Below are 72089 nucleotides of genomic sequence, written 5' to 3'. Positions count from 1 at the left end.
TTCTGAAGCTCTTATTTCCTGTCATTTGGCTGCAAATTTTGCTGAGTCATTTGACCTCATGGCTTTTCTGAAAGAGTAGTCATGTGATCAGAAGAAACTGTTGTGGGCCCACAGCTTGTCTGTGCGCAGATATTTTTTTCAAACTCGATTCAACCAGTATTCCCAGGTCACAAACTGCATGACCTACGTTAAATTAGAGACCTGGAATTAGGGACCTGGAGCTTACTGAGAGGGGTAGGGTCTGGCTTTGTCCACAAAGAGCTTGCTTTCTAGTGGGGAGGACAGGTCCATATCCAAGGACTACAAGTCGGACCTTAAGAAGTTTTAACACACAGAAATATAAACTGTGTGACTGGGAAGAGCAGAGTAATTCATTCTGACCTGGGAGAGTTGCAAAGGAAGCCACGTCAGGGTAGGCTTTGGAAGGAAGTAGAGTAAGTAGGACTTGACAAGCTGAGAAAGGGAAGGAAAATTGGGACAGAGAGTGTGTGGAAGCCCAAAAACGTGCGCAGCATCACATCTGGCAACCAGCATGCTCGATTGCACCATAGGAAGCACGAAGGCGGTCACGTGGGAGATCAAATGAGCTGGCTAATGGAGGATGTGAAATGAATACAAGACTGTAGAGTTTGGACTTTATTCTATATGCAAGAGGGAAGGCTTTTGAGCAGCAGAGTGGTTTGATCATTGCTAGGCCTTAGAGAAGTGAATTGGTCAAAGAGGGAGCCTGTTGGCTGTTACATGTAGGATGCAGGAAGACAGGAGAGAGCATTAGTTACAAATGCCAATAAGAGTTAATGAGGGCCTGAACTTGAGAAGTGGCAGAGAGAATGGAAGGGAGGAAAGAGAAGAGACTAAAGAAGCCTTTGAGAGGCAGAAAGAGAGGATTTATCTACATCCAACTCCAAGTGGGAATTGAGCAGGGTTGGGGCAGCAGGGAATGGAAGGGCAAATGGATAACGAACATCTGGGGAGAACCACGGAGATGACAGATTGTGAAGATGAGGGAAATGGGGTTGGTTAGCCTAGAAAAAGGTGAACAGCACCTTAATGATAGCTTCTATGCATATGAAAGAGACAGATAATAGCTTTTCCTGATCTCCTCAGAAAAAGGCTCAAGTTAAAGTCTGAAGAGTTTAGACAAGATACAAGAAAGAATTTTCAAACGGGACCCATAGCAGGAGATGTTTTACTTTCAGGACGGGTTTTGTTTCCAAAGTTAAATCTTTGCATCACTGCCTGGAGATGGGAGGGGATGCCTCCTTCCATCCCCCTTACTGGAAACCAGCTCAGTCCCTCCTTGGTCAGCGGTTTCCTCTTTGACCATAAAAGTCAGCATCACTCTGACTTTAAGGAGCAAAAATCAATGGATGTGGATTCGCCACTAGAAATAGCTGTACTAAATTCCTTTCTTAATTTGAAATAAACACACCAAAAATAAAAGGTATAAGTGGGTTTGTGGGTGTGTAACTATCAGAATCAAATCTCTAGAGCTAGTGGATCCTAACAGAATGCCACTTCAAAACAGCTTTGGCAGAAAAAAGGCTGCATTGGAAGGTTATAGGGGTGTTTTGGGTCACCCAAGACAGAAAATGACTGGGACTCAGAGTCCTGGGAGCCCCATTTGTTCTCCGCATCACCCTCTCCCCAAATCAGCTGCCTTCTCTCTCTGCAGGGTGACCTTAACCACTTCAGCCACCCTACGGCACCGGAATGGCCTGTGTGCAGGTCAAGGGGGCCAGGGAGAACCAGATCACATCTCTCTGTCCCAATTCCAGCTTCCTGGGGACTCCGGCCCAGCTGGGTGGACAAGTTCATATAGCTCAAGCATAGCTGCTGAAAGGTGTGCACTGCTGTGGACAGAGAGGGGACAGTTCTCAGGGAAGGTGTCATGGGCTGGCGGTCACCTCTAAAGTCCCTTTAAAACTCATGACAGGATAAAAACTCTAATCTTTTCTGAGTATATGGCAGGATATTTGAATTTTAGACACCAAGAATATGTTAATAAACATAAAGAACCTCTACAGAGAATCATTTAGAAAAGTCACCACCCAGAACTGTAGAATCATACGATGCAATGAAATCATCTATTAAGACGGTCAGCAAAGAAAGCATTGCCTGGCCTTTGGCATTCTTGAAACTCACAAAGAGTCAGTGGCCCAGTCATCACTGTTCTGTGCATACACAGGAAACACCACTTCTGAACCTTCTTCAGGAATCCGGTTTTGGCAGCTTTCTTTTGACTACATCACTTCCCTTCTCAGAAATCATATGTATTTGTGTTGCAAGTCACCTTAAAACTTTTTAGCAAGAACTTCAAGGCCCACGCCATCCCATCTCACTATACTCCATCCCATCTCATTTGCTTTGATTCTTTTTGCTTATCTCCTGTTATATCCAATTTCAGTGGTTTCAAATCCAAGTTGTATATTAGATTCCTGCATCTCATCCCTGAAGATTCTGACTCTGGACCTCGGGAGTCTGTGTATTTTTTAAAAAGGCTTTTTTGAGATATAATTGACATACAATAAACTGTATGTATTTAAAGTATACATTTTGCTAAGTTTTAACATATGCATATGCCTGTGAAATTATCACCAAAATCAAGATAATGAACATATCCATCACTTCCCACACCTTCCTCATGCCTCTTTGTCATCCCTCCTACCTGACCTTCCCTCCTTGCCCTCTGTCCCCAGGCACCCACCTGTCTGCTCTCCGTTACTACAGATTAGTTACATTTCAAAAACTCATGCAAATTCTAGCTCTTTTTTTGTCCAGCTTCTTTTACTCGGGATAATGATTTTGAGATTCATCCATGTTGTTGCTTTTATCAATAGTTCATTCCTTTTTATTACTGAGTAGTGCTTCGTTGTAGAGATGTATCACAATATGTTTGTCTATTCATCTGCTGATGGACATTTGGATTATTTCCAGGTTCTGGCTATTACAAATAAAGCAGCTATGTATGTTTGTGTACAAGTCTTTGATGGACATATGCTTTCATTTGTCTTGGGTAAATACCTAGGGGAGGAATAGATGGACAATAGGGTAGATGTATGTTTAATTTTATAAGAAACTTCCAAACTTTTTCCCAAAATGATTGTACCATTTTACACTCCACCAGAAGTTTAGGAGAGTTCCAGTTCCTCTTCATCGTTGCCAACACTTGGTATGATCAGTCCTTTTAATTTTAAGCATGCTGGTAGGTATATAGTGATATCACATTGTGGTTTTAATTTCCATTTCCCTAGCAACCAATGATGTTGAACATCTTTTCACATGCTTGCCATCTGTATACTGCCTTTGGTGAATTTCCCGTTAAAGTCTTTTGCTGATTTTTACAAAGCACGTTGTTTTCCTAGAATTGAGTTTTGAGAATTCTTTGTATAGTCTAGACACAAGCCGTATATCAGTTATATAATTGGCAAATATTTTCTCGCAGTCTGTGGCTTATCTTTTCATTTTCTTAACAGTTTCATTTGAAGAGCTCTTAATTTTGTCTTTTAAAGAGTTCTGTTTTGATGAACCTAAATTTACCTATTTTTTCTTTTATAGATCACACTTTTGGTGTCACAGATAAGAAATCTCTGCCTAACCCAATGTCAGAAAGATTTTCTCCTATATGTTCTTCTAGAAGTTTTGTAGTTTTACATTTAAGCTTATTATCTATTTTAAGTTAATTTTTATAAGCGGTACAGTTATGTAATGAAGTTTGGTTTTTTGCATACAGATAACCAATTGGTTCCAGCACGCTTTGTAGAAAAGGCTCTATTTTCTCCACTGAATTGTCTTTATGTTACTCCTTTGTTGAAAGTCCACTGACCATATGCATGTGAGTTTATTTCTGAACTTTCTATTCTGCTCCATTCATCGATTCGTCTGTCTTTACATCAACACTGTGCAGTCTTGGATACTGCAGCTTTGCAATAAGTCTTAAAGTCGGGTAGTGTAAGTTCTCCAACTTTGTTTTCCTTTTTCAGAGTTGAGTTATTTTAGTTTATCTAGGTCTGTTATGGGCTGAGTGTTTAGGGGGTTTTGTCTGCCACAAAATTCATATGTTGAGGTCCTACTCTCAGTATCTCCGAATGTGACTGTATTTGGAGACAGGACATTTACAGAGGTAACTGAGGTAAAATGAGGTCATGTGGGTGATCCCTCATCCAGTATGACTGGTGTCCTTGTGAGAAGAGGAGATTAGGACACACACACACAGGGGAGAGACATATGAAGACATAGGGAGAAGACGGCCATCTGCAAGTCAAGGGGAGAGGCCTCAGAGGAAACCACCTGCTGACATCTTGGTCTGGGACTTCCAGTCTCCAGAACTGTGAGAAAAATGAATTTCCTTCATTTAAGCCGCCTTGTCTGTGGTATTTATTACGGCAGCCCTAGCACAAGGTTCTTCACATTTCCACATGGATTTTATAATCAGTCTGTCATTTTCTTTTTTCCTTTGTCTTGAGGAAGATTAGCCCTCAGCTAACATCTGCCACCAATCCTCCTCTTCTTGCTGAGGAAGACTGGCCTCGAGCTAATGTCCATGCCCATCTTCCTCTGCTTTATACGTGGGATGCCTATCACAGCATGGCTTGCCAAGCCGTGCCATTTCCACACCCGGGATCCAAACCAGTGAACCCCGGGCTGCCAAAGTGGAATGTGCGAACTTAACCGCTGCACCACCGGGCCGGCCCTCTTTCATTTTCTAAAAAGCATCTGCTCAGATTTAAATTAGGAGTGCATTGAACCTCTATGTAAATCTGAGGAAGATTAATATCTTAACAACATCGAGTTCTCTTATCTATGAACACAGTTTATCTCTCTATTTAGGTCTTTAATTTTTCTAAGCAATGTTTTGTAGTTTTCATTATACAAGTCTTTCCTAGCCTTTGTCAGATCTATTTCAAAGCGTTTAACATTTTTTGATGTTATTCCATTGATTTTTAAAAATTATTAACTAAAGTCTATACTTTCTTCAAATTTATTTAGTTTTTACCCAATGTCTTTTTTCTGTTTCAGGATCCCATGCGGGATGCCACATCATATTATTTGTCCTGACTCCTTAGGCTTCTTTCTCTTAGCTGTGACAGTTTCTCAAACTTCTCTTGTTTTTGATGACTGTGACAGTTTTGGGGAGTACTGGTCAGGTGTCTTGTAGAATGTCTGTCAATTTAAACTTGTCTGATGCTTTTCCCATGATTAAACTGGGGTAAAGGGGTTTGGGGAGGAAGACCGCAAGCATAAAGTGCCATTTTCATCACACCATATCAAGTGTACATACTATCAGCATGACCTATCACTGTTGATATGAATGCTAATTGCCTGGCTGAAGGTGTATTTGTCATGTTTCTCCACTGTAAATGTCCTCTTCCTCCCACTTCCAATACTGTACTCTTTGGAAGGAAGTCACTGTGTGCAGTCCACGCCTAAGGAATTGGGAGTACGCGCCATCTCCTTGAGGGCACAGGATCTGCATAAATTATTTGGAATTCTTCTGCATGTGAGATTTTTCTCTTCTTGCCCATTCGTTTACTTATTTGATTTTTTGTTTACATCAGCATTGCCTCATTGTTATTTAATTTATACTTTGGTTTATAATTCAATGCTACAATATTTATTTTGTTCCTCAAATTGTTCCTGCTTTGGCCATTGGGACCATTTTCAGTTGGTTCCTGTATCCCTTTAACATATTCCCGTCATTGTGGGCTTTTTTTTTTTTTTGAGTACTCCCTTCCTTTCTGTCACTAGAAAATATGCTAGGCTCCTATTATTTATTTCCTTCTAAGTGCTAAAATCAGCAATTTCCCCTGAGGAGCCCAGGTTTGTTTTATTGGAGAATGGTATTAGAAACCAAGATCTAGGTGCTAGGGGTGCTTGTTGTTATTGAGGTGTCATTGCTTCTTGGCCCTCTCAGCTGACAAAGCGAGGAAATATGTGTGTGTATACTAACCCATGTGTAAATGGATATCTACAAATAGTTCTGTATGTAACTATCTATATCTATAGAAAGCAAAAACGAGTTCATACTGATGTCTCCAGTTCTAATCTTACTACATGGACCATTCTAGCTTCTTCCCTTTGCTTATCTGTGAGAGAAACTTGGCTCCCACAGTCCACCATCCCTTTATTTAATAGTTCAATTCCAGCATAGATGTATAGTAACATCAGAATTGTTAGGCTGTACTCCCATGGGAAACAACTTTATTAACTAGAGTACAATGCTTATATATCACTCCTTTTGTCTTAAGTCTTATAGACTCCACTCATTTTCAAATTTAGTTATATCAGTACCTTTTCCCCTCACCCTCTTTATCATGAATTTTGATATGATCTTTATTATTTCCTTTCTTCTGCTTAGACTGCTTTTTAATTTCCTCTTTTTTTTTTCTAGTTTCGTAATATCAAAGTTGAAGTCAGTGATTTGATACCTTTCTTCTTTTCTAATAACAGCATCTAGTGCTCTGTGTATTGCTTGAGCTGCATCCTACAAATTTTGATATGTTATATTTTTATTTTCATTCAATTCAAAATACTTTTTAATTTCTATTTTGATTTCTTTTTGACCTATAGGTTATTTATAAATGTGTAATTTAGTTTCCTCATATTTGTGGATTTTCCAGATACCTTTTTTTTATTGATGTCTAACAATCTCATTTTAGTCAGAGAATATACAGTAGCCCCTCTTGTCCACCAGTGGACTCTTGAAAGAACAGATAGTACTGAACCCTACATATACTGCTTTTTCTTATACGTATATACTTATGATAAAGTTTAACTTATAAATTAGGCACAGTGAGAGACTGACAATCACTAATAATAAAATAGAACAATTATAACAACATACTGTAGTAAAAGTTGCTGTAGATCTTAGCAACTTTAGCATGCAATTTTTTTCTTATTAAATCAAGAGCTTTCACCTTTTCACTTAAAGGGAGCACTTCATGGCTTCCCTTTGGCATATTCAAATTACTAGCATCACTATTCTTGTGCTTTGGGGCCATTATTAAGTAAAGTAAATGTTACTTGAATACAAGAACTGCGATACTGTGACAGCGAATCTGATAATTAAGATGGCTATTAAGTGACTAACGAGTGGGTAGCATATACAGTGTGGATACACTGGACAAACGGCTGATTCATGTCCCAGGCGGGACAGAGTGGGATGGCTCAAGATTTCATTATGCTACTCAGAATGTTGCACAATTTAAAACTTATGAATTTTTTATTTCTGGAATTTTCCATTTAATATTTTCAGACCACGGTTGGCCCTAGGTAACTGAAACTGTGGAAAGCAAAACCATGGATAAGGGGGGACTACTGTATTTGTATGACGACCTGAATCCTTTTAAATCTATTGAGACTTCTTTTATAGCTCAGATGGTCTATCTTTGAAAATGTTTCGTGTGCACTTGAAAGAGTGTATATTCTGTTGTCTTGGGGCAGAATGTTCTCTAAATGTCAATTAGGTCAAGTTGGTTGCTAGTGTCATCCAAGTCTTCCATATCTTTACTGATTTTCTTTCTACTTCATTGATTATTGAGAGAAGAGTGTTGAAATATCTGAGTATAATTATGAATCTGTCAGTTTCTTCTCACAATTTTATCCATGTTTGGTTCATGTATTTTGAAGCTTGGTTATTAGAGACATAAATATTTATAATTCCTATGTCTTCTTCATAATTTGATACTTTTATCATTATTAAATGACTCTCCTTACCCTTGATAATATTTGTTGCTCTGAAATTTATTTTTTCTAATTTTTCTAATTAGCCACTCCACCTTTTTCGCTTTTATTTGTGTTTCTATTCCTTTAATTTTCACTTATTTGTCTTTTTATTTAAAGTGGGTTTCTTATAGACAGTATAGAGTTGGGTCTTGCTTTGTTATATCCAATCTGGCTATCTATGCCTTTTAATTGGGGAACATATAGAGCATTTACATTTAATGTGATTATTGATAAAATTGAGTTTAAATATATCATCTTGTTGTTTGTTTCTATTTGTTTCTTCTGTTCTTTGTTCTATTTTTCCTCTTTTTCTGCCTTTTTTGGGATTCAGTATCTTTTCATCAATCTATTTTATCTCCTCTCTTGGCTGCTAACCTACAATTCTTTATTTTGTTATTTTATTGCTTGTTTCAGGGCTTATAGTATGCATCTTATTATTATTATTAGTTACTACTACTATTTTATCTATAGGGTTTGTGATAAGGGGCCAAAAAAGCTTTAGGCTAATTTTAAATGAAATAGTTGAAACCTTGAATTTTAAAAAGTAAGCTTGGGTAAAGTCAAAATGCTCCAGGAATTATTCAAAATTAAGACACGGAAAGGCATGTGTGTGACTGCAGAGGATCATCTCATGCCAGACAAAGATAAAATGGACTTTCTTGAAGGACAAGAATGTCCAGTCACAGGGGCTACTCAAGCTCTGGCTTACTGGCTTACTGACCACTTGATGGGAATGTTGTGGAGAGAATTCAGACACCGACTGGTGGGTGTATAACTGGACAACCTTACAATTCCATTGTAATGGAGAGCGTGTGATATCGTGAACTCTATTGCCCTTGATTCCCAGTGCTCTGGCATTTCCTGTCTGCAGCTGGGAGGCAGGCTGGGCTCTCCCCACCACCTGTGACCCAGTGTTCCCTCTTAGGAGTTACAGCAGAGGAGCTTGGTAGCCAGTTGCTATAAGGCAGGCAGGCAGCATGTCTTGGGGCCTGCTGTAAAATTTTAGACCCTTGAGATAAGCTGCTCCTCCAAGTATCATGTGCCCTATCCATTATTCCTCCCCAAACCCCAACCCCAGTGGGCCTCTTCTTTCAATCACCCTGGAGTCACTGTGGCTTGAGTCTTGAAAGGCTGGAACAGGACAGCAGGACAGGCTGTTTCGTAAGTGTTTCTTAGTCTGTCCAAGTTTATACTTCCTTTAAAAGACCTTTCAGGATTTTTTCTGCCCTTTTTTCATTAACTTGAAAACAACAAGTTATATTTTGCCAAAAGAGAAAAAGTCCCTCACCCAGAGGATTTCTTCTCAACTCACACAAAATTAAACACTGTTTCTGAGTGGGTTTCTAGGCTGGCCCAGCACTGGGTCTAGCAATGAGTTGAGCTTCAGCACTTGGGAAAGATTTGGAACTTGCAGCCGTGACTTGAAAACTATCCTGTCTCTGATCCTGTTGTATTTCAGACCAGGAGGAGAGAGTTGCTTGTGAAGGGTGTGTGTGCATGTGTGTGTGTGCGTGTGTGTACAGTCAAGGACACATCTACTGTTTTGCCAGGTGGTAAAATAGAGTGTCAACTGTCATGATAAGGAGAGGCTTGTGGATCAGCAGACTCCTGCCTTACCACATTGAATGAACTCAAATCCAAGCACCTTAATGTGATGTGAAATATGCCCATGGTGATCAAGCTCCCAACATCCTCTCTTGCTCACACTCCTATCCTTTCCTCAATAATCTGCCAAGTTGCTTAAAATTTTTGCTTTTAGCAATACTACTTACATGTCTCTAGGAATTCGGGTTAAAAGGAGTGGGTACCATGGGATAGATTTCTTATTAGCCTATTAGTACTCATCTTAGCAGGAATTGCTTTATCACATGGTCTAGTAGAAAACCAAGATTCTAGGGTGGAGATAGAATGGGGCCTAAGACAGGCAAATTTTGATGGAGAGGGGAGGTGAAACAAAGGGGCTGATGTGGCAGAGTCGAGAAAAGGAGGCAGGGCAATGAAGGGCTCCATAGGGCAGCTGTAAGGATCAAACGAGAGGGTGAACATGGTGGCAAATGTGTGCATTTTCTGGTTTATCCCATGCATGGGTATTTCCAGGACAGGTGCCTGGATTCCCACACAGCCTCCCAAGAACCGCATGGCTTCTCCCCACTGGAGCTGCTGCTCAGGGGCTGCTTCCTACAGATAAAGCAGGAGAACCAGAGGCAAAACACCCTGGCCCCCAGGTACAGCCTGGACTCATTCCAGAAGCCCCTGCAGAGGCTTTGAAATGGCAGCTTGGGCACTGGGCTTGGGTTCAGGCCCGGCTGTGCATGTACCAGCTGTGAGATATGAGGTCAGCCTCAGTTTCCTCATCTGTCAAATGACATCAGGCTTCTGCATCCTTCCCCTGGGTAACCTTACATACTCCTGTTACAGCAACTGCTGCTAATACGCCAATATCTCCCAAATCCAAATTGCCAAGCCAGACCCCTCCCCTAAATTCCTGAGCCCTGATCTAAGCTTCCTTGAACATCTCTATTTGGGATTTGCAGGTCCCTAGAGCTTAGCTTGCCCAATTGAGCTGTTCACCTTTCTTTTCAAACCTGCTCCTCTTCCTAGTTCTACTTAGGTAAATGACACTGTCATCCACTCCTGGCTCCAAAAAGAAAGTCAGATGTTTGCCCTAGCCTCTCCTATACCTCCCACATTCATTCGGTCACAAGTCCTACATAGTCCTCTTAAATAGCTCTTGAATCCATTTCTACTCCCTATCCCCATCGCCACTGCTCTGACCTGAATTCTCATCATCTCTCTCCTGGACCGTTTCCACATCCTCCTGTCTCACCCTTCAGTCTGGCATCCCCACTGCCCGATGAATTTTTCTAAATTGCAAATCTCATTGTAAGCCTCTCTCACTTAACGCCCTTAGTGATTACCTATTTATTTCCCTTGGGGTCAAAATCTAAACTCCTTCACTTGTCCTGGAATATATTACCTGTGGTATGGCCCCTGAGTTCTTCTCTTGACTCATTTCTTGCCCATCTTTCCTCTCCCACTTTATGCTCTACCTCAAACTACACTCAACTACTTAGAGTGCCACAACTGGGCCAGACTTTCTCTCTTATACCTTGTTTGTCCCACTCCCTTGCCTGGAATTCCCTTGGCCCCCTTCTTTGCCTGCCCAGCCCCTACTCTCCCATCAGGACCCAGATCCATATTCTTCCTCAGGAAACCTCCCTGGTCCAGCTGAGCCAGAATGGGCTGCCTTGAGGCACCTTCCTCTCAGGGCACCTATCATACTGAAAGGGGAGGCTGTACCTTGTCTATTTCCCTCAGGGGTCTGTGAGCTCTGAAGTGTGGGCAGTATGCCTAAGTCACCTCCGTCTCCACCATGCCTGGCTTGGTGCCAAGCCCTCCATTAGTGCCTGTGAAATGAATGAATGACGGAGCCTCTGTCACCTCACAGAATACTCACGAGCATTAAATGATGAGATGTGAAAATACTATGCAAACTGTAAATGTGTTAGGGATGTTTGTGAGAATCAAAGGATTTAGGGAGGAAATGAACATGCTAGGTAGGCCTCCTGGAGAGTGAAACAAGAAAGATGTTGAGCTGTGATGTCCTAGGGAGTCAGGAAGATAGCAGGACAGCTCTCAATACAAGACACACGTGACCTGGGACTACTGGTGAAAGGAAATGAACATCTTGAGAAATCACGCTGGGTGACGTGTGCACAGGGAGGATCACACTCCTACGGTTCTGGTCCGTCCATGTAGCACAATCAGTCATTCAATTAGGCACTTGGGCAGTGAGCAAACACATTTATAGCTTGAAACCTGACCTTCTTTACGTTTATATGACTCTTTATTAGATGGAACATGTAGACTTTTGGAACAATAAACTCATAGTCTTCATTAAAGATGTAGACTAGATTTCGATGGGGTTTTGGCAGAGGCCCTGGAAATGTCCATGCTCTCCTTGCCAATGATGCTTCTTCCCTGTGTGTGGCGGGGGGAGGGGAGAATGAGAGCAAATAGGAAACAAAGTACTGTTGTTTTTTGTGGACCATGAACAATACCCACTCCACTCTTCTGGAGCAGAGTTCTGGGGAAGGTGAATTAGAGCACACAGTTAAGGCTAGAAACTGAGTGGGGCCTCCTAGTTCCCCTAATAGTAAATACAGAGCTAAGATCTCACCACTCCTTGGGCTAGAGAGAGATGGTGACAGAGACAGAGATAGAGAGAAGGAGCCAGGCCCCAATGTGGGGATAGGGTAGGGATGGGCGTGGTCATAGACCATGGGCTGGTCATGGACATGCAGATATTTGTTGAGTGATGGATGAACAAGTCCTTTCCACCTCACAGGGACGTTGTAAAAGCTGCATCCTTGATAACGTTGGTAGCGCAATCATGATGGCAATGACCTTCTGAAAGAATAAGAAGGATGTGGACAAGAAGGACGGTTTCCTTCTCCTTACAGCCTCCATGGGGTAAATCATGGCCTCCACATCTCCAGGAAAGCAGTCAGATAGAGCATTAATTAATTAATTAACCATAGGTGTTTATTCAATACTGCTATGGACTAAGTTGTGTTCCCCCTCAAATTCATACATTGAAGCCCTAACCCCCAATGTGACTATATTTGGAGACAGGGCCTATAACGAAGTAATTAAGGTTAAATGAGGTCATAAAGGTGGGGCTCTAATCAGATAGGACTGGTGTCCTTATAAGAAGAGGAAGAGACACCAGAGATTTCTCTCTCTCCACATACACACAGAGGAAAGGCCAAGCAAGGACATACCAAAAAGTTCTGCAAACAAGGAAGAGAGCTGTCACCAAAAACCATCTCTGCAGCCACCTTAATTTGGGATTTTGAGCCTCCAGAACTGAGGAAATACGTGTGTGTTGTTTAAGCCACCAAGCCGGTGTATTCTTTTATGGTGGCACCAGCAGACTGATACAAATACTCAGTGTGTACAAAGTCCTTTGCCCTTGGGGGTTGCAAAAGAGGATCCCTGAACGGTTTCATTGGGATTTTTCTGTGACAATATGGCTTAAGATAAAATTATGGCCTTCCAAGAAGTTTTGAGAGAAGGCCACTTCCTCCAGCTCTTCTCTCTCCCTCCTAACTTCAGAAGTTTGTGCAACCATGAGGTAAGTGGGAGAAGAGTCATTCTCAGCTCTTGCCACAAAGGCTTTCTGCCACAGTAGACTCACATCCCCATGGCCCCAGCCAGGCTGAGAGGGAGTATGTGGGCTCCAAATTCCCCAGATCTTCCCAGTTTGCTGCATGAGTGCATTAAAATTCTTATCTTCCTTAAAATAAAACTCCTAAGAGGCACACATATGACTTCAAGTTTTCTCAGCATTATCATGACTTTTTTCCCAAGGGTTAATTTTCGGAAAGGGTTTGATACGTTTCCCCCAATAAAGAGCTTTGTTAAAAGAGCGCTCAAGTTATTGAAATAAGCTACCACAAGCATGATTCTGAGCTGTGGAGATAGGGTTCAATTTATATAAACCAAGTTGGCAGGCCCCAGGTTGTTGACAAAGTAGGATGTTGGTCCCTGTCATTGTGACCACCAGCTGAGGTAATGGTGCCACTCACAGAGCCTTTATCTCACATTTATGTCCTGTTGGGGAGTGGAATATGAGGCACGAGTGCCGGCCTGGCATGTGCCAGAGGACTTTTATGGGCAAGCAGAGGGGGCTTCAACCACAAGTCCTACATGGGAGAACTCTGAGAGCAGAGAAACCTGTGGGAGTCAGGATTCAGGTAGGCAGTGAGATGGAAACCTGACTTAAGGAGAGAATATCATGGTGTGGTGCGTCCTTTCCTTTTTGCCCTTACTTTCTCAACAAAGTAAGGAAGGAGGAAAAGTTGGAGAAAGGAGAATATCAAGCTCTTTTAACTGACAATTCCATTTTTGTGGATAATAATTCAAAAAGAATGATGATTACTACTCACAAGGATTAAAAGTACATGAGTGGCCTGTCTTTGCAACCTAAAATGGTCTGTGCAAGGAGCTGAAGCAAAACATCTGCCGGACTTGAATGATGTCTGGACCCATTCATCGTATAAACAGACTGTCTGCAGAGGAGGAGTCTAAATGAGCAGCCAAAGAGGAGAGAAACTCAACCTCACTAAAAGCTACAGAAAGGCAAGTTAAAGATGAGACATAATATTTTGCCTCCCAGACAAAGCTTAAAATGTTTAACAGTACCACTTTGGGTTTCTAGTTCAGAGAACGCAGTGGGCCCACATAATTCTTTCCCTCCCACTCAGACCGTATTCCAGTGGCCATAAAGATGTGCAAAAGGGAATAAATCCACAGTGCAGAGTGCAGCAGGTGGGGCCATCAGCAGGGTTTTTGATAACTTTCTGGGAGACAGAAAGCAAATAGGGTTGAATTGCCAAATAAAACACAGAGGGGGAAGCAGGATCTGAAGGATGGAAGAATACTGCAACGGAGAGGGGGCCAGATTCCCGGAAAGGAGAGCTGTCTTCCTGGTGGCTCCGGAAGGGGCCCTAAGCTCTGAGTTGACAGAAAGAGGGAGAAGGAATGGAAAGTGGGTTGGCTATCAGCATGACTATTTGCAGGGCAACCTGTGGAGCAGTTGAGCTGCTGCCCACCCTCACTTTCGCCACTTCCCTGCCACAGGTGCAGAGCAGCTGGCCATGGACTGGTCACTTTTAGAGATGAATCTGCTCTTTAGGAGAAATCAACAGCCTGCCTGGAGAGGTCTGGGGCTCCTTGAGTGAGGCTTGGCCCTCCAGAGTGAGGTTCTCCTTGTTTGGGCCCTGAGGAGGAGGCATGCGGGTGTGTGGGGAGCATCCTTCAGCCCGATTTCTCCCCCTGTAACCTAGAGTGAGCAGTGCAAGTCCACATGCTCTGCCTGTTGACATATTCTCCTAAATGTGAGTGGATAAACAAGGACAGCCAGAGTTCTTGAAAATTAAACATTTCAATAGAAGGACTGGAAGACAAAGTTGAGGAAATATTCCAGAATGTAGAGCAGAAAGAGAGAAATGGAAAATATGAGGGAAAACTTGAAAGACATGTTGGATCAATTCAGTAAGTCTAACATCTACCTAGCAGGAATTCCAGAAAGAACAGAGAACATGAAGGGGAAAATTATCAAAGGAAAGAGAAGAGTTTTCAAATTGGAAGGAGCCACTGAAGATTGAGCAAAAAGGATTTTAAAAAAGACCCATATATGGGCTGACCTGGTGGCATAGTGGTTAACTTCAGCGTGCTTCACTTCGGCGGCCTGGGTTCACAGGTTTGGACACCAGACGTGGACCCACACACCTACAGCCTTGCTGTAGTGATGGCCCACATACAAAATAGAGGAAGACTGGCACAGATGTTAGCTCAGGGACAATCCTCCTCACACACACACAAAGACCCATATATGTTGTGATAAAATTTAGAATACAAAATATAAAGAGAAGATTCTTGATGCTTCCAGGGAATAAAGACAGAATACCGTAAAAGAATAAGAATTAATATGGCCTTGGCCTTCTTGTCAGTAATTTTGGGTGCCAGAAGGGTAACCTAGTGGAACAATGCCTTTGTAGTACCAAGGGAATGTGATTTTCCATCTGGAATGACCAATCCAACCAAACTATTCACCAAGCACCAAGGCAAATAAAGAGATTTTCAGAACCACGCTACTCAATCCTTCAGTTAATAATATTTATACAATTGATTTTCAATTTTCAAAATTAATTTTCTCTATAGACAAAACAAAGACCTAAACTTTTATCCACTATCTGGGTCCATTTGGGCTGCTATAACAAAATGCCACAGAGTAGGTAGCTTATCAACAACAGAAATTTATTTCTCACAGCTCTGGAGGCTGGAAGTCCAAGGTCAGGGTGCCAGCATGGACGGGTGCTTCTGAAGGCCCTCTTGCAGGTTGCAGATGGCCGACTCCCTCACATGGCAGAAAGGGCAAGCAAGCTCTCTGGGGCCTCTTTCATAAGGGCACTAATCTTGTCCATGAGGGATCCACCCTCATGACCTCAGCACCTCCTAAAGGCACCCCACTTCCCAATACCATCGCATTGGCATTAGGATTTCAACACATGAATCTGGGGGGACACAAACATTCAGACCATAGCAATGAAAGATGACTTGTGTGTGCACTTCAATAAGATGAAAGACGAATCCAAGAAAGAGAAAGTCAAGGGATCCAAGAAATATTAGAAATAGTATAAGGGTATAATTAATATAAAAAACATGGCAGAAACTGTGGTACGTACCTAGAAGAGAAGGATGCAAAATTCAGGCATTCAAAAGTGGTATGTTTAAGAAATTGGATGATCTTAATGATATGGCAATGAGGCTACATGTTTCTACTGTCAATTAGTTTAAAAACGAAAAGAAAGTAGACACTCCATAAAACCCAAAAATCGGAGGTAAAAATCCTAATCCAAATAAGGAGCAAGCTAAATTAAAGCATAGCTGTGAGAAACTGATTAAAGTAAGAAAAGAGGATTTATTTGATTTCGGCTTTTGAACATTCGCTTTTGAATGGCTCAGGATTATTTTCATCCTTACTTAATTCTTCAGTAAATAATTTTTATATATTTACAGAATTATAAAACCTGTCTATTGGTTTTCAATTTTTGGAATAAATTTTTAGACAAAGTACGAAAGTATGGTTTCGGAATAGAATATAACTTTTGTAAACCCAATAAATGAAATGGGGCAATTATAGCTGGAGACAGGAAGTGAAGAAAGTAGGGAGAAAGGGTGAGGAGAAAGAGCAGAAAGACGTTTTCTTCATTTCCATAGCAAAGAATCAAGTGGAACACTATCTAAAATTATAAAGGCGAGAAGAGACAGAGATAGTGAAAGGATAAGTTAGTAAAATCCTCATGTGCAGGAGTCAATAAATACTGTACAAAGTCGATTAATCAATAAATTGAGAGCCAGCCCTGCTGGCCTCGTGGTTAAAGTCCACTGCTCTCCTCTTTGGCTGCCCAGGTTCGGTTCCTGGGTGCAGAGCCACACCACTTTTCTGTCAGTAGCTGGGCTGTGGTGGTGGCTCACATAGAAAACTACAAGGACTTACAACTGGGAGATGCGACCATGCACTGGGACCTTGGGGAGAAAAAAAAGGGAAACTGAGGAATAAGCCTATTATTTTGTGGCAACCAGCAGAAGAACTAAAATCAGAATTGGTTAAAGTTGGTTACTGCAGGGTGTGGAACAGAGTAAGGGGGAGGAGAAGGAGATTTTTCATAGTGTTATGTACATTTGAATATAATTTTCGTCACATGTAGGTATTTCTTTAAAAATAAAAGTGGAAATAATAGTACTATTGCCAAGTGTTGGCATTGGTGAAGAACACAGACCCTCTTATACTCTGTTTGCAAGAGTGAAAATTGGTCCAAATTGCTCCAAACTTTTTTTTTTTTTTAAGCTATGCTTTTTTTGGTGAGGAAGATTGGCCCTGAGCTAACATCTGTTGCCAATCTTCCTCTTTTCTTCCCCTTCCCCAAAGCCCCGGCACACAGCCGTATATCCTAATTGTATGTTCTTCTAGTTCCTCTATGTGGCATGCTGCCCCAGTGTGGCTTAACGAGCAGTGCCAGGTCTGTGGCCAGGATCCCAACCGCCAAAACCTGGGCTGCTGAAGCAGAGCACGGGAACCCAACCACTATGCCAGTGGGCCGGCCCCCAACCTGGTCCAAAGTTTTGAAAGGGCAATTTTATAATTTTAAAAAGAACCAGGCTCTCCCTCTAATAGTAATATTATTGTATAAGTTTCCAATCCACTAGGACGATGTTAAGCAGCAGCTGGCAAACCAACCTAGGGGAGGCGGAAGAATGCACAAAGATTTCCCTCCATTTCACATGAGTGTGAACATGCACACACACATGCTCATGTGTCTCACATGTTGACTCACTAAGATGGAAACATCAGCCGCCCAGGTTCTTAGAGTTCTCCGTATCCAGCTTTCAGTCTTTACAGGGATCCTTACTTGGAAGGCTGTCTCTCTGGTGGTTTGTCCATCCTCGCATGACTCATTTTGGTTTACTTTTGTGGAAGCTACTAACTTGGGAGCTGGTACTTTTCCCTCCTGACAGAGTCTGGGCTAACCGCAATGTTCCAAAGCCCGTGGGTGCTGGCCAGCCAGTTGGGGGCGTGCCCTTGAGTCTGTTTGTCCCCTCCTTGTGGTTACTCAGAAGAGGCCCTGTCTGTGTTCCAAATGTGGTCCGTCTATTAGAGAGGCGGCCCCCATGGCCTGAATGCTCACTCTCCCTGTGTCATCGCTGATGTTATGGGAATGATAACCCTTTGGACAGCATTCTCAATGGCTGTCCAACTTGACTTGAGTAGGAAAGCCAGGTTCTTCCCGTGATTTAATGATGAGACTCCTGGGAAATGCCTATAGTCAAACTACATTTTTGTAGGGCGTAACTATCAAGACATAATTACTCACAACAGCCCTAAACCCCTTTTGAGGTGAGCAAACTGATGTTCAGTGATGGTAAATCAATTGTCCATGGTCATTCTGCTAGAAAGTAGCAAAGTGTGGATTAAGATCCAGATCTTCTGGTTCCTGATCCTGTATCTTTTCACACTACTCTGTGAGGTGTTTTTTAGTACTTCTTAGTGTGATAGATGTTAGAATTAGACAAGATGCTCTTTAGTCTGCTTCAGAATTTCATAGAAATTCCTGTTGCAGATGTTGATATCCAGCAGCTCACTTTGTTAGGCTTTGGATTGGATCCTAAGTTTGCTACCGAACAATTTGTGCCCTTGGTCAAGTTCACACAGTATCTCTGAGTTTCAGTTTGCTAACCCATAAGATGGAGATAGTAACACTTATCTCCAAGAAAACCTCACCAGGATTGTTGTGAGGTTTAATGACACAATGTGCATCAGGCACTAAGTAAGAGCCCAAAGTGGTGATGGTGACGGTGATTGTCAATGTGAAGAGAATTATTTTGAAATGTGTTGAAGGCATTAAACAGCCTTTCCAAATTTCCTCTTCAGATGAATTCCCAGTTAGCTACTCTCCTGTCTTTGAAGATGTCAGTGCATCTTCACAACATTAACTTAAAAAGTAGCTGGTTATGACACTTTGTAAAGACAACAATTTTGAGTTAGCAAACTCTCTTTCTAAAAGCACCTGTGAAAGTGTTATGTGCCAGATACTGAGTCTCCAGTGTGGGCATAATGCTATCAGAAGACAGCGAGCCCATTCTTTCTTGACCAAAAGAATGTGGTTTCTCAAGCAGGAATGGAAGCTGTGTGCATGGTATGCAGTGTCGTTTTCAATTGACGGGACAGCATCCTTTCTATCAGAGAGAGAGGCGTTGTGTTTGTTAAGCAAGTGCAAGTATCACAGGTGTTCAGAGGAGTGGGTTGCATTTGCACTTGGAAAATTCATGCTTACCAGTTCACACGCAAACAAATGGAGACTGTTATCACAGATTTTGCACATTGGAGAAAATGCATGTCAGACAAAACCATGGACTTCTGTCCTCTTCAAAGGAGGGTAGACAGGAGACAGGGAGGAAAGTAGGCATCTTTTCTGCAGTAAGAGGACTGTGACACTGGCTCCAGCCATCAAAGAGATGGAAAAGTGAAGTCATTGCCTGTGAATTGGGGTAAATCCATGAAGACTTTAAGGCAGAGGAAGGTAGGGAGGTGAGGAGAAAAGGTACATGTGTAAAAAGAAAGATAGTTCACTGAGGAGAGACTTGTTTTTTGTAATAATATAAAGCTACCACATCCAAATGTACCTATGCTATAAACCTGGGGTCCCTCTAGTGCAGTGTGGCTAGAAGAGTGGCCTTGATGAGGCGTCTACTTGGGGAACCTGAGGAGTCAGCCATCATAGGCCCTGGGGGGAAGAAGCCCAGCTGCTTCTTAGAAGAAATGGTGATGGAATTGTAAGATTGATCCTCAAAGTCTTGGTGTAAAGGGTAGATACTAAGGCTGTACCAATCCTGAATATAGAAGAAGAATGACAGAGAAAGAAGGAATTTCTCTGGCAAGCTAGGAAATTCTCTCTGACTAATCAGATATGTTGAAGGACATGCGTATCTTCAAACCCAAGTCAGTGACAAATGCTTTCAGTAGGACTCGGAGTGATCTTATTTTGTAGTGCTTAAGAGACTTGAGCTCATACCTTTAAAATATTGAGAAAGTTGTTAATAGAAGAGGCAAGAGATAAAAGTATAAGTCAAAACTTCCGAGCAGCGGTGCTCAACAGGGAAGAGAGGGGGGCAATTTTGTCTGCCTCCTCCTTCCAGGGGACGTTTGACAATGTTCAGAGACATTTTTGGTTGTTACAACTGCGGGGAGGGCAACACCGGCATCCATTGGGTAGAGGGAAGCAGAGATGCTGCTAAATATCTTACAAAACACAGGACAACCCCCACCCTCAACAGAGAACCATTTTGCCCAGAATGTCAAAAGTGTGGAGTTTGAGAAACCATGGTTTAGAGCTACCACCCTTTACACCAAATATATCAACCATTGTAACTAGTTGAATGAAAAACCACTACAAGTGAGCACCTAAGGAAAGGCTTATGCTAGAAACAGAGTAAGTCATGTGATTAACAAACTTACTGCGAGTGAGAACTCAGCTTTTCCCCACAATTCACTTACCCTAAACTTTTCAAATATGAAGAATAATTTAATAGAACCAAATTTTTTACAAAGCTATACAAATTTTTATAATGATGTTGTTACAACTTTCAGGCATATGTGTTATTATTCTTTATAGTTTATAAATTTCCTTATTTAATGTTTAAAATTTGGTATAATTATCTCAATTTCATGGACTTTGAAAAGGTAAATTGTAATATTTTGGGGACATCTGCTGTGCATCAGGCACTATGCTAGACACTGTGGTTATTGCCCAGCCAGATAAAGGCTTAGTCTTAAGAAGTTTAAAATCTCCTGGGGGACACAGAGATGTGACACATGTAATAATAGAAGTATAAACACAGCCATGGGAGAATGGGGGAGGAAACAGAAATCATTTGTCTGAGCTTACAAAGTTGGTAATTGGCAGATCTGGAATTTGTCTCAAGGTCTTCTGAGTCTCAAGTAAGTCTTGTCTTGGCATAACAATATAACTCCCTTAGCTTTTCCGGAGATGTAAAAACAAGACTCGACAAAATCATTCAAAAACACACCCATAAATTACGGAGTGGGTGAAGTATCGAGACGTTGTTGAAAGGGTGGTCAAGCGTAGGATACTAAAAGGGAAGATAAGACCTAGCAGAACAGAAAACCAAAGAGGCTGCTGGCTTCCAGCTCACCACTGGGCTGCTCTTGAGGTTTGTAGTTATATTAAGACCCACACCCCCGGAGCAATCTGACTTTGAGTTGGAGGAGCAGGAAACAGAAATCTCCTGTGACTGAGCGAAGTCCCTTCAAATATCACCCAGCTTCCCCTTCCTCTCGTGGAAGGTGGGCGTGAGGAAGTCTCCATTTAGGAGATCGTCCTGGACAAGTGGGAGGAGTGGCCTAACAACGGCAGATAAATATGAGAGAGGAAACAACAAGGGGCTGGATCCTCTAGAATTCAAGTTCCTCTTCCTCCCCCAAACCTGGTTGGAAATATGAAGCCACAATTCACTCCCAGTTACTCATTCTGATGACAAACAAGAAGTTGATGCCAATGAAATATCATTTCGTAGCTGTTTTCCGCTTCCACTTCCCAGGAGACGTGCTTTTTGCCATTCAGAGTTGCATAATGGCTCTGAGACAAGGGCAAACTCAAGCAGCTGGCTCCCTGTGGAGGAGGGTAGTCTAGCAGGCCTGGTGACTGATGCCAAGGGACCAAGTCACTCTCTTTGTCCTTTCAGGCAGAGATGGGACCTGTGCCAGTGACACAAAGTACTGATTTTCTACTCAAGCCAGGGCTTTCTCCTTAGGGGAAGGAACAAGAGGTAAACACAAAACCCGATTTGCCTGTGCCGTGTGGAACCACAAAATCTTGATGTTGTCACAGGCCATTCTTCCTTCCCCTCCACTTCCTTGTCCTGAAGGCTGAGCTACTACCACGTTTATTCTGTGCTTTGCTCCACCATGCAGAAGTTGATTGGACCAGAGTGAACACCTGACCTGGCTGGGCCAATCACATCCTCTCCTGGGAATTTGGAAATGGTGCCTTGGAGATGCTTAACGCCAACTAGAGGTTCCTCACTTTTTCTCTTTGTTGAAATTGCCCAGGGAATTTTGAAAAACACACAGAGACACACACACACACAACTGATCTATGTTAGAAGCTGCTCTGTATAGCCTCCTAGTGTAGCTGGGAGTGGCACAAATGCACAGAGAAGCAGACACACAGAGCATGAGATGTGGACCTTCAGAGAGATGTTGGGATGAGAGACTGAGGCTCTAGAAAGAGTAGACAGTGGTCTTGCCTCCTGATAGTTTTCTAGTTCTGGGTTCTAAGGATCCCCAGGCCCAGCTGTAGGTCCTGCCCTTGAATCCTCCATTCAGAATGTTTTTTCTGAAGCTACGTTGAGTAGCTTCCATTACATACAACAAATGAGCCTTCATCAAGCCATTCTCATGGCCCATTTGTCACTGTTCACTGAATCCTGCTGATTTTACCTCAGAAATCTCTCTTAGAGCTCATCCTCATGGCCTTTTCAATGGCATTCTCATCCTTACCCTTCCTAAGCTGACTTCCTGGCCTATTCGCTCTCATCCAGCCTCCATATAAAAACAGATATGATCCACTCACCCACAAGTTTAGAGCCCTTTACTGGTTACTCATTGCCTGTTAAAAATAACAACATAGTTCTGTATAAATTGATCTGTAAAAATATCTCTAGTATGTTACCAACTGGAAAAAAAATTGCAGATCAATAGGTATAGGGTACTTTAGTTTTTAAAGCATGATTTAAATATGTATGCATAAAAATGCCTGCGTAAATTTAGTACAAATAAAGGACATTTACTAAACTATTAGCAGTGCTTTCCTTGGTGTGGTTTTGGATGAGCAGAAAGGAAATTTCCATCATATCTGTCTGTATAATATTTAATAAATAAGGAGGAGTATAGGTAATTTTAAACTTTTTCTGTTTTCTTCCAATATATTTTTTAAAATATCTAAGGGCCTTCATATTCTTGCCTCCACCTTCTTCCCAGTATCCTCTGTGCCACATGCCCTCCAACTAGTCTGAGCTTTTCGTTCTTCCCCTTTCAAGCAGCTATGGCACTGCCTGGTCTGTGCCTTCTTCCTGAAATGGCTATACTCCATTCTTCATTTGAAACACTTCTACTTTTCTTTTTTGACTCAGATCAAATACCACCTGGAAGCCTTCCTAGACTGATCCATCCCTATGCCATGTCAGAGTGAGTTGTTCTGTCCCAGTGACCCGACAGTCCCCTATTTCTGTGTCTACTATAATACTACCAAATTGTGTTATGGCTGATGGGATCACGTACCTGTCTCCCCAACTTGAGATGTGTTCCTTGAATGTGAGGGCTGAGTCTTATTCATCTTTCTCTCCTCATATCCAGTAGGCTGGACTAATAATGGCTGCACAGGAAATCTTGGTTGGTTGGTTGAACGAGAGAGTGAATGAATGGCTGCTCAGGCTCTTGCACACAAGATAGAGCTTTGGTGTAGTCACAGCCTTCCCTTCTCTACCAGATAAAGTTGACCAACTAGAATTCCTCACAGCCCTGTTCCTGAGCCAGTCTCAAGCAAAGAGTTGTTGCTTTTCATCAGCCGGCAGGCTCAGTTACCAAACTGGGATGGTAATTGTTGATGTGGCACTTTAAACATCACAAAGATCAATTGGAAATATATTTCTAGTGGTTAGTGACTAATAATGAAATAATGAGGCTAAGCCTGTTCTGAAAAATGTTTAAGTGATGGGTCAAGGCTTATTTCTGTGTGAATATTCACTACTCCCTCTCTCCCAGCACTCTAAAGAGAATTCTTTAATTGCAGAATCCCTGACTTCTCCCCACTTCCAAAGAGGAAAGATTCCTTATTGCTGGGGGAGAAGGTAAGTCAAGCTATGAAACAAAGCCCTGAGGGAGGCGGAGAATAGGGTGGAGAAGGGATGGCTATGGAGGCAGCGAGTAGAGGAGTTTTCTTCAGGGACCCAGGACGGCCTCATCAGAGCAACTATGAACAACAGAGACAGAAAAGAAAATCTAGGAAATGTTTAAGAGTCCCTATCTGTCTATCTTCTGTAATAACTGTACCCTGGGATGAGCAAAGAATGGAATTCCTTTTAAATTATATTTTGGCTGTTGTCCTGTGCACCTTAAATGTGACACTGTTCACAAGAGTCCAGGCTTTGTAAAAGTCACACCTATAAATGGAGGAGAAGAGCCTGCAAAAAGAGAAAAGCATGCCTTTCACTCTGGGCTTTGCTGGTTCCACAGCTGCCTCTGTCAGAGAGCATGGAGCCAAGACAAGTAGAGGCAGCAGAGGTCCCAGAGCTGGTCCATTCTGGTTGCCAGTGGGGAGACAGCCTGGACAGTGAAGCACTGGATCTTGGGGGTGGGGGTGAAGGGAAACCCAAACGAGGCAGTGTCCTCACCATTCACTCGGGCTCTTAGGCCAGGGCTGCCCACGAGCTCAAGGGGTGGATTGGAGGGGTGAAGGGGAAACTCAGTTTGGAACCAGGTTGCAGTTTGATGTGGGTATCCTAGGGTGGCCTGAAACTAGACAGCCTTCCACCCAGACCAGGGATGCCCCAGAGCTGCCAAACACTGGGTCATGGAAACCACTGCTGGCACATGGTGGCTCTGGAGCAGCCAGGGTTTCTAATGTCCCAACAATAGTTGACTCAAAGAGAAGCCTTTGAGATATAGTCAGAATTCCCCCAGAGTGGCTGCAGATCCTAATATCAGAAGGGGAAGATCCTTGGGCCAAGGTCAACGTTAGAGAGACAGCAATACATACGGGTTAAATAACTATGGAGAGAGGGGCTGTTGATCATGGTAGCCCCTGTGGGTCCCGGCTTATTAAGGAAAAGTGGACCTTGGGCGAGGGCATAACAAAGGTAAAGCAAGGTGGTTTGGTGAAAGGAGGCATCATCTTGGATGACAAGCAGTGGGGTGCACTGAACTACAAAAGCCAGAGGCCTAGGGTTGAGGCTTTGCCCACTGCTGACACGATGAATAACACTGAGCCTTCAGTTATCTCATGTGAAAAATAAGATCTCCGGTATCTTGTACCTGAAAGTGTTTGGCACGTGGTGTGCATTCATTCTACAAAAAGACTGGGCACCTACTGTGTTCCAGGCACTAGGCTAGGCACTGGGGACATAGGCAACCAGGTAGGTGTGGTCTGTGGTCCTTGCCCTCATGAGGCTTACATTTTACTGGAAGAATCAAAATGTTGGTTGAATATGGATCTCTTGCTGCCTGCCCCCTCCCTCCACCACTTTCCTGTGGAATGGGCTTCAGCTAGCACTTTTAGAAATTGTTAGAAGGGAAAGGAAGACTCTGAACACCACATTTTAGGACAGTTAGGAAAGTGAAATTCATTTCCTGGACATAACTATCCTCTCCAGCACAGGGGATTTATGGGGAAACTGAAGAGGTTCCAGAACAAAGCCAGGAAATGATTACAGACTCCTTCCAGGACTTTCCAAGAAAACCATAAATCTTTTTCCAGGCCTAGACCAACAGCAAAGATAATCAAACCAGCAATTTAGCAATTCTTCTGGTGTCACTAGGCTATTCGACAGGTCATTCCTAGAGCCTGATTAGAAGGTTGGAAAAGAGGACCATAGGAGAAAGATTCAAAGAATTATGATGATCAGTTGCAAAGGTAAAAATACTATTGTGGTGATTTAATTGAGGTTACATAGATACCAGTTTTTTTCCTGCTCTGTGAAGAACTGTCTAAGATACAAGAAATTTCTGTTGTAGTGCGACTCTTTTAAGTTAGACATAGGAAAGAACTTCCTGACTGTAACAATGGTTAGATGCCAGCAAAGTGGAGGGTTATAGAAAGAAATCAGCTTTCTTATGTTTGAGGGAACAAACTTGTAGGTCAACTAACCAAACTTAGCCCTTATGAATGCTTGTTACCTGAGTCTATCCTTCAAGGCCCTAACCAAAGAAACACTGCCCAGTCTTGACGATCTCCATCTAAGCAAGACTGGACACCCGCAGGCAAAGGCGGTTCAATCCCACTTGAAGACTCTGCTTTCGGGTCTCCTTTTGAGTCTCCAGCCCATCTTCTACCTTCTCCCTCTGGCTCATTGCCCCAGAGGCTGACCTTCAGGAACTGTGCAGGGGTGCCTTGTCCTGTCCCTGCGGTTGGGGTTGGCCGATGGGAAGCACCGGCAGAAGGTACTCCAGAAGAGCTGGAGGAAAGCGAGGTGTCCATCCAACCCCCTCCCCAGTGGTTTGACAGCTGCTAGATTCCCTTGCGGAAGGCTGCAGCTCCCACTGTGCGACCTGTCCCACGGCTGCAGTGCCCTCTGGGTTCAGGGAGACGCTCTCCCATCACACTACTTTCAGGCCTAAAGTTGCTAACAGACTGTTGCCAACCCTGACTTCCCTTAAGCCTGCTCAGACGTTTGTAAATAGTCTTTTAATAAACCCCTTAGTCAGCCCTTTGAGTGTGTGTGCCATCTGTCTCCAGCTGGAATTCTGACTCATATACTCTCTGAATCGAACTTGAGGAATTTCTGAAATTTCATTCAATATTTGTTTTAACAAAAGGACTTTACGCAACTATTTTATACAAGTGATAAGCGAATACTGAGGGACTTAATAATAATACTTAAACATTTTTGAGTGTCTGGTATGTGCCGGGTACCGGACTAAACAGTTTGCATGGTTTAATCATCACAGCAATCTTGCGGGGAATGTGTTTAAAACCTCTTTTCAGGTGTGGAAACCAGTGCTCATCATAGTTAAGTCCCTTGCCTGAGGCCACATCACTAGTAAGTAGAGGAGGCAGGCTTCATGCCCAGATAGGTTTCCTTTTTAAAGATTTTATTTTGTTTTTTATTTTTTCCTTTTTCTCCCCAAAGCCCCCCAGTACATAGTTGTATATTCTTCGTTGTGGGTCCTTCTAGTTGTGGCATGTGGGACGCTGCCTCAGCATGGTCTGATGAGCAGTGCCATGTCTGCACCCAGGATTCGAAGCAACGAAACACTGGGCCGCCTGCAGCGGAGCGCGCGAACTTAACCACTCAGCCACGGGGCCAGCCCCGATAGGTTTCCTTTTTAAACATATTTCAAACTTCTCTTTGTGGCCTCTTACATACAATAATTATGATAGGGTGTTCAGGGTAATGAAAAACAGAAGAGGAGGGAGGGACTCTATCATGTGCCCAGAATTAGGTACAGAAAACTAGGCTGTTTTCTGAACTTGAAGTCTAGGAGGGGAGCCAGCATACACAGACGACTAACTGGATGGCAAGTTATCAGATGAACGGGGGGTGGGAGAAGAGCATTGTGGACGGGGGAGCATTGTGTGCAGTGAGATGCTGGTTAATGTTTAACAACTGGCCCTCCCGTCCCCTCCCTAAAAGCCCTGGTTTATAGCGTTTGCCGATTTCTGTGGTGTAAATACTTCCAGCATGGCTGATGTCAAGCTACCGATAGGACATCACTGATTTGGGGGTGGGGAAGAGATGTGCACGGCTGGCTGTTGAGAATCAGTTCAAGCTCGCTCCAGCACGCCCTGAACTTATGTGCAATGGCAGGGAGTTGTGAAACAGCATGGTGTGTTTAGGGTACTACAAGTTGGTAAGATCTGCTGGGGCACAGGGAACCAGCGGTGGGGGGAGGGTGGAATGGAAACAGGGATGAGACTAGAGAAGTAGAAAAGACCCAGGGAGAGGGCTTTGGCTGGAAGGTGAGAGCTGCACTGTGCGATTTGGTACCCACACATCACTACTGAGTGCCTAAAGCGTGGCCGGTCCAAGCTGAGATGTGCTGTAAGTGCAAACCATAGACTGGACTTTGAAAAGTTAGTAAATAAAGAGAATAAAATATCTCTATGTTGATTACATGTTAAAATGATAATATTTTGAATGTACTAGGTTAATCACATATTTACAATTAATTTCATCTGTTTATTTTTATTTTTTAAAATGTGACTGCTAGAAAATTCCAAACTACATATGTGGCTCACATTATGTTTCTTTTAGGCAGCTTTGGGCCAGAAGATTTTGGCTTTATTCAACAGGAAACAGAGTCTTGGAAGACTTTAAAGAGATGTGGTCTGCTTCCCATAATGATTCGTCTGGTGCCATGTGGAGTTTGCTGATGCCAGGCCAAAAGAGGGAAACTTGAGACGGTCCAGAGGGATGCGGGACTGAATAAAGGCAGAGGAAGTGGGGATGAAGAAGGAAAGAGTAGACTGGATGGAACATGGTGGCCAATTTGACGTGGGAAGTGGACAGAAGGAGGAATCATGGATGATGACCAGGTTTCTGGCTTGGGCAACTGGCTGGATGGGAGTGATATTAACAGAGGAATGTGCAGGAGGGATGAAGATTTCTGGGGGGAAGACAATGAGTTGAATTTCAGACATGATGAATCTGAGGTGCCAGGGAACTTACAAATATCCAACAGGCAACTGGGTACAGGGACCTGGAGTTCTGTTGGCATCATCTTAAAAATGTATCCCGACTCAACCATCTCTGACCACCTCTACTATTACCACCCTAGTCCAAGCCACCACACTGTCTTACCTGGATTATTGCCATAGCCTCCTAGCTAGTCTCCTGGCTGATGCATTTGACTTGGTTTTTCTTGAGTCTCAATCAACAGCCAGAGTAATCTTAAAAGCCACATCAGAATATGGTATGCCTCCTCTCACAATCTTCCAATGAATTCTGTGGCCCTGAGAGTTCACGCCACTCTGCACAATGACCTAAGGCCCTACGTGACCTGGCCCTGCTGCCCTCCGAGTGCCCACTACTCTCTCCCTCAGTGACTCTACTGTAAGCACCCTGGCCTCCTCACTGTTCTGGAACTCACTGGAAACCCTCCTGCCTCTGGGCCTTTGCTCTTGGCACCCCCTCTATCTCAAAGGTTCTTCCCTTTGATTTCTGAGGAGCTGTCTCCCTCACCTTCTTCAGGTGTTTACCCAACTATCCTCTTCTCTATGATGCCTTCCTGATCACCCCATTTAAATGACACCCCCACTCTTTCCTTCCTTCTTTATTTTTTCATTAGCTCTTACCGCTATTAATCGTACTATGAATGTTACTTACTTATTAAATTTAATGTCTGTCTCCCTCATTAGAATGTAGGCTCTATAAGGCAGAAATTTTGTCTGTTTTATTCTCTGCTGCATCCCCTATACCTGGAATTGCTCCTGGCACATAGTAGATACTAGATCAATATTTGTTGAATGAATGAATAAACTGCAGTATATCAGTGGGGTGAGTGTATAAGTCCTAGAAACAGACATGCCTTTGGAATCCCAGCTCTGACACTCATTGTGACCTCTGACTGGTTTTTTAACATCTCTGAGTCCTACTTTTTCATCTGTGGAACGGAGAGAGAAATAGTACCTTCCATGAAAGATTGCTGTGAGGATGCATCCAGTCAAGAAATATCTGTGAAACCCCTCCCATGTGCCAGGAGCTGTGTTAAACTGGGATTAAATGAGATAATGTATATAAGACTTTGACATTGTGCCTGCCACATTGTAAACCATCCCTAAATGTTAGCATTTACTGAGTATTAGCAGGAAGCGGGGGAGCATTAGGCAGTCAGGAGAGAGGACTGTGAGATGCCAATCTGGGAGTGAGTGCACTGGAAGAGATGGAGCCAGCCCAGGGGAGTGAGCAGAGGGGGAGCGGAGGAGACTCTGCTGATCCTGCTGAGTTCACAGGAAAGGCTGCTTAGGGTGTGGAAGGGGAATTCTGGTGTCATCACTAGCATACCAGTGCCAGAATTCTGAAGAATTGCCGACACGGACTCTCCCCAAAGCCACAATCCCAGGAAGAATGACCCCGCAGGGGAGCCCTATGAGGAGCGAGGGGCTGTGGGAAGAAGACAATAATATGGCAGGGTCTCACCTCTGGAGTCCCGCACCTCACTGCTTGACAATCCCTTATGAAAGAGCTAGAGCCTCATTCTGCACAGCAGTGGACCTTTGTTCTTGGGCACCAGCAGTGAGAGCTCTGATGGAGGCAGAGGTCTGAAGGGTACTGGCCTGTGGGAGTCTCAGCTGGCGTGCGGAGGAGGATCAAGGCACTGGAAGGTCACAGGTCAGACACAGAGCATGGAGGATTGGCTCTTACTGCCTTGGGCTGTGCCTTGCTCTGGCCTTCCTGGTGGGTTTTTCTGGAAGACTTCGCAGACGGCTGCTCAGCTCCATGACAGGAAGCTTGGAAGAAGGCCTTGTCCCTATGCTTGCGCCCAGGCCCCAGGGATTAGGGAGCCCAGGACAGCAGTTATTTCAAGGACACAAGCCCCTCTGCACTCCGGCTCCTTCGGTGCCCAGGAGGTGCTTCCCTTTAGAAGACTTTGTGGTGCCACAGTGTCCCCAACATGAAGCAAGGGACTCTGCTGCTTTAGGGAGTGGAACAACTGAGAAGTCGAAGCCTGTGGGGAAGCCACTCGCTTTCCACCCAGCTGAAATACAAACCACAACTGCCAGGCTTGGCGCCCTCCTCCCTCCACCCTTCAATGATATATGTTTCATAAGAGACACACGTAGTTCAACAGTTAAGTATACTGTCAACTCCTATGTAACCACCTCCTAGGTCATGAGGGGACCCCTTCCAGCACCCCAGGATCTTTCCCTCATCCACTTGTGATTTCAATCCATTGCCCTCCTAAAGGTAATTACCATTCTGACTTCTGGAACCATCATTTCCATGCTCTTTTGGCCTTTTTTTGTTTTTACAAGGGAGCATGGTAATAACATGGATTCTGGAGCCAGAAGGTGTTCATTCACATCTTGGTTCCTCTACTCACTAGCTGTGTGTATCCTTGCGCAGGTGACTTCATGGCTCTGTGCTTGCTTTCTTCATCTGCCATAGAAGGATAATGATAGAACACAAGCTGGCAAGGTTGTTAAAAAGATTAAATGTGAGTTAATATGCGTAAAGTGCTTAGAATGGTGGCTTAGATAGTATGGCTGTTCTTTATAGTATGCCACCTAAACATACACCCCTTAGCAAATATGATCTAGTTTGCTAGTTTTTGAACTCTATATTAATGGAATCATGCTATAAAACCAACAAACAAGTAAACAAACAAAGCACACAAAGCCTGGGAGGTGAAAGCAGCAGTGATGATGGGAGGGAAAAAGGATGTACCAGTTGCTGAAGTTCTGGAAACAGGAAAAGCCTGTCATGGTGGGCGGGAGGATGAGGACAAGAACACATGGAGATGGCATAAACAGATGGCGGAGATCTGAGCAGACGAGGGCGACCAAGAGAACACAGCCTGGGTCCCAGGACTAGAAGGGGCTCTGGGGAACTAAGCAGCCTGTCCTCTCCTCTCCCATAACCTGTACCAAGTGAGGCTGTGGGAGGATGGCCTTTGTGAACAGTGAAAAGCATTGCTTTTGTGAATCTCACTCCACTTCCTTCACAGCATGGTGGAGACCACTTCTCCATTCTGCCTCTGGTTGCATAACTTCACATCTCCACTCCTGGCTGCTGGGCCTGGCTGCAGGTCACTGCACGGACAATAAATGTTTCAGTTTCAGTTCAGTCTAGACAGTGTTCAAAGCCATGTGGGCCGCTCTCTCCGGAAGGAACAGTTCCGTGCTTGGGGAACCAAAATCCTCGACTCCCAACTGCTTTCTGGGTAAAGAGGAAAATGTCAAGTTATTTAACAAACTTGTACTAAATGCTTAGAAGTACAGAATACTTCATTGAATTTATATGGTTTCCTTTTGAAATTGTGTGTTTTCCTTTTGCTAATGTTTGTTGAGCACTTATTCCACTCCAGGCCTGATGCCATGAGCTTTCCGTGGATCTACCCACTTGGTCTTCATGCTGACCCTGAGCTGTGGTCCCCTTGCCATCTCTGTTTCCTAGAAGAGGAGATGGAAGGGTGGTAACTTGCTCAAGCTCACATGGCTAGTAAGTGAAGGAGGGCTGGCAAAGGCCATGCTCTTGACCAGTTGCTGCTCTGCTTCTCCTCATTTGCTTGTGCGACAGTCCTGGCTCTGCCATCAAGGGGTTGTGTGACTGGACACACTGCTGAACCTCTGTGGGTTTCAGTTTCCTTATTTGTAAGGAGGAGGCCTGTGGGCCCCAGTGCTCTGCATTCCCTGATTCACTCCACCCAAGGCCTCCCATGGATGCAGCTCAGCTTTGGGCACTTGGGGGCTCCGAGAAAAGTAAGATCATGGATTCTGGTGTCCTCAGGAAGTTTATAATATAGTTGGGGACACAACTCATGGTACAAGACAGTGAATAATTAATTTCCCAAAGTGTGATCCAGACCAGCACGTACGGGCCCTGGGAAGGCAACTGATCAGGTCTTGCCTAGTGGAAAAATGGATCATCTTGAAGAGCAAATCCTCCTTAACATTTGCTGAAAATTGCTTCTCTGTTAGACCGGGGTCAGACACACTTGTCTGGTGGATAAGTCATCACCATCTGGCTCCCGGTCAGCCCAACCTGCCCAGCCCCCAGCAGGGAGCCCTGTGCAGCTGGCGGATGTGCTTCATTTCAACGAAAGCATGAAAATTTAGAGGGTGGGGTTTTTTCCCTCCACATAATATGCTTCCTTATGTTGAAACATTTTCTCCACGCGCTGTGCATGGTTTGAAGAGGATGTATGGTGAGGAAGCAGAGCCCAGGGAAATAGAGGGCTAGTTGGGATCGTGTAAAAGTCACTGAGTGAACCCGAGGATGGAGACACCACACACACTGAGGCTGGTTTCCTCAACCGTAAAGAACTAGTTGTGAACAGAAAAAGGTTGACTGAGTTGGGGCCATGACACCAAGGCATAGAATTATTGGAGTCCCTACTCTGGCAAGTTTAAACCAGCATTGCAAACTAAAGAAACAGTATTTCAAAGTGTTGAGCTTGAGTTCACTAAGTGAGTTGAAGAGTGAATCTTAGGTTGGTTTTGACTCACTATTGTGACATCTCAGAGTCAGTGGAGAGGCAGCATCCATCCAAGGATTCTTGGTCTCCCACCATCTCTCTTCCTCTGTTGGTTTTCCTACGGTTCTGTGCCAGCTCTGTTGCTCATTCTAACATTGCAAGGGGTAATACCATCCATTGCCAAGATTTCGGTGCTCAGCAACAGGCTGATGGTTCTTAACTCTAGAAGCCCAGCTGAGAGCTGGGTCTTGGAAAAACTGCTCTGCCTCATTTATCAGAGGACCCAAATGGATGGCAATTTTGATGTGGTCCCAGAGCAAGAGAAGATTCTGCAGCAGGTCCAGGCTGCAATATAAGCAGTTCTACCATGTCGCCCCCATAGACTGGAAAATCCCACGGTGCTGGAGGTATCTGTGATAAATAAAGCACCATGCGGTGTCTCTGGCAAGCTGTGTTAGGTGAGTTTCAGTGCAGATATCTCAGTTCTGGAGCAAGGACATGCTATCTGCAGCAAGATACTATACGCTTTTTGAAAAGCAGCTCCTGGCAGGCTACTGAACCTGGGAGGAGACTGAACATCTTGCCAGAAGTCATCAAATACTTATGCATCCAGAGCTACCTATCAGGAACTGACTGCTGTCTTTCCTACCAAGTCAGAAGGTTGGGGAGGCCCAGCAGTAATCCATCTTACAGTGATCTTGGTGCATCCAGGACTGGGTCTGAGCAGGTGCAGAAGCCAGGAGTAAGCTAACTGATCCATTTGACCAGACTCACATATCACCTTCTGTTGCACTGGAACATGTCTCTAAGCTCACACCCATGGCTGGGGGCAGGGGAGGGGTGTTCCTATGACCAGTTGGCAGAGGAGAAAAAGAACCCAGGTCTTATTCATGGAGGGATGACTAAGTATGTTGATGTGAGCTAAAACAGACTGTGTTGCATTACAGCTCCACTCAGGGGACTCTGAAAAGAGTAGGAGGGCAGAAGAAAATCCTCCCAGTGGACAGAGCTTCAGGCAGCATACCTGGTCATCCACTTTGTGAAGAGAGAGAAATGGCTTTAGGGAAGACTATCTGTGACTGTTGAACTGTGGAAAGTGGTTTGGCTGCCTGGTCAGGAGTCTGGAAGGAGCAAGATTGGAAGATGGAGGGTGAGGTGATATAGGAGAGGCGCAGCTAGAGGGGCGCAAAGTGTAGGGATTGTTATATCATACATGAATGTCCACCAGAGAGAATCTGCTACAGAATCAGGGACTCAACAACCAGGTGGACAGGATGACTTGACCCCTAGATATCAAGCGGCTTCCTCTCAGCCCCCCCAGTGCTGGCACAATGGGCCTATGAATATAGTCTTCATGGTGGCAGAAACAGGACAATGTATACACCCAACATAGCAGCTGTAATTGACTCTGATCATCATGAACAGGTAGGATTGCTGTTGCGTCATGGGGATGAGGAGGAATAGGCCTGGAATATAGGGGATCCATTGGGACATGTCTTGGTGCCCAGTTTTAGCTGTAGATGTGCAATTATAGCAACAACAACCTGACAAAGGCATGGTAACCGGGAGTTCAGCCCTCCAGGGATAAAAGTCTGTGTCACTTCAGCAAGCCAGCCACCTAAACCAGTAGAAGAGCTGGCCAAGAGTGAGGGGAATCTAGAAAGAGTGGTAGAGGAGGGAGATGACGAATATCAGTTCTAGGGACCATCTGCAGTGGTGGGGGAGCTGCTCTCTGGTGCTTTTCTTCTAACGGCCCCATAACCATGACCACCTTTGGAAGACTGCCGTCTGGTGACTAGACTGCTTTGCCCACATGTGCAGAGCCCAGAAGTGCCTGGAAGTTTCCATTTCCTCAAGGCACCCTTTAGCCAGGGACTGACAGAGTTTGTGAGCACAAAGTCCAGCTCCCTGCCTTGATGGGACAAACTCACAAGTCTCTCCTTTGTGGGACTTCACCTGAGATCTCACAACCTTGGCTCCTTCCTGTCCACTGGCTTGCTTCTCCCACTCTCATACCAGTTTCCTCCAGGGGCCTGTCCTTGCTAAATCATTTGCATAGGAATCTTACTCTCAGGGTTTGCTTCCGGGTACTCCCCCACCCCTTAGACAGGTAATGGGTAACAGCAGGTCACATTCATGGAGCGTTTACCACGTGCAAGGCACTGTGATCAGAGCTTTTACAGGCTCTGTTCCACTTACTCCTCCAGAACCCCAAGAGGTGAAGGGGGTACAAGTATGAACTCAGCAGCTCGCAGCAGTGTAGCTTAGCGCTCAGGGGCACAGGCCCTGGAGCCCACGTTCGGGGGGTCAAATTTCAGTTCTGCCAATCACCATCTGTGTGACCTTGGGCAAGTTACTTTCCTCACCTGTAAAATGGGAATAATAAGAGAGTCCAAATCATTGGTTGGTGATGAAAATCTGATGAGTTAATGTGAGTAAAGCATTGGAGTATACGTAAGCATTTGCTAAATAAAGAAATACTTCACACTAGGGATGGTCAAGACTTACAAAATTAATTAACTTGCTCAAGTACACCCAGTTAAAGTGACAACGTTAGGATTCAAACCTAGATCTGTACGATTTCAAAATCTCATCTCTCAGCTTTGACTCTGTACCACCTCTGGTCAGGCCTATGCCCCTTCCTTGCAGTAATATATCTCAACAGGTCCACTTTCCGCCAAGGTTCCCTGCCCATCCTGGCTAATCTTTGTTGGAAGACAGCAGGAGCCTGGTCTTCCAGCGGCTGCCCTTGGGTCAATGAGGCCAGCTTTCCATCACTGCGGATATTGCCCTGTCTTCTGGGGGCTGCCATGTGTTAATTCTCAAGGGGCTTTCTCCACAGACGTTCAATTTCTTCATTTCATTGCCCCCCACCATAAAAAAGTAGAGAGAGACTTTCCTTTGTGACCGAAACAATAGCTTATGAGTACCTTTTTTTTTTAATTAAAAAATCCTTTTCTCTGTTTTCCCCATTGCAATGGTAAGTGAGATAATAATTTAAAACACATGGAAACATATTGGGGGGAGGAAAGTGAGAAAACTCTCGCTTGCCACCCATGTGGCTTCCTGAGGCTGCTTCCCCCACCCAGGCCTTGACTCACTGGGGCGGTCACTAGCCTCCTCTTGGGCTTCAAGATGACACACCTGGCAGGCCTGGTGCATGTCCTTATAAGGCAGCTGCTGTGCTGGCGCTGGCTGCTTCCCTGGCCTGCATTTCAGAGGGCGATGAAGCAACATCCCTGGACTGAGAAGGGCGGGGACAACTTGCTCCTCGTTCTCTGTAGTCCCATCAGGCGGTCCTACTTCCTCTTCTGTTGGTTTAAATGTGAGAAATCTAAGTATAGGAGAACCTTCAGAGGCAGGCTGTGTATTTCCGTGTTATGCATTTCACAGCATATAGTGGGGGGCTGCTATGTGCCAGCACTGTAATCTTACCGGGTCGTTATTTACAGGAAAGGGAAGAGATCCAGGTGCACTGCTGAGCTTCAAGGCTGCCCAGGATCCAACATTACAGTTTCTTTAGTTTTTATTTTTGTGAGGCCCTCGAGGTCCACCCAGGTCCCAGGCCTTGGAAGGGAGAATAGAATGGAGAAGGAACATTGAATATTTAATGTCATATGTACCAAGCACAGTGCTTTACGTACGTTACCTCACTTAATGCTTACCTATGAAGTAGCTGTTTGGGGTTATAGTGGAATTTCCCTGAAATGTCTACTCCGGTTTATCTTGCTTTTCCCTAGATCCCAAAGTCAGCCAGATTGAGGCCCCTTAGAATATTTACACTTTAACCTCAAGGGGAGTTTTCTGTTTTAACCTTAATACTTACAGCTCAGATCAGTCACCAAGGTTTTGTTCAGCTCAGATACTCAAATAAAATGCCCCAGCAATGCTTGACCCCCTAAGCTAGTCACAGCCTCCTGGAATCCCGGAGCCTAGAAGACCTTGCCGATCTCTGACTCCACCTCCCACCTTACCCCATCATGAGAGAAGGTGGGGAGGCCCCAGCACCTTCTACAACTTAATCTCTGGGCTCCCGGTTGATGCCTCCGTGCCCCTCCTTCAGGGAGTCTGCTCAGAATCCAGCTTCTCTGCTGCGTAAAGGACCCAAGATCAAGTTGATGCCAGGGGTTTCCCAGAGCTTTACCTTCTTTGGAAAAGAGGTGCTGCAGACACAAATGTCATTATGACCCAGACTGGATTAATTCCCCCATGACATGTTCTTTCCTATCTCCTCTTTCATAGCTCTTAGTATGTGTTTCTGTCTTGGACAGTCGGGAGAAAAGTCCACTGGAAGGAATGGAAGCATATGGAGACGGCTTCTCTGGGGTCGAATGTCTCCCACCCTCCTCCCCTTTGTGAGTCCCTCCCTCATCTTCCTCTGTCTTCTCCTTGGTCCCTCCTCTGTGGCCACATTGATCTCCTTCCGTAAACACACAAATCTAGGGTTCCCAAAGAAAATACAGGATTCTCGGTTAAATTTAAGTTTCAGATAAACAATGAGTAATTTTTTTAGTATAAGCATGTCCCAAATTAGTATAATATGTCCCAAATTAAATTATTCATTGTTCACCAGAATTTAAATTTAACAAGGTGTTCAATTTTTTCTTTTCTTCTTCTTCTTCTTTTTTTTTTTTTTTGCTAAATCTGGTGACTCTATGCCAAGCTCATTCCCCATCACTGGGGATGTCCTTCCCCTGACAGTGGCATGACTCCTCTCACCAGACTCTGGTGCCTTTTCTTCTGGGCAGCCTCCCCTAACCCCACAGTTCAAATAGCAGCCCCATCCCCGACTCCACCTGCCCTCGCACTGTGTCCCTCACAGCCTTATCTTGCTGGGTTTTACCTCGGATATTTGCTTTGTGTTTGTCTCTCCAATAGCACAATGGCTTCATGCAGTCAGGGATTCACGTCTGTTTCATTCACTGCCATCACCCCAGTGTCTAGAACAGGGCCTAGCACCAAATAGTCACCCCAAACCGTTTGTTGAATGAATGGATTTTTCTGTGTGATCAAGAGAGAAGAATTTTGGATTTCCAGGTCAGCCCAACAAAGAGAATGTAAGAGCAGAAGGCCCCGAGCTAAGAGGGGGAAGTGTGGGGAGAGGGGTTAGGAAGAGAGAGAGAGATAGAGACAGACAGAGGATGAATTCAGAGCAGGGGAGAGACAGGTCGCATTCTGAGACCGTTTACAGTCTGCAGGGGAGGTCAGACACCTGTAGGAGTCCACACTGGCTGCTAGATGGTGTTCGCACGGAGGGCAGTACGATGAAGCATTTCAGAACATGGGCTGTTGCCACACAGACTCAAAGTTAGAGTCTGGGCTCCACCACTTACCAACCGTAAGGCTTTAAGCAATGAATTCACCTCTCTAGGCCTCAGTTTCCCTATCTGTTAAATGGGAATTACAGTATTTCCCATGTCATACAGTGCTTAGGAGGCGTAGATGAGATGACATGTGTAAAGCACTTAACACAAAGAATGACATCTGGCAAGTGTGTGAGCAAGCTGCGAATTCTACTTCCATTGACAGCCACACTCCTTTGATCACAGTGATTTAAATACACGGTAATTGTCCCTTTGATTTTTGCTGACTCTCAGTGGATGACCATTTTTCAATAAGAAACATGCTTTTTTGTTTCTATTCTATTTCTGTAACCACTGCAGGAGAGTTATAGCATCCGTGATAGTGAGTGGAGAAGAGCCGGCCAGCATGTTGTGGGCACCTAGGGGCTGGCGTGGCTCTCCTGCCTGCTGGCTGACTCGCTCCCTCACGCCAGCCTCACCACAACCCGGGATAGGTCACCATGCTCAGGGGCTTGAGGTTTCCAGGAAATAGTTGAAGCTGCTGTGTTAAACCTGGGGTGTCGAGGGCCCATGTCACGGAGCACACAGGACAGAGTTCAGCTGTGAATGCTTTGACGTGCGCCAGCTCTGTGACCCTGCACATCCCTTAACCACTCAGCCTCCCATTCTTCCTGTGGAACATGGGATGATATTTCCTGGTCTGTCTTTCTTACAGGTTTGGATGACCACGAAATAAAAGAGGGTATGACAAAAAGCTTTGGCAACCCTAACCTGCTATATAAAACCCAAGGTTATCGAGATGTCAGCAGCGTTGTCCGCAGGGGGAGGGAGTCCCGACTGGCTGACGGCGGATGGCCAGTTCCAGGAAGGGGACCCTTGGACATCTTGGTGTCACCCACACCCTGTGCCTCATAGGCACACACCCTTTTCCCGGCGCCAGGATAAAATACCACTCAGTGATGTGTTCCCGTTGGGTTAAAATGTCACAAGGCCCTCATACGCAGGAGCTCCACCGCAGCATCCCCGGGTCAGGCCGGCAGGTGACTGCTAGATGTGCAATAGCAGGAAATTAGCACCAGCTCTGAGTAAACGTCTCTACTCTGTGCCACATTAGTAATTGGCTACACTTTTCTAGGACTGGACACCACACATGAAAAGTCCCCTCATCCCTAGCACCAACGAGACAGACACGGCCTGAGCAGGCTCCAGCCCCTCTCCTATCCCAGCCTCGGTGTTTCTGGGAGTTCTTAGGTGGTAGCACTGTCCAGGGGCCCAACGATGCATCCTGAGGCAGACAAGCAGGCACAGGATGTGCCAGTGCCCTTGGCCTCCGCCTGTGGTCCAGGGGCCTGGCTCAGCCTGTAAAGCCAAGTTGCGTCTGAGAAGCAGCTTTCCTTTCTCTCATTTGGATGCTCACTGGCTAAAGCTGTTCCCAGACTACAGCAGGCAGGTCCTTGTCTCAGGCCCTGCAATTTCATGTGTTTATGAGACAAATATTAACCAAGCGACTACTAAACACTATGTCCTGGATAGTAGGAACACATCAGCAAACAAGAGAGGTTTTGAATTTTCCTTCCTTTGTGGAACTTACACTCTAGTGGTGAGGAGACAGAAAAGAAACGATAAATAACTGGATGATGAAGTGTGTTAGCAGATGATAAATGATGTGGAAAATTACCAGGGTCAGGAGGGTAGGAGTGCGTGCCCAGTGGAGGGAGCAGTGGGTTCCACCTTAAACAGGGAGCTCAGGGCAGGCTCATGGAGAAGGCGCCATGTGAGTCACACAAAGGAGGTGAGCTTCTGGAAGAGGAGCATTCTAAGCCAGGGCAACAGCCAATGCAAAGGCCCTAATGCCTTGACCACCACTTGGTGTGTTCAAGGAGCGAGGAGATGAGTGGCTGGAGTCCATGAGTCAGGGAAGTAGTAATTTAGGAAACTAGTAGGCCAGGTGTAGAAAGCAATCCTGGTGGATGGTAGGAAGAAAGCGGCTCAAACCAGCTCGTGGCAAGGGCTGCCTTTGGTTTTGGGGTCCTTGGAGCCTTTATAATTTGGGGACTCCTTCTTTAAGAAAAAATCTGAAATTACAGATATGAAATTAGGCACAGGATTTTGGAAAACGCAAGCGAGGATCCCTGAAGCTTATGTTCCTTAGCTTCCTGCTAGTGAAGCAGCAGACATCAGCCCAGAGGGGCCCACTCACCCAAGGCAGCTTCCCTCCCTCGATCCCTCCCTCCCCTACAGCACTGCCCTTCTGTGACTTGTTTTCCATTCCAGACTTCCTGGGACATCCATCTCAACCAGAGTTTGCACAGATAGAAATGGGGACAAAGAGAGGAGCTGGGGGACCACATTGTGTCCCAGCCTGGCCATGTGGGTCAGCGTCCAGCCCACAGGGAGGACACTGACCATGAGGGTGGGCAGGGAAGTCCCTCCTGGGAGGGGAAGGACGGGAGGGAACCACTAAAATCAGAGAAATGTCCCACTTCTCTGTAGAGGGCATTTCTCTGATTTTAGTGGTTCTGTCCCCATCCAGGAAAAGAAACAAGAAGGGCAAGGCACATACTCACCATGAAAGGAGGCCTTCCTGGAGGGGTCTTCCTCCAGATCCCCCCACTGTGACCCTTCAGGGAGTGGCTGCCAAGGGCTGGGCCCCAGGAAGATGAGTGGTGGGGTTCTCTCTTGAGCTGCCTGGGTGATCCCCACCCAGGGAGACCCAGACTCTGCTTTGGAGACCTGGAAGGGGTTGGCCGGGAGTGGAGCAGGCAGAGAGAGAGAAGAAAAAGAATTATTCACAGTCAGGCTATTAACTATTAGCAGTGGGGAAAGAAACTAAGCCGTATGGAGAAGCAGCCATAGAGTTCCTCTACATGATGTGGCTCCTGAGGGCCCTGGTGTGCCTTTCTTTCTTCCTCCCTCTCTGCCTCCTTCCTTTCCTTCTTTTCTTTTCTCCCTTCCTCCCTCCTTCTCTCTCTCATTCTTTTTTTCCCTCTCTCTTTTGCTCATGAGAAAAGATGCCATTTAAAAGTACCCGGTGTGTGTCTAGTTTTTCCAGTTAAAAAGAATCGTAATTTTAAAAAAAGGTTTCCAGCTGCTATCTCTGTCTAGATGGAAACATTTAAATGAGTTTGGATATAACACAGGAATTTTGATAAATTTGTTTAAATGGGATTTTCGTTGTAATACAATCCTTTGCCTTCTAGAATGAATCAGTCAACCAAAAAGCACTTACAGTGAGTGCAAAATTTTATTTTGGGCCCCGGGGGGAATCAAAGACATTGAATCTGAAGTCTGACTCCTCCTCGAGGGGTTTTTGGTCTGTGAAGCTGGCACTTAGGCCTGCAGGAAGAGTGGTTGAGAGCGGCTTGACTTGGCTTCTCAGGCCCCACTCTTGACTCACTTCTCTTGTTATTTTACACATTTTCCCTGGACTCCCACACCTACACCCAAGACATCAACCATCTCCTATTGAGCTTTCAATGCCAAATCTTTGTCTCCAGGCTGACTTCCCGCTGCCTCCCAGCTGGTTTTCCAGGATGCAGAGGGACGTGAGCTCCCTCCTTGCAATCTCCTCTCCACATGTCTGTAGGGTGACCTGCCTAAAACCCACGCATTGGACCAGAGCGTTGGTCTACGTAGGAGCCTGCACCCATCACCATCATCCACATCACCGATCTGAACATTTGGAAACGTAACTCGTTTTTCAAATAAAATACTACATTGGATACTAACAGACCAAACAGATGAAAAGTTATTTTATTGGTAGACATGTACTTGATAGGCAAACATTTATAAAAATTGCTTGTTATAAAGCCGACCACTCTGAACAATGAGGTTATTTTGAAAAGCATAAACATTTGACAGTCACGGTCATGGATGCCCTTGCAGTTTTAGATCAGTCTTGCTATGCAATTTATTCCTGCATTTGTTTCTATCGCCTAATGTTGAGAAAGTTTGATTCATAGAGATCAGCAATAAAACTAGTAACAGCTTTATGTTATATTTTTACACAGCTGGCCTTGCAATCTCAGGATGTTCTCAAGTAAATGAATCCAAGACCTTGAATGCAGAGCATTTTTGAATCTGTTAAGTCATTAACAATATCCAACTGCTTTCATTGCTTATGTTAAACATAAAAAGTCACATCAAAAGTAACCCAGGCTTAGGACAGGCGCTCAGGTAATAGCATCCTGTCTGCACAGCTAACTTTATGCAGAAGCGGGTAAAGGTGGTTGCCTTGGCCTTGTCGGCGTGCACATGGCATCACTTTACCACAGTGGAGCATTTGTACAAGCTGATGCGAGAGGACATGCGCAGATCTGAATTGTAAGAAATCACCCATACAGAGCTACAGTCTTTCTAATCCATGACACTTTCATTAAATATGTAAGATCATGAACCAAATTAGCAGTAAAGATCAATTCTTCTGACTATATCAAAGAGCATTTCCCCGGCGGCATGAATTAACGCATTGGTGGTTTCCAATATGTGAGAAGTTGACAGAAAGCACACGTGGTTGTGTTGATGTAAAATTACGGGTGCTTTTTCAACTATTTAAAGTGCATATTTTGGATAGCTTTTTAAAAAAGTATTTTATTTTTTAAATAGCAAATCTATGGACATGGTCCAAAAGCCAAAAGGTAAAAAAGGATATTTAATGACAAATAAATCTCCCTCCACCTCATCCCCCACCAGTGTTTTTCTCCCCAGGATTTTTCTTCACTATTGCCAGTTTCTCTGAATCCTACCAGCGATGGTCTGTGCGTGGCGCGCCCACAGACACGTGTGTGTGTGTGTGTGTGTGTGTGTGTGTGTGTGTGCATGCGCCTGTGTCTTAGTTGGGCTACCCCCAAAACAGAACTTGACATAGGATTTAAATGCAGCTTTTTATCTGGGAGGAGCTCTTAGGGAACTCCTGGAGGGGGCTGGGGGCAAGGGGTGAGCCTGGGAAGGGAAGGCAGCCAATGAAGGGAAGATCATTGAGTAAGTTCCACTATGGACAAACAGAGTTTAATTCCACCAGGGAACTCTGGGAGCCAGCACAGGACACGTGGCTCAGTGTTATTTCTCTCAAGGGGAAATGAAACTGGGGTTTTATAACCAGCTGCACTGTTTGAGGGCTGTGGGTTATGGGCAACCAGCCACATGGCGAGGCACAGTGGATTCTGGCGGTCACAGAAAGCTCTCAGTCAAAGAAATGTGAGGGCTGGCGGTTTAAAGTGTACAGGTGTGCACTGAAATGTTAAAGAGCAAGAGGTATGGGCAGGGCACCACCAGCATCTGTTACAACATTCTCCTGAAAATACTTTGAATGAAATTTGAACCAAACATTTGCAGCAACTGTGGCCCAGCCCTGTGAGTCCAGGCTTCCATGGAGCCCAGTCTGAAGACCTTTGGCATTTGTTGGCATAACGAATGAACAAAGTCTTCCAGGACCTGGCTCCTGTTAACTACTTCTGTTCCCATCCTGCCTTAATCTCAGTCAAGTTTTCACCCAGTAGTACAGATGATCTGTGCTGGCGGGCCCCCAGACATGCCAGGTGGAGCACACCTCCCTGCCTCTGCCTGTGATGGCTTCTTGGCCTGGAGCACATTTTCCCTTCCTCTTACCCACCTAGTGCAACCTGTTCTCCCAGATTCTGGTGAGCGGAAAAATAAACTTCCTTTGGGGTAGTAGGAGGCTCGCGGAGATGATGTATGGAGTGTTCAGCTCAGTGTCTGACGCAGACCACACTCTCAGGAGGGATTACTGCCTGTCTGCCTGCCCAACTCTCATCTGTCTGACAGCTTGGGGAGCTTTCCCCATAAGCTCCAGGCTAGATTGGGATTCCCCTGTGCTCGCCGTCCTAACACCCAGCCTCACTGTTGAAATGATCTCCTTGCCTATCTATCTCTCCCGACTTCCAGGAGCTTCTTCAGGGCAGGAATCAGGATTTGCTCATCTCTGAACCCCCTTTATTGGTACAGTGCCGGACGCACAGTATGGCTCAGCTAATGCTTTTAAATAGAACTGAACTGAGAACTCTGCACACTGACCCTTCTTTTTAGTGTTTGTAGAGATTCTAAGAAATTGCTGCATAGAGGACAGCCCATGAAGGTTTCTTAGGTGGACCTTGTGTAAGACACACACATAAAGATTGCTGCTTCCTTCTTACTGGGGAGACACCTGTGGACCTGTTCTTTAATTTTCATGCAAGATTGTTTCCGCTTTTTTCTTTTTCTTATTTCTTTAATGGCTAGTCAGTTGCTCATCAGTAAAGATTTTCCGAGTCGCTACGATGTGTCGGGCAGTATCCTAGGTGATGGGGATAGAGGGTGCACACAACAGAAGGAGACCCCATCTCAAAGAGCTTACATTCCCTTGAAAGCTGTAGAATGATAGAGAATGGAATATTCATTTGGACTGTACTGCTGTTGCTGGCAGGATCTGAAGAATCTAGAACAAGTGGGGTTCATCAGGGCCTGGCTGTTGGACCCTTCAGGCTGCAGGTAAAGACACAGGAGGAGAGATCCCAATGGGAGGGGGGAACCAAGAAGATCAAGGATAGCTGTCATCTAAAAACGTAGTGAGCGTTTGTCTGTGGTCAGTTTATGGAAGTCACAGAGACATGAGCTCACTTCCCACCTGTAGAGATCTGCCGTCTAGAGTGGGAGAGTCAAGCTGCAGTTGTCATGAGCGGATTATCAACTGGTGAGGACCATCTGGGCAAACATTTTTTAAGACTTTTTATTTGGAAATAATTATAGACTTGAAGGAAGTTGCAAAAAACAGTACAGAGAGGTCTTGTGTACCCTTCACCCAATTTCCCCAACGGTAACACTCACATAACCATGGAACAATATCACAGCCGGGAAACTGACATCCGTACAAAGCACAGACCTTATTCAGATTTCACCTGTTTTGCACAGGAGTCCATGTAATCTTATCACAAGTGCAAAATTTGTGTCACAACCCCCACAATCAAGATACAGAATCGTTCTGTCACTGCAAAGATGTCCCTTGTGCTACACCTTTACGGTCAGACACCCTGTCCCTAACCCCTAGTACCATTCAGTTTTGAGAGTTCTTGACATAGTCTAGATACGCGTCCTTTGCCACATGTGGTTTGCAAATATGCGCTGCTTGTCTGTAAGCATGTCTTTTCATCCTCTGCACAGGGTCTTTTGCAGAATGAAAGGCTTCAATTTTGATGACGTACACTTTACCAATTTTTTGTTTGATGGACTGTATTTGTAGTGTCATGTGTAAGAACTCTTCACCTTGCCCTAGGTCCTGAAGATTTTCTGTTTTCTTTCCGTTTTACTTTTAAATGTATGATCCTCTTTGAGTTAATTTTGTATAAGTTATCAAATTTAGATAAATGTTCTTTTTTTTTTGCCTATGGCTGTCCAGTTGTTCCAGCACTATCTGCTTTAAAAATTATCCTTCCTCCATTGAATAGCTTGTGCTCCTTTGTCAAAAATCAGTTGGCCATACTTGTGTGGATTTCTCTCCAGCTTCTCTGTTTAGTTTCACTGATCTGTGTATCTAGCCCTCCGTGATACACATTGTCTTGATTATTCCAGCTGTAATATAAATCCTAAAATCAGCTAGAGTGATTCCTCCACTTTGTTCTTCTTTTCTAAAATTGTTTCAGCTATTCTAAGTCCTTTGCCTTTCCACATAAATTTTATAACAATCTTGTCTAAATCTGAAATTTTTTTTTCCGGAGTTTTGATAGGAATTGTGTTAAACCTATAGATGAATTTGGGGAGAATAGACATCTTTACTAGGTTGAACCTTCCAATCCATGAACACAGTATGTTTTTCCATTTATTTCCATCTTCCTTAATTTCTTTCATTGGCATTTTGAAGTTTTCAGCAGACAAGTCCTATACATGTTTTGTTAGAATTATGCCTACATTTTTTATTCAGGGTGGGGAGACTAATGGTATTGTGCTTTTAATTTTGTTTTCCACATGGTCATTGATAGCACATAGAAATACAATTGATTTTTGAATGTTAATTTTGTATCCCACCACCAAGCTAAAAACTACCAGCTCTAGGAGAGTTTTTGTTTGCTTGTTCTGGGTTTTTCTGAGATTCCTTGAGATTTCCTATGAATGTCCTTATGTCATCTGAAAATAAGGATGGTCTTATTTGTTCCTTTCGAATCTGTATGCCATCATGGATGGATTATCGACTGTGAGAGTCATCCAGGCAAAAATTGTGTTTGATCCCAAATATTTTGTTTCCCACTCACTTCTTGATTACTTCCCCAAATCCACTGAGTGCTCTGGGAACACAGACTCACTCTGACCTTAGATCAAGCAACTATATTAGCAAAAACATCTGGAAATAATGAGATAACAATGAGAAGCCAAAGAGGGCGGATCTGGGGACTTTCTGCGGTGCGCCTCCTCCGCGAGCAGGGATCACTGAAGGATGACTCCGGGTACTGTTTGTTCCCTTAGGTGAGGGCCACCCAGGCCTCGGGGCTGACTTTCTCAAAACCCATTCAGGGAAATAAGCAACTCCTCTCCCAGTACTGGCTGAGGCCAGGCTGGGAACACAGGCTGACCCCTGGGTCTGAGGAGAGGGTGGAGGGAGGCCTTTGGCCTCGACCTTGAAGAGCGTCTCCCTTCACCTTGGATCCAGGTGGGTTTTCAGCAGATGTGTGGGGCACATCGCTCTTTCCTTTGCCTCTGAGCTGAGACACAGCTTCTACAGGGTCGTACAGGGTGAGATTTAGGTGTGATTAGAGAGAAGGAAAACAAGACAATGCTTTTGTTCCCGGTGGTAACAAGTCTGGGCAGTGCAAGGAGAACTGTGTCCTTAATACCACAGGAGACCGAGACCGGGGCTGGACGTGCAGACCCCAGAGTCGTCTATGGAGATGTTTAAGTAATGCTGTGTGAGCAAAGGGAGGCTGTACAGCTAAATCTCTGCTTACCCAAACTACTTGGAGTTTTTTAATCAGAGTGCTATTTACTTTTCTGATACAGTGTTGGGCAACCCGTGGCTAGAATCTACTGAAATACTATACTGTATGCAGTGCTTAGTGGACACATTTGTTACAGGTGGATATGTTTAAAGAGGCTAAAACAAAGGGAAGCTGTTCTCCCTGACACATGCTGGGCTCTGGACAGATTTATTTAATCTAGAAAGTAAGATAGCTTTATCCGCTTTCTATAAAGCAAGGGGCAAAAACACATTTTTTAAAAGCTAAGGCTATCTTGATTGGAAGGAAATTTACAGGCAAAATTTAGTTAATTAGTGTAGTAAATTTTTGTTGTTTCTGTGGTCTATACCATGCCACACACAACTTAATAGCTCTTAAAGCAGTGCTATAGCAATACTGTTTTAACGACCTCAAAAGTGACCCGACTCATGGGAGTAGCCAAGAGACTTTTATCACTGAGACCCAGATCTTGGCAGCATGAGACTTTTCAAACCAAATGAAGTAGGTGCTTTATCTCCATCATGTGCCAGACTCACCTTCTTACACTCCATGTGCACTCCTGTCCCTTCTAGTTCTCCATTCATCTGGTGTGCGTAGCACACTAACGCCCTCTCACACTGCCTGTCCAACGCTGACCCTTGGGTGTCAGATAGAGACTCCTCCTCTCCAGGAAAACCTCTCTGGGTTACTTACCAGAGAGAAGGATGAGAAATGGGGATTCCAGGCATCTAGAATAAGAAGATGGTCTCTCTATCCCAGGCTCTTTCTTAGCTCAGCCTGACCTGCCCAGGATAGCTAAAGCGTCTTTTCTATGCCCCAGAAGCCCCAGACCCATCAGCAAGTATATCTGCCCCTGACTCTCAACTTTGCAACTTCTGTTATCTCTTCTTTTTTGGCTTCTCATTCTCTGAACCATCCTAGGAACCAATAGGAAATGGTGGTTGATGGTGCCATTTGTGGCGCCTTTGAGGTGAGTAGCTGCTGTAGCTGCCCTCTAAATCTCAGTTCAAGGGGGTCACAGATAACCTGGATCTGCTAACATGTCCCTTTGGACTTCAGGACAAAGAACAGTGTGGCCTGTGGGAGATTTGATTAACAGACACTCATAGAATCACTCTGTGAGCCTTGCCTTCTGCCCTCCATACATAGGGCTGCCTCTGTGTGAGGATGGAGTTTTCATCTCGAATTGTAAAGGGGCTTTTAGAAGTGAGCTGGCCGTGGTAGTAAGCATCTAGTATGAAGAAATCTCATCTTCAGTGTAGATCTGAAGTTGCATTACATTCTTTTTTTTTTTGGTGAGGAAGGTTGGCCCTGAGTAACATCTATTGCCAACCTTCCTCCTTTTGCTTGAGGAAGACGGTCACTGAGCTAACATCTGTGCCAATCTTCTTCCAACTTTTGTATGTGGGATGCCACCACAGCATGGCTTAATGAGTGGTGTGTAGGTCCACACCTGGGTTTTGAAACTGTGAACCCCAGGCTGCAGAAGCAGAGCCTGTGAACCCAACCACTACACCATGGGGCTGGCCCCATGCATTACGTTCTTTTATTGTGACTTACAAACCCCCTCCATTCATGAAAGTTAGCCGTAGTAATTCTTTTAAATTTCAAAAATCCTGAGGAGGCACTTAACTCAAATTGGGGAATGAAATCTACAAACTAAATTCCAAAGCTCAACCCAGCCTTGAGTCACAGGCAGTCCATCCCACCAGATCAGACTTGCCTAGAAGAGCTGAGCCACGAGGCCCTCAAAACCTTTGCCCCTTAGGTTTAATGGTAGTGTTGGTTTTAGCAGGTGTTTTGTCTTCAGTCGGAGCTAATGGAAATATACCCATATGTTAGATGCTTTCTTGGCTTCTGAAAGAGATAATCCTCTTTTCTACTTTTACTCCAAACCCTGTACTGGTTTTATTGAAGCCTTCATTGAATAGGGTTTTGAAACCATTGGTCAATGACCTCATGAATTCACTGATTTGGTCCAAATGATCCTAGAATGAGTTTTCTTTTAACATTTTTGTTTTATATGTCATATAGAGAAAGAGATTCTTTCATTCATTTGCTCATTTATTCCTTTATTCATGCAGCAAACATTTACCGGCTCCCTCCTATGTAACTAGCATCGTGCTAGGGATCATGAATAGTAAGACACCACCCTTACCATCAAAGGGTTCACATTCTACTGTTAGAGCCAGATGAAGGCACAGTTATGATCTGTGACAGGTTATAGGTGCTGGAATGAAGTAAGCGTTGGGTGCTGTGGGAGAAGGTCCCAAATCAAAAGCATCACTTTCTGAGTTAAATGATACTAAACTTGAGTTTTGATGAGCAAGCATGAGTTGGCCCTGAAGATTAGAGTGGAGGAGGGTTTTTGGGGCAAAGGCAAAGTCTGTGCAAAGGCAGACAGACACACGTGGGCATGGCAGGGCAAGGAGCTTTATGGGTCAGGCCAGCTGGAGTCCAGGGCAGATTATGGGAATGGTAGAAAACAAATTGAGGTTGGAAATGTATTAGTCAGGCTCCTCCGGAGAAACAGAACCTATAGGATGGATATATAAATAAAAAAATGTATGTATGAACCAGGAAAACTGATAGTGTAATTCATATCCAAAGGCCAGCAGGCTCCAGACCCTGGAAGAGCTGATGTTGCAGTTCAAGTATGAAGGCAGGAAAAAAGCCGATGTTCTATTCTGAAGTCAGTTAGGAAGGAAAGAATTTTCTCTTATTTAGAGGAGGGTCAGCCTTTTTATTCTATTTGGAGCTTCAATTAATTGGATGAGGCCCACCCTTACTAGGGAGGACGATTTTTTTGACTCAGTCTACTGACTTAAATGTTAATCTCATCCAACAACACACTCGCAGAAACACCCAGAATAATGTTTGACCAAATATCTGGGAACTCAGTGGGCCAGTCAAGTTGACGCATAAAATCAATTGTCGCAGGAACATAGGCATGGGCAGTGGGAGATCATTTCAAAAGAGAGTGAAGTTCTGGGGCCAATTTTTGTTTACCTTCTCAAATAGGATCAGGTTTTCTTATCTGTTAGTTCAAGGGATAGCAGGTTGAGAAAATACCCCTTACCCCCTTTTAAAATCTGAATATTTTCTTAAACTTACAATATTGGATATCATTTGCTGTCTACCCACTATGTGCTTGCTGTTCAGCAAACATCTCACTTAATCCTTTTACTAATCCTACTCTCTACTAAGTTTACTCTCAAGGGAGGGAGAAAATCAGACCTCAAAGAACTGTATACTCTTCAACGCTTACAGTACCTGGAACACAGTAGGTGTTCAATAAATATTTGTTGCATGGTGTTAAGCCTGTTGTTAAAGACCATACAACTAGTAAGTGGTGAAGTAAATTTCAAAACCAGATCTTTTGACCCAAAGACAATGGATTTAGGAAAAATTAGTAAGCACAGGCAGGGAAGAAAATACGTGACTTGGAGTTTGGGCAGTCAGACCTTTGACATTTTATCTGACTCCTATACAAGGTGGGCTAACATGACTGAGCCTGAAGAAAATTCTGATAATTCCAACAGAGCCTGTCAGCATCTAGGACAGCTCCTTGAAAGGGACCTTGAGCAATTAAACCACATGTACTAGCAATCATTAACTCTAGTTCTGGTTGACTCAGAAATACAACAGCCCATTCCTGGCATGCTTTTGAGCGTAATTTTCTCCCTGTCATTAAATCATACTCAAAAATCTTTGGTAATAGCTAGAAAGACGGGAACAACATATACTTCAAAGTTATCTGGTCTCCCTTTGATCAGTAGCGTTCAGTTGGTGGGGCGTGGAATTGGGGGAGAAGGGCTGGTCACTGATTTCACAGAAATAAGGTTATTCAGCCTCAGTGAGATGTTTATCAAAGGGATAAGATTCTTCCTAGTAATTTATTAACTATATTTGGAAGTATGTTAAGTCTTGGAGGCTGCAAGATGCTGTCTGATGTTCCTCAGCAGTGACTCATGACATAGAAAGGAACCGTAATCACGCTCCTGAGTTTCTTGCCAGCTTTCAACCCAAGGGCAGCTTTATACCAGGAGCTCTGCACTCGAGCGTTCCTTACCGTTTCCCTTCCCTTCCTCCCTGCCTGCTCCCTTCCAAGGCTATGGGGAAACTGTTTTTCACCTTCAAAGAAAATGTGTGGATTAATTTTGAAGGCAGACTTTTGCTGTTTCATCTGAACTTGCCAAAGACTTGATAAGAAGATCTCAAAAAGGGCAATGTGATTCTTTCAATTATTTCAGAAAATTGGTGTTGAAAAGTCAGAAAGGACAACAGGTGGGAGTAGTTTAAGGAAGAAGATTCATGAAGGCAGATTCAAGAGGACATCCGTGGAAATGGCCTATTGTCCAAAGTCGATGTGGGTCAATGTTACATGAGAAAGGTCAGTGGTCATTCCTGGCAGGGACATGTTCAAGGGTAGCCTTGACCTCCAATCTAAACCTGGAAAGGAAAGCCAGAGCCTTTGTTCTGGGTCATATCTCTCCAGGATATCATGTCTGCTGTGAGGTTCCAGCTTCAAATCACATCTGGAACATGGCCTTGCCTCTTCTCCCCACTATTGTTCCTACCACTGTCATCTGAATTGCCATCATCTTTGCCCTGGTTGCTGCAAAAGCCTGTGTCCTGGTCTCCCTACAGCCTGTTTTCCACTCAGTAGCCTGGCGGATCTGTTACAACCCAAGTCACACCATGTCTCTACTCTGCTCAAAGGTTTCCTGTGTCTCCCCACATCACTCAGAGTAAAAGCCACAGTCCCTCTGTGACCTCCGTGACCTGACCCCTCCCTTCCCGAGCTGACCTCCACTCTTACCCAAAGATGGGATCCAAAGCAAAGGCTTCACTTTCCTGTGATAGGTTGGAGGTCAAGGCTACACCTCAACATGTCCCTCGCAGGAACAACCTCTGACTTTTCTTGTACCTCGTTTGTCCTTCAGTCTCATCATGTTTTAGGCAATGAGCCTAAACCTTGCTTTCCCCCTCACTTGCTCTACTCCAGCCACATTGGTGTCACCACTCTTTTTCCAACACACCAGGCTCTCTTTGCCTCGGGGCATTTGGTTTTGCTGTTCTCTCTGCTTGGAATGCTCTTCCCCCAGACAACCACATGGCATGCTCCTCACCTTGAAGATTCTGCTGGAACGTCCCTTTCTTAGGGAGGTCTTCTCTGACAGTGCTATCGACCATTGCAAATCCTTCTACCCACCCTCCTTCCCCCTTAGTATTCCCTTTCTTGACTTATTTTTCTCATGAGCACTTGTCATGGTTGAAATACACTACATATTTTGTTTATTCTCTTTTACCAATCCATGGGGCAGGGTTTTTTGGTCTGTTTTGTCCAATATTGTAGCCCCAGCGCTTAGAAGCATACTTCACCCACCCTAAATGCACATTACATATTTGTTGAGTTCACTCAACGTGAATGAATGAAGCATTAAATGAACAACTAAAACATGCCTAGCCTGTAGCTGCCTGTGCAGGATGTGGAAGGCATGCTGCATGCCCTAAAGAAAGCCACAGCCCATTTGAGAAGACAACGCCAAGAGGACCGGCTGCTCAGTTGTTTTTGCTGTGAGATGGAGAGACTCACTCCGAAACACTCTCAGAAACTGGAGTGGATCTTAAGGACACCTGTGGACTAAAATTGGTCCAAGAACCAGCAAGCCATCAGGAGCCAAAGGCAACACTACGAACCTCCCCCTTTCTTTTTCCCCCACAGTTTCCCTCTCTTGTAGTGTCTCTGGCTCATCTCCGGGGTCCTGATTTGTTCTCCTCGCCTGCCAGGCTGCCCACCCCATCCCCACTCCCTTGTCTAGATCCCAAAAGAGCTGCTCTGCCTGACGTTCACTCTCTCCATTAGACTCACACCTCATGGGTCACTGAGCCCACCCAATGATGAGCTGCCCTTGACCAGGGACCCACACTTGGAAGAGCATTGCTCTAGTTCCCTGAGCAGGAACCCAGATTCAGGTCAGTCACCCAAGTTCAGGACATGAATAATAGAAGATGGTTTGGGATTCCTTGAATTTTTACATGGATTATTTATAAATATAGGAAAATTAAAAGTATGGATAAGAAAAAAATAGCCTAAAATCCTAATCACTATTAATATCTTGGTATACCCTTTTTCTTGCATACATAGATGCTCACACTTTTTATAAACACTGTACTTACTCTGCATCTTAGTTTATTTCTATCACTTATTAAGCATATTTCCTGAACATCATTCCATGTCATATCTAGAGATATGTTAATATCTAATTATTGAATAGTGTTTCACTTTATGGATAAATTATAATTTATTCAACCAATTTCCTATTCTCAGATACTTAGACTGTACATAGTTTTTTACATTATAAAAAATGCTGAAGGAATGGATTTTTATATAAATCCATGAGCACTTTCTTAGAATGAATTCCTAGAAGCAGAATTTCTGAATTAAAGGGCATAAACATTTAAAAAATAATAATAGCTAACATTTATTGAGCACTTGCTGTATACCAATTACTTTACACGGAACAGTCATAACATGCATATGAACTAGACACTCTTATTATATCATTTTGGAGATGAGGACATGTGCATGGAGACATGAAATAACTTGCCTAAGATCCCACAGCAGGTAAGTGGCAGAACCAGGATCTGAACACAGAAACTCTAGCTTAGAGCCCTTGACTTCTATATGGTGCTGCCTCCCTGAGAGAGTAGGAAGAAATTTTGTGGGATATTTTTCTGGGGTTTTTTTGGTGAGGAAGATTGGCCCTGAGATAACATCTGTTCCCAATCTTCCTCTTTTTGCTTGAGGAAGATTATCGCTGAGCTAACATCTGTGCCAATCCTCCCCTATTTTGTATGTGGGATGCTGCCACAGCATAGCTTGATGAGCAGTGTATAGGTCTGCGCCCAGAATCTGAACCTGCGAACCCTGGGCTGCCAAAGCAGTGGATGCAAACTTGACCATTATGCCCCCGGTCGGGCCCCAGGAAGAAATTTTTGTAGAAGGATAGGACCGTCAGGGCCTTGAAGGAAGAGTAGCCTGCCACAAGTAGGATTTTGACCCAACAGACCTTGTCTTACCTACCAGTGGACGGGTCACTTACTATTGGTGGACACGTTTATCTGTTTAACAAATGACATCAGTAGGGCCTCCAATTAACAATCATGTCCCCCACTGGTGACTTTGGATGCAGCTAAGATGTTTCATTTTTCACCCTTTTGAGGTAGAATTTGCTATCTGTCCCCTTGAGCCCATCCAGTAGCCCCTGGGATGAGGAAATGCTGCCTTTACTAAGGAAAGGACTGGCAATTTGACTGGAGAGATCACTCATTTGTCTCAGTAAGCTGTATTCCTGGCAAATTACTAGCTTGTACCTAAATATTATAAAAACTCACTCCTAAAACTTCAACATAAGGTCCAGAAGTCCTGTCTCAGGTGATAGAAGGGACAAGAATGGGTAAAAAGAGGTTGTGAGTCACTCAAAGAGCGGGGTGGTGTGAGAGGCCAGGTGGCTGTGTGCTGGCTCTGTGGTGGTTGAGTCACACGGTGTGCAGGTGTGTGCTTGGGGAGAATAATATGTCTAGACTTCATGAAATAACAGTCTTCCAGCCAGGACCGGGTGTGACCCAGAAAGGTAAATACATCCTTTCACCTGTAGACAGTTTATGATGATGTGAAAACTTCACTTGAAAGCTCTTGGCCTCCTTATGGGTACAGGGACCACATGTTCCTGATTAAGAACTGGTAAAAGTGTTCTGACACATAGTTGTCTAATGAGTCAGTATCTAGAAGACCACTCCCGAGAAACCCGGGAAAGTGTAAAGCACAGCTAGAGAGTACCTGAGTGCTTGACATTGAGAATTCAATCTCCTCCATCTTTTAACTCCATTCTAGATCTATACTTTGATATTTATACAGATAAAAATATAAAATTATTTTACATTTGCAAGTGTATACTGAAAGGACATTCACTAGGTTAGCCTTTGTCCGTTCTCCATCCGGTTTCCTAGAACAGAGCTCCCCTCACCTGTGTGGACAATGAGGACCAGAAGTCAGCATCCTTGAAAAGACATCCTGCCCTGAGCTTATTGGTTTGTCCATCATCTTCTGTCCTACCAGGGTCTCCAAGCTTGCCAGACTTTCTCAAGTATGTGGGTAGGTTCCTACAGCAGGCACTGTTAGGTTGCCTCCCCCAGGGGCAAGGAGCCCACATTCCTTCCTAACCAAACCTCAATTCCAGTCACTATCTCCTCCTCAGAGAGGCCCCTGTGCATCCAGGAGAGATGGGACCAACCCCAGCTTCCAGAGCGTGGGTCTTGATGACGTTAAGCCAATGTGAGCAACTCTTCCTCTTGCTAGTAATAGATTCAGCCTGAACATGTAATGCAATTCTGGCCAATAGGAGTGGAGAGGAGTCTTCTGGAGGGTTCTGAGAAAGATTCGTTCCTGCCTAAAAAGAGACACAAGGTCATATCTTTTATTTGACATTTTTGTGTGTTCATGTGACACTTACAGCAGTGGCTGTCATTCAATAACCATGAGTTAATAGCCTGAGGACGCTCCAGTAGATTTGCACTAAGGATGATACAGCAGGTAAATGGAGAGAAGCTGGGTTCTTGATGATGTTGCCGACCTGGGAACCATGCATGGCAGGACTTTTTGCTATGTAAAATTTTCCTTGTTGTGTAAGGCTTTTTGACTTGAGATTTTCAGTTACTCGTAACCAAAAACATTCTGAAACAATCCCCCAATGTTTCACACCCAAAGAGTTTCTGACCAGCACTAGGTGATGTCAGAAGTACCCAGGATCTCCTCGCCACCTCCCTCTATTCTGGGGAAAACACTCTAAAAGGCATTTTGCCTATGAATACTGATTAAACAGAATTTTACCACACCCTTTTGGAGGCAAAAGAGGTGGAAGTTGATTGACACACACTCCCAAGTCAGCCAAAGTAGTTCTGAGAATTGTCACCAGTGACTATACAACCAGAATTCTTAAAATCAGGATTCTGGGCTCTAGGCTTGAAGTGTTGGTAATAAGCCTATAAGAATTATAATTTTTGGCATAACAAGTGTTTCCAGGCGTGTATTTACCCTACTCTGGCGGTGCCTGGAAGTTGCCAGTAAATTTCACAAGTTCATTACAATAGCATGTGATATTTTAGTCCAAGCCAGGATTAGTAATAATAGATGATTAGTGGATAATCCGGATCTAAAGTTTACACAATCACAAAACCATTTCTATTTAAGTATAGGCAATGCCATTCGGATTAAGAAATGACCCAAACTGTCTCCAAAACAGTCAAATTTTGAAATTTTGAAAGTAAAAAATTTCCCCACGACTTAGAATCAATTTTTTGGTTTACTTACACACCTCCTTATCTCCCTTATATTTAATTCACATAGAACCTAGACATCTGATACATCGTCATCCTCTGATAAAGAAATGTTTCCTAATTTAATGTCCAGTGTAATAACCCAGAAGCAGCTCTTTTTTCAAAAGAGCTCCAGAAATCTAGTATATTATACTCATGACCTGGGAGAGGGATGGGAGGTAGTTTTACTTTAGAAGACAGCCAGACCTGTGACTTTGGTAGATCAGGCGAGGAAGTTCCCAGCATCTCTAAAGTTATCCTCTCTTAACTCATGTGACCTAGGAATTAAAAAGAACAGATATAAGTTAATATCACAGATCCTGCCAAAAGCCAATGGCAGGCAAGGGCTTGGAACTTGTGCACTACTAGTAGAAGTTGGGCACAGGTACCCTCTTCAGGGGGTGGGGAGAAAAGACTAACTTGGGGGCAGAAGGGGCTCAGAGTTGCTGTGATTTAGACATTAAATAAAAGAATGTGACTTTATTTTTAAATCAACAACTGATGCACTGGATATTCTTCAGTTGCCCCTTCAGATGGATTTTCCTCCCTTTCCACCATGCTCTGTGCCCCAGGAAGCTGAGGATTTGCATCCACAGTCTCCTTTGTCCTCTGACCTCTGGTTGGGTTTGCCAAGAAGTCCCCACAAGAGACTGGAAGGCTGGAGGAGTCTGAGGTCAGGTCTTTATCCTCCCAGCTCCCTTCTGGGCCACAGGCTATGTGTGGCTGCATTCTTCTACCTGAGGCGCAGCCCCTGTTGAGCCACACCCCTCCCCGCTCCCCCCCCCCCCCAATCTGTTCTTCCCAGATTCTGGTTATCCTATCCGGCCTAGGAGTGTAATGCTTCCCAGGGTTGCTAGTGTCTGGGTGCCTCGCCATCCCTTCCTGGTTTCCCTTAGCCCCATCTCTCCTTTATAAATGGTCTCTCCACTAACCTGTCCTCAGTTAATCTTCTCACAAGTGCTGTTGGTCTCCTGTTGGGCCCTGACTGATGCAATTGATCATGTTTCCAATATCCATGTTCCACATAAAAACAAGAGCATTAAGCAAGCAAAGAAAATAGATTTAATTCACAGGGGAAAGCTTTTCTTCTTTAAATTTTTAAAAAATTTCATTTATTTATTTATTTTGGCAAAATATAAAGTCTCATTTCATGGAGATTTTGGGTAAAAACTAGCGTCATTTCTTAATCCAACTGCCCTGCCTGTCCTTAATTCCTAAGTGGCACTTGCTGAGCTCCTGCAAATTCATGATTTCCAGACAACTTGCTGTCCTTTCCTCCCCCTTGTGAAGGGTTAGAGATCTCTGAGTCCTTAATATGGAAGTCTGGAAAAGAAAGAAACTCATCGTCTTAGGATTCTGGATACGAAACCATGAAGATCACATAAACAAATTGCATAAAAAAATCTGTTTCCCAAGAGTTTATCAACAGTTCAGTACATTTCCACCGACATTTATTGGAAGCCTGTAATATTTAGGTTCTGGGGGTTCAAAGATGAATCAAACACACTCTCTGATCTTAAAGAACTTAAGGCCTAGTGGAGGTGTTTTAATGCCTCACGAAAGGGAGGAGAGGACAGTGAGTTGTTCAGAAATCATGAATTTGTGGGAGTTCAGCAAGTGCCACTTAGGATTAGGGAGAGGTGAGCAGTTTAGACTAAGAAATGACACCAGTTTTTAGCCAAAATGTTCATGAAATGAGACCTCAGATTTTGCATACACACACACTCAATTTTTAAGTAGAGGTCGGTGGGATTGGGGCTGGGGCTGGGGTTGGGGTTGGGAAAGGTATGGACTCACAAACACATCATTTCATCACATATGCAATAAATGCTAAGATGGAATTTTGCAGTGGTATTATGGGAGCACAGAGGAGGAGCACGGGGCCCAACTTGGTATTCGGGAAAATTTCCTGAAGGCAATGCCTGGGCAGCATTTTGGAGAGAGAGTTATCCAGGTAAAGAAAGGTGGGTGTTAAGCAGAAGAGCAGCACAGGGAATAGTGAGGGCGGTGCAGAGGTGTCAAACAATCTAGTGTGTGAGACAATGAAATGCACTTTGGTGCCCAGGACAGAAAGGGGCTTGAGGGGCTGGGCAGGACCTGGAGGGTCAGGGGAGGACTTAGACCCGTCACTGGGTGTGACACCTTGGATATGTGCCCTGGCCTTTTTATGTATTGCTCTTCTCAATCCTGCTGCTTCCCTGTGGCTTAGAACAAGTTCTAAAAGCAAGCAAAGAGCCCTCTCAGATTGCCTTAGGAGGAAAACAGGCGATGACTCCAAGAAGGGGCATCCTTGATGCAGCCTTTACCAAAGCAGGGAGGCAGGCCAAGGAGAGGGGAGTTCTGTCTCACTGGCAGTGGCCCGCCTTCCCTGGACATGCCTAGGTGAATGGCAGTGATTCCCAGCCTCAGCCCACACATAGGACACAGAAGAAGGGGCCAGGGAGCTTTCAAGAACATGGATTTCCAGCCCACTCCAGTCAGAGTGTGGGAGCTAGCATTTAAAAAGCTTCCCATGTGATGTGGATGTCCAGCCAGGTCTCAAAACCATTCTTGGAGCAGTGTTTCCCAAACTGTGTTCCATTGTTCTGGGAGCTACTGGGTCAGGCACTGTTAAACAGTTGCCCTAACTTCTCAATTCTCTTTATCTGCTAGTACACTCTAAGGCTCTCCAAGAGGTGGCGGGGGGGGGGGGGGGGCGGGTAGAGGGGAATATATTTTACCATATTTTCTAAATGAATTTGACCACTGAGAGTCCCTTTCTCTCTCTCTCTCTCTCTCCCCCACCCCCCACTCTTTCCTTCTCTTTTTTGGTGGAGTATTTCTCAAGACCAGGCCCATGCAGCACGCTTTTTAGAGAAATATGCTCTAGAAGCTCAGGAAAAGGGTATGTGACGTTAATTTTATGTGTCAACTTGACTGGACAAAGGGGTGCCCAGAAATTTGGTCAAATATTTTCCAGGTGTTTCTGTGAGAACGTTTTGGATGAGACTGACATTTGAATCTGTAGACTGAGTAAAGCAGACTGCCCTCCCTAACATGAGTGGGCCTCATCCAATCAGTTGAAGACCTGAACAGAATGAAAAGGCTGACTTTCCCCCAAATGAGAGAAAATCCTTTCTGGCCTAACTGCCTCCAAACTGGGCCATCAGCTTTTTTCTTGACTATAGACTTGAAACATTGGTTCTCCTTGGGTCTTGAGCATACCGGTCTTCTGACTGGAACCACACCCCTGGGTCTTCTGTGTCTCCTGCTTGCCAACTCAGCCTGCAGATCTTGAGACTTGTCAGCCTCCATAATCTCATGAGCCACCTCCTTATAATAAATCTCTACCTATCGTAGGAGACCAGAACATGCCACCCAAAGTATGCCTCTTTGACAAGGGTTATTTTGAGAAACAGCAGACACAAGACAAGCTCTGAAAACAGAGTAGAAGTTACTCTTCTGTAAGGGAAACTTACATTTAAAAAGGAACTCTCCCTTTGTGAGGGTGTCAGCTTCTCTGCACCTGAAGGAGTGATGGCTAAATTGCTGGAGACTGTCATCAAGTGAGAGGGCAGCAACTGAAGTCTGTGGAAGAACCCTACTTCTGGTTACTGTACTTTTCCTGGTCACCCCCATAACTGGCCTCCCACACTCTTCTTTCTTTGATTTAGCTGAAGACGGTATTTAAGCCCGAATTCTAAACCATTTCTCTGAGAGTGACTTATTTTTCTCTGGGTATCTCCCATGTATATATGAGATATATATATAAATAAACTTTTGTTCGTTTTTCTCTTATTAATCTGTCTTTTATTACAGGACTCCAGCTGAGAATTTAGAAGGATCGAAGGAAACTTATTTTTCCTCCCCTATACTATCTATCTACCTATCTGTCTATCTGTCTATCTATCCATCCATCCATCCATCCTATTGGTTCTTTTTCTCTGGAGAACCCTGACTAATTCTGGTGACCTCCATCAACACTGAGGCCCTTGCTATAGGAGTGGAGCCAAAGTGGGGCAGGCTGCCTCCCACCAGCTGGCCGGAGATTGCCATGTGGTCAGGAGACCTCAAGGTGAAGGCAGCATTCTCGGTGCATAAAACCTGCCGGGCGAGTGTTCGCTTACAGAGCCAATGCTTTCTTGCAGCACCTGGGAGGGGATGACCACCCGCTTCCCTGGGACACTGCTTCGCACTGGAGGGGATTTACAAGGCCTGACTGTTACACTGTGGTATGGCCCCCAAAGTGAGGGATTGGATTCTTATTTATGAAGTTCTAGAGTTGACCTAAGGCCCTCCTCCCCTCAATCCCTTCATGCTTGCTTGGGTACTTCGGTGGGACCAAAATGGGTCCAGACGGCAGTCACAGGATGTGGGCACAATGTTGTTGCACCAGGAGCCTGAAGAAGTCAAAAAGGAAGGATGCTCAGGCCTCCAAAGGCAGCAGCTAAAGGAGCCGCTTGTTTCCGTATCTGACACGGTGAACGTCATCTAATGCAGGAGTTACTGCAAGTCACAGCATGGGGCTGCCAGTGACAATGAGCTGAACTTTGCCAGGACCCCTTTCCTGTGCATGAGGCAGGGCCCGAGAGAGCAGTGCAGGCTGCTCCAGAGATCAGCAGAGCTAGGAAGCCGGTGTGGGTCAGCTGCCTCACCGGGCTGCAGAAGTGTGTCGCACGGCACCTCAAAACTGCTGTGAATGGGACACACCCAGCTTACAACAGAAGCTGAGATGGAGGTTTGAGCCTGGAAAGGTTTAACTTTAGGAAAAAGAAGGAAAGATTGTGGAAAGAAAAAAAAGAGAGGAAGAGGAGAGAGAAAAGAGAATAATAATAAAAAAATTTCCTGCACTTACTCTGGGCAGAGCACACACATTTTGTCATTTAACGCTCCCCACAGCCCCAGGAGGCCAGCACTGTTATTACTCCCCAGACATGCAGGACACACATGGACAGCACAGTGGTCAAGAGACTCACCCACGGTCACCCAGCAAGGACTCCAACTCCCACCTGCCTGAGTGCAGGGTCTGGGTGCTGGGTGGGAAGGAAGAAGGTGAGATGAAGGGGCCAGAGGAGAGACGCTGGGGTGAGAAATAGAGAGACGAGCTCCTGGGTGCTAGTTGCAGCAGACGGTTCCTGGGGTCACAGGGCTGGAACAAGAAGATCAAGGGGGTGGAGTGTCAGCTTCCCCAGGGTTAACAAGGACACTTCTTTATCATCTTGGGTGGGGGCTCCAGACAACCATTTAATGTTTTCTCTGGATTCTTCTCCCTGGAAACATGTGCTTTGTAAGTTACACTCTTTCTTGTTGATGTTTGTCTTCTCTCTGTTTACCTATTCCCTTGGAGCTGCCAGGCAGGGCTGTGGCCTGTGGCCGCTTTTCCTCTGAGTGGGGCGAGGAATTGGAAACAATGGGAGCGAGGAGAGAGGGTGATTGTAAGGCCTGCTGCTGCCCCAGGAGAGTCCTCAGAGCCTCTTGGGATTTGGCCCACCCATGGCTACGCTTCCATAAATGGAGATTTCCCCTGTCAACAGCAGACTGGGGGGCCTTTCTGCGGATCCAGTTGTTCTGTAAACTCATTGGGCCCACAGGCTTCTCCTGAGGTCTGTGCCTTTGCCAAATGGGCACAGGATCCTGTGTCTGAAAGGATAACTGGAGATGCGTGGGCCAGGCAGATGTCCATTTCTGACAAGAGCAGCAGTCTGAACAGCCTAAAGATTTCAAAATCAGGCAAGGGAGCTTCTATGCCAACATCTTCCTCTTGCTTGGCTGTAACCTGATGCTGGGTGTTGCTCAATAGCCCCACTGATCACACAGAGCCCCATCCTGAAAGTCTGTGAGACAGAATCTTATCTTCACCGACAGCCTGGAGAAGCCTGCTTTCGGCCTCCTGGCTGGGTATTTTCTGCTTTCTCAGGGGGCGAGGAGGCTGCCATGGCGGCCCTGCTGACCGACAGCCTCTCCTTCTCTCTCTTTCTACTCCCCCAGTGTGAAGCATCTGGGCCTGCATCTCGCTGTCTTCCAGAAAAGCAGGCAGGAAACAAGCGTGAGAAGGCCTGAGAAGAGGGCTAGTCAGCCTGGAGGGGAATCAGGTGGGCGAAAATGAAAATGAATTTTCCTTTATGTTCCTCTTGGGTTTCCTTTCATGCTATTACTGAAACCAGGGTCAAGAGGCCATCTAGTTCATAACCCAGGATCAACCCACTCCGGAAGCCTGTAAGGACCAGTAGGGGAGACTGTTCTTCCTTGGTGCCCCACACTGGTGTTGTCACACTTTCCAACAGCAATAAAGCAGGCTGCTTCTCGTCCTCTGTGGAGTGGATCCTCCTGGGCTGGGTCCTTCTGCATGCTCAAAGCCGGCTAATAAGGGACCCCTGAACCTGTGTGTGTGAATACAAGTTTTAATGGTACTATAGAGATATAATTCATATGCCACACAATTCACCCTTTGAAGTGCACAGTTCAATGGCTTTTGGTATATTCATGGCTGTACAACTATCACCACTATCCCATTCTGAACATTTTCATCACCCCAGAAAGAAATCCCACATCTCTTAGCTATCACCTCCCCGAATCTCCCCCAGGCCACCAGGCCCAGGCAACCAGTAATCTGCTCTCTGTCTCTACAGACTTGTCCGTTCTGAACATTTCATATAAATGGAATCATACAATATATGTTTTTTCTGACTGACTTCTTTCACTTAGCTCAGTATTTTCAAGGTTCATCCATGTTGCAGCGTGTGTTGGCACTTCATTCCTTTTTACGATGAATAATGTTCCATTTTGTGGATGAACCACATTAATTTAACCATTCCTCGTGGACAGTTGAGTTGTTTCCATTTTTGGGCTATTATGAATAATCTGCTATGAACATTTGTGTACAAGTTTCTGTGTGGACACACTTTCAGTTCTTTTGGGTATATACCTAGGAGTGGAATCTCTTGGTCATGTGATAAACTCTGTGTTCAATCTTTTGAGGAACTGCCAGACTGTTTCCCAATGCACCATTTCAATGCAGCATTTTGCATTCCTACCAGCCATGTATGAGGGTTCCAGTTTCTTCATATCCTCAGCAACCCTCGTCTATCATCTTTTTCTGATTAAAGCCATCTTAGTGAGTGTGAAGTGGTGTTTCATTACAGTTTTGATTTGCATTTCCTTGATGTCTTGAGCTTTCGTTTTTGAGAGATTAAACCTGTTTTAGAACTTTAAAACTGGGGCTGGCCCGATGGCCAAATGGTTAAGTTCACACGCTTCACTTCAGCGGCCCAGGATTTCGCCAGTTTGAATCCTGGGCACAGACATGGCACTGCTCATCAGGCCATGCTGAGGCGGCATCCCACATAGCACAACCAGAAGGACCTACAACTAAAATATATAGTTATGTACTGAGGGGCTTTGGAGAGAAGAAGAAGGAAAAAAAAGATTGGCAACAGATGTTAGCTCAAGTGCCAATCTTTAAAAAGAAAAAAAAGAACTTTATAACTGTTATCTTTCAACCCAGTCTCCAGCTCTTTGCTCATTTTGTCAGTCTGAAAAGAATGGAAACTTTTCTCTGGGCCGTGGCAGCATCAGCTCCCTGACCACCTTGAAAAATTTGAGGTTCGCTCTGGTATTTTTTGAGATTTCTCACCACTAAGCTCTTGTCAATTGCTATTCTTTGAACTTCTTTCATGTCTCTTTATAAAGGCAGGGATTTTCCAAGAGGTTAATAGCAGAAAGAAAAAAGCAAGGGAACATTGTTCTAAATTTAAAAACATGTAAGAGACATAACGAAATGTAATGTCTGCATTGTATTTGTATCATGATTTGAACAAACCAACAGAAAAAAGACATTTTGGAGGCAGTCTGAGAAAACTGAGTGTGTACAAAGTATCAGAAGACACCAAAGAATTCTTGCTAATTATGTTAGGGATGATGGAAGTGTTGGGGTCAGATAAGAAAATGTCCAAAGCTTTTGGAGACATCTACTAAAGTAAGTGGGGATAAAATGCCACAATATCTAAAGTTTGCTCTAAAAATATATCAAAAAGGAGAAATGAAACAGATGAAGCATGGAGGCCAAAATATAGATGATGAGATATGGAGGTTCACTCTAATTTTCTCTCTACTTTTGCATACGCTTAATATTTTTAATAATAATGACAATAATAACTAAGGAGCTACCCTCAGATCTTAATGTGAACTATAGGCTGAAAACTCCATAAAATATTTGGGTCCCAGACTGAAGTATGCTGTTCATCTATGCTCAGTTGAAATCTTAGGTCTAATACTTGAGAAGTAATAGAACTGATTCAAACACATCTTACGTATTGGATTTTAACTTAAGGCCTACAATGTTAGCCAATGTTTTGGTACTGGGCTAATACTTTTTTCTTTTGAGTATGAGCCCTTTTGATTGGCATTTGTGTTGTTTCTCTTACATTGACTACAGCCATCCTGTCTCATCCACAATTGTTAATTATGGCCTCTTCAAAGTGGCACAAGAAGATTTAAACACTACAGAGCCATCTGAGCACAGAATATTTCTATATTTTTATTATTTTTCACCAACCACCAACATTTATTCCATATACCAAGACTGACTGCAAATATATTTAGAAACTTAGCTTTGTTTACTCCTTATTAAGCATTTAATTTGATTTTTATATAACCAGCAGCTCTTTTCTTTGCACTTGTATTTAATTGATTTATATAATATTCCAGTCAATTAAGTCACCACGATGACAAGAACTGCTGCTATAAATGGGCCTGGGCACAGCGTAGCTGACTCTGGGTGAGCACAGAGCTCAGCTGGTGGGAACAGAGCGCGTGGTGCAGCCTCCTGGTGTAGGGCATCCACCAGCGTATTTCACAGGAAGTTGAAAAGCATGGTAAGTATAGTGGGCTAAGAGGAAGTCAGTTAAAAAAAGCTTCTTATCCACTTGGAAATATTTGAATTAACCGACTGAATTTTTCATGTTACATCAAGTTCTTTGAGTGAAGGTACCTGGCCAAGAAGGGTGCGAAGTCTGGTGAAAAGTCAACATGGTGCCACAGACAGCGGTTCATCCCACATACAGCACGGCCAGGCTGGAGGCAGCAGCCAGGGAAAGGGAGCAGGAGACGGGGTGAGGAGGATGAGTGCTTCAGTCAAGTGGTGTTGGCTGCAGCCCTTTCCTCTCCAGAAACTAAATTTGTTCAACTGGCTCCCACAGCAAACTTATGCTGAGAGTGGGGGCCAGTGAGTAAAATTCAAGCCTTTTGCACTCAGTTGCAGCCCCTTCAAAACTCATCTCCTCTCCCTGAGTGAGGCTGGGAGTGGCTGAGTATTTGTTTCCCGCCGGCAGGTGGCTTGGCAGCCACATCCTTGTAGAACATGATGTGCTCCTTGCAGGAGCAAGAGAGAGGATGATTATGAATCATGGAACATCAGAGTGCCAAGGGTCCTCAGTGTCCTCTACTCCAACCATCCCAGTTTACAGATGAAGAGATTGAGGTCCAGATAGAGGGTGCGGCTTGCCACCGACTTGACCATCATGCTGACCATGTTCAGCAAACATAGATATGCTAATTTCATATTCCAAACTTCTGCCCCAAATTCTCTGAAGCTCAGAGGGACATTGCATCACTGGATGATAACAAGAGGAGAAAAGTGACCAGTGGAAGTGCTGACAAGGTGACTACAGAATACAAGGCTCATTGCTGAGTTAGAAAGGATCTTGAGTGACCATGTAGTCTAAAGCTTTCATTTTCCAGTTGAGGACACAAAGCTCTGTGCAGGCAGTGACAGAATTATCTGAAGCATGAGCTAGGAGAAAAAAATAAAATTTGAAATCTTGGAAATTCATCAATTGAAATATGTAATACCTGGGCTGCTAAGAGCCCCAAGTTGGCTGCATTAATTTTATCTCATGCATCTCCATCTCCAGTGCCTGGCACAGCACACGGTAGGTTCTTGATAAATGTCCTTTAACTGAATTATGAAGCTTATCATTCAAGTTAACATAGCATAAGGCACAATGTATATTCCATAAGGAGGTTAAAAGGTAGTCAAGACCACAGCTGGTTGAAGGGGTAGGAAAGGCTTCCTGGAGGAGACGGTGTTGAGGTAGGCCTTAAAAAATGGGCGGGATTTTGAGGGGTGGGTTTTGTGGGTGGAAAGTTGGAAGAGTGTGTTCTCTGCAGAGGGAACGGCATGTTAAAGACGCAGAAGGCAGGGCACCTGGGGCTTGGGAAGTGTCCAGACATCCGGTTGGCCACAGTGTAGCACTGCAGGAGAGAGTAGGGGTGATGGGCTTGTCACGGAGGGCCCAGAACTTTCTGTCCTTAATACCTTGTGAGGTTCTGGAGGGGCTTATGGTATTGTGGGGGGGGGGGGGCGCGGAGGGAAGACATCCAAGATCCATCCTCAAGAACAGGACCCTGCAAGAAGCTGACCTCAGTTCGGAGACAGGAATTTTCCCCACTTCATCCAAGTGCTCTGATTCTATGAAAAGGTCAGAAAAACACTGGTGACTGCCTTCTTGGGAAATAATTTCAGACCATTGAAGCTGTCAGGGAGATAAGTGTCCTCATGATGGTCCTGGTGGTCCAGGCTGATTTTGGCTCAGGAAGGACGAGGACGCACAAAGATTAGCCACGGTGGAGGAAAATGTTTGCTGAACATTCTCAGCTCTTCAGAAAAGTTCAGGCTCAGTTCAAATTTAGGGTTGAGGTTTGAGGCAATGTTGATTTTATCAGCACCTGTTTTTTCTAAGACTTTAGAAGAAAAGTTGTTTGTATTAGTTCTGGATGACGCCAATGGAGGAAACAATAACGACCTTTTAGTGAGTGTCTTCTATCAGACCCTCTCTTAGGTACTTATGTATATCGCCATTAATTTTTTCAGCAATTTAAAAGGTAGATGCCTTTAGAGGTCTGTGGTAGCTATTGTTTTTGTCTGCCTAGGAAGCTTTTCCATCACCCTGGTATTGGTGGCCATGTGACTGGGGACTGGCCAATCATAATCACTCATCCTCTGGCCACAGTGATTGGACGAAGGAGTGGACATAGGACCCAACCTACACCAATCAAGTCCTTCCCTGATACTGATGCCCTGCTGCTGGGAGAGGAGCACTTTCTGCTGGGCTAAGCTGAGGCTGTGGTGGCCTCTGTGACAACTGCACTGCAGTCCTGCCCAGTCCTGCTTCCTTTATCGCCTCACAGGTGTGGTATCTGAGTGCTCGCCTCAAACACCGTCCCATTAATCACTTTCTCAGAGTGCTCTCCCAGGGACCAGACCAAAAGGAGGGGAAGGGGGAGGAGGGAGAGGCTAGCGGTGGTAGGGTGGGGTGCTGATGTCCGATTTTATAGAGAATTTTCCTTCTATTGCACGGTGTAATTAAAATAAAGGTAGGAGCATTCAGAAAGCCCTCAGAGTCTGTCCAAAAGCTTTTTCCAAGAACGGATCTAACCACAAGCATTTCCATCAGTGGCCAGGCGTGTGAGGATAGTTTAGAGGTGATTTTGGCTAAGGGCTGGGGAGCAACCCCGCCATCCTCTCAAGCTTTGACAGCCATCCTCATCCCATTCTAGCTTTGAGTTTCTATGAAGTCTGCTTCACGTATCTAAGAGCTTTAATGATGATTTCAGAGATGTTTTGCCGTTTGCATGGGTTGAGATTCAAAGCCGTTTTTGGGAGTGGGCCTGGATGATGACTGCCTCTGAATAACCAGAAGGGGATGCAGCCATTGGGCAGCCTATTAACTCCAGTCTCATTGCTTCATCACTGACATGATTGCTGTTCTCAGGTCTAGGGTGTGCAAATCTGAAGCAGGCATTCTGAGAGCTAAGACACAAATAAGCCGCTGCAGACCAGGGCAGAGACCCTCTCAGCAAGGCATTTGTTCAGGGGCTAGGGCTGCCTCCCACACCAACCACCAAGGGCTGAGGGGGCCGGAGATCAGCCTGCACTCTCTGGTGGAGCCGGGCATCCAGGAGGCACTGTGCCCACCTGGAAGTCAGGCTGCCTTTTTCCAGTCTTCGCAAAGGCACCATGCTGACTAGTTTCTCCCTGCCAGGAGCTCACCTTCTCTCCTCCTAATCATTTTCCCACCTGCATTAAAAAGCAGGTTGGGGCCCCAGCATGAATGATTGCCAGGGCCTGGGGCACACCTGGTTTGTGCACAGTTCATGGGACACAAAGACAATCTGTTTTCACGTTCAATAGGCTGATTGGATATGACAACTAAATTTCTCATGCTCATTTCAATGACAAGGAGAATTTGGAGCACTAGGAAAATAACTTGCTTTTTTTTTTTTGTAAATATCACTTTTCAGGCAGAAAGTTCACAGAGTTTCCCTGTAATCTGAGCTCACAATCAGACAGAACGATTAGAGCTGGGCATGTAGAGTTTACAGAAAAGCTTAGAGTGAGACCAAAGAAGGGCAAATATGCTGTTTGCTTTCCTTTTTTCCCGCCCACACCCTAGTGCACACACTACTCTTGAAAACTTTCCGTGGAGGTGACTCTAACTTCTGTGTTATGAGCACCTGAAGGGGAAGGTGGGGTCCTGCCAGGGGCACACTGCAGCCTGAGCCTCAGGGCCAGGGCCTCTGGATCACTCTGATGGAGCAGATAGACACTATGTAAGGTGCAGGGCAGGCCACTTCTTGGAAGTTACTTCCACCTCAATGACACGTGGGCTGAGGGACCTGGGGCTGGGGAGAGCAGTCAGCACATTGGTGCCCCAATCTCTCATTCTGAGTAGGAGGGAGAGAGTCTCTAGAGACACTAGAGTCTATGAGAAGAGAACTTGACCTTAAGCTGTACTCTAGATTCATTTGACTTAATAATATTAATAAACGAATACATAAAACTAATATCATAAATGAACAGGCTAGCCTGAATGACAGCCCCGTGGGTGTCACTTGCTTGGTGCAATTTGAGTAACTCTGCCTTTGCGTTTAACATTGCTTTAACTGAGGAACTTCTTTCTAATGGGAAAGAGAAGCAGTAAGTCACTAACACCTTAGCAAGAGTGAGTAGTCTGGAACCAAGGGAACAAAAAGAGAGGTCTGGAAGCTGTATAGGGGTTGGAATGATGGGTGGGGATCTGAAAGCGAAGGGGGAAGAGGGTTTGATGGGTAAATTTGTCCCCAGCCTGCAAGCACATCTTTTCCATGAGCTTGATCAGAGTTAAAAGGGCAGCTATGTCCAGTCTTAGCCTCTGCTTTGCAGCCATGCATTGCGAGTGTGGATTTCTTTGTTTCCATACAACAGAAGTGCCTTATCCTCCAGACATAAACAATGAATCCCACAGCCTGATGCTCCTGGGTCTAGTCTGGGCTGCAGGACTGCCCCAGGATCCGGGAACAGCCTGTCTTACTAAAAACCAAGCCTCTCAGCAAATCTGTTTTGAATTCCAAAGTTAGGGTGAAGCATCTGAGAAAATAAACGCAGGTGGAAGTGACTGGTAGTGGGAACACAGTTGCTCTGTTTGTTCTGTGGGGTTGGGTACCCCCCAGAGATAGTCCTCCTCTTATGAACAAGAACAGCCTGTAGGATCTGGAGAAAAAAAGCAACAGGACAGTCAGAGAGTGCGCAGCTCTGGAGCTTGTGGCGTTTGCATTCCAGGATGTTTTTCTGCACAAAAGACCTAGACCACATGGCTGTCCACCCATCTGTCCAACCGTCCACTCATCCATCCTCCAAACAGACCTGGATGCCCATCACATGTGCCAGACTGAGGACAGTCAGCCACAGGCGCCCATCTCCTCACAGGTGGGCAGGACGTAGGCAGTCCTCTTTGCTAAAGGAAACAGCTCACGGATGTAATAAGGCCCAGGGAGATGCAGTTAGCATAGACATAAGGAGCCCAGGTTCTGGAGTTTTCCCTGTTTTAATGCTGATTCTGACATTTTCTAGCCATGTAGGAAAGTTATCTAACCTCTTGGTGCCTCGGTTCCCTCCTCTGTCAAACGAGGGAATAATAATACTTCTGACTCTCCAGGATTGTTGTAGGAATTAAAGGAGATGTGACTATAAAGTGCTGAGCACAGTGACTGGCACATACAATGTGCTCAATGAATTGTAGCTGCTATTACTCTAAGTAGTACATCTGGAGAACCACAGTGACTTCTGTGGAGGCTAAGGAGGTAATGGGAAAGGGGAGATTACTAAGGGACAGAAAGAGGTGTCAGAGGCCGAGACCACGCTCTGGAGATACTCTATAAATGCCCCAGCCACTCGGCATGGAGGGAGTGGTGGTGGTGGGGGGGGGGGTGGTGGTTAAAACCTAGGGTTTTCTCCATCTGTTTGTCTTCATGTTCCCAGACGTCCAGCAATAGCTCAAGGCAATTGTTCTGTCAAAAAGGGTCTTGATGGGGACAGCCAGGGAAAAGGAACATCCCCAGGAAGAATAGAGGCGGGCAGGTCCGAGACCTAGGTGGCAGAATGCTTGCGGGATCCTGATAAGGGCGAACTGTCAGCGAGGGAGGCCTGCCCAGGCTTTAGAGCCAAGGCATGTCAGAGCCCCCGGGCCTGCGGCGCCCTGCTCTTCTCTACTAAATGTTCCCCAAGGAAGCAGCTGATAACGAGGAGAAGTTGGAGGAGAGACAACGGCCAGGTCTAATGCCGAGGGATTCATGATGAATGTGGCGACTTCTGCAAACCCACTAGAATGTCTGGAGGAAGGAGAGACGCTGGTTAGGAGTCAGACATCTGGGTGATACAGAGAGGCCAGCTGATGTTTTCCCTGGCAGAAGAGAGCGATGAACGCCCTAGAGAAGTCCCACAGGCTTCTTTTGGCCAGCTGGTCCTTGGAACAGGAACATGGGGTCAGAGTTGGGATGGGGGAGGATGCTACAATTAATAGGAATCAGGCTTCCTCTGATCCTGGGACCTGCAATAAAACTTCTCTGGCTCTTTCTGTATGTCTTAAAGGTGGAGGGTAGGTGTCTGGGCATGCCCTGCAAATGGCAGTGAGGCCCCCCACCTGGCTGCCTCCATCTCAGATGGTGGAGGGTCTTGATAAATGTAAAGCCTCATGAAGACTGGAGACCCGGAACAAAGGAAGGAGAGATTGCCAAAGAATTCTGTCTGCTGGTCCTGAATCTGTTCTGGGAGAGAGACAGGCTAAGGGGGAAGGTGATGGTTGTCTGCAGGCTTACACAGAAGAGAACTCAGTGCTTTAGGGACAGACACTCCTGAGATTCCAGCAAGTCCACCCCAAAGATACTGGGACAAACTGGCTGAGTTTGTCCAGGATATGCCACTTGTACGACACCCAGAGAATCCCAGCTTGTCCTTTAAGACACGTCGAGGTTGGCTCAAATGCCACAGACCCCTGGAAAGTACAAATCACCCCTCAGGTATCTGCAAGTTCTGTGGGGGCTGGTTCCTAGGTGGCCTTGGCTCTGAGTCCCTGTGGATGAGAGTGGGTGAGTCCCGCACGTGAATTAGTTCTGCTTCTGACTCTGCTCCTGGTTCTGTAGATGCTGTCCTGGTTTCACACCACCGTGACCCATAAGTGGAACTCAGCCTTTTTCCTTGATTTCAACCAAAAAAGCCGCTCCCACTGAACCTGCATGAATGCCTGTGAAACAGAATTTCCTGGGGGGTGAGGAAGCTGAAGAGGGGGTTACATCAGGGAAGAGCAACTGCCTTCAGATTCTGAAGTAGACTTCCCTGTTCTTAGCAGTTTGTTGGCCTCTCAACCATGTGGCTTGTCATCTTTCTTCTTTCTCCACTGCCCTCCTCCAAAACTGATCTCTTCTGCTCTCCTCTACCTCCAGGTTCTC

At 44.9% G+C, this 72089-nt stretch overlaps 1 long non-coding RNA gene across 2 annotated transcripts; it reads right to left on the bottom strand.

The window, feature by feature from the left end:
- Positions 1-35471: 35471 nt before the first annotated feature.
- LOC123277696 (uncharacterized) lies at positions 35472-62852 on the bottom strand. Of its 2 annotated transcripts, XR_011494855.1 has the most exons (5): positions 61304-62852; positions 56556-56626; positions 40596-40761; positions 36161-36292; positions 35472-36036 (listed from the first exon to the last, which is right to left on the bottom strand). It is a non-coding gene; the product is annotated as an uncharacterized lncRNA (long non-coding RNA). The 2 variants fall into 2 exon arrangements; XR_006514863.2 differs by lacking the exons at positions 35472-36036; positions 36161-36292; positions 40596-40761 and adding an exon at positions 52803-55423 and having other exon boundaries at positions 61304-62844.
- Between the last annotated feature and the right edge of the window lie 9237 nt (positions 62853-72089).

The sequence above is a fragment of the Equus asinus genome, chromosome 16 (assembly GCF_041296235.1).
Source record: "Equus asinus isolate D_3611 breed Donkey chromosome 16, EquAss-T2T_v2, whole genome shotgun sequence".
Lineage (NCBI taxonomy): Eukaryota > Metazoa > Chordata > Mammalia > Perissodactyla > Equidae > Equus > Equus asinus.
This window is presented reverse-complemented; position numbering and strand designations above follow the sequence as displayed.